The sequence below is a fragment of the Papaver somniferum genome, unplaced genomic scaffold (assembly GCF_003573695.1).
Source record: "Papaver somniferum cultivar HN1 unplaced genomic scaffold, ASM357369v1 unplaced-scaffold_137, whole genome shotgun sequence".
Classification (NCBI taxonomy): Eukaryota; Viridiplantae; Streptophyta; class Magnoliopsida; order Ranunculales; family Papaveraceae; genus Papaver; species Papaver somniferum.
In genome coordinates this window covers 12,968,784-13,040,872 of record NW_020622934.1, presented here as the reverse complement: position 1 = coordinate 13,040,872, position 72,089 = coordinate 12,968,784, and the positions used below count along the sequence as shown (strand labels likewise).

Genomic DNA, 72,089 nt, shown 5'->3' with positions numbered 1-72,089 from the left:
TATAAAGTCTTGTGCCACTAATGAACACATTCCCTGTGTTTATAAGAATAAGTCTGGTGAATCTAAGTCTTGGAAATGGTTCTCTCTGTACCCTGATCCTCTTGAACCAATCTCAAGAGGTCCTAGATTTTGTCCTCGGAGAAATCCTTCTGACGGAGATGTTAAACAGGTTGGTTCCTACTCATCTGGGATGAAAGTCAACCGAAGAAGAGCAAAAAACAAAAAGGTCAAACTTTCAGATGATGTATACAACTCCTTCCTCAATGATTGTAGTGGGATTACTTCTCACTCTACCACCTGATTCCAGGTATACTTATCCTTGTTTCTAACTTGAGAGGTGCAAGGATGATGATTAAGAAAGACCCAAGTGTTGTATAATACTTTTTGTTGGTTGTGTTCTATTTGCTGCCAGTCCATAAATGGCTGATGGGTGTCTAAAACACCTAATTTACTATGTAGTAGTTATGCTTTCTCTGCTATGTTTTCTTGTAAATTATGTATTTTACGTGTGTTTTTGAGTTTTATAGCTACTCTGGAATCGCATGGAGGAAAAGAAAAAGAAATCACCTAATTTGAGCAAAAAGGGCAAAAATGTCATTTCAGGGGCGAACACTATCTGGAGTCCAGTCAATATTAAGGGGAAACTCTTTTGGAGGAGCATTATAGACAGGCCAACTGAGGCTAAGGGGGATGTTAGCTGGGTGGATGTTCTACAGTTGGGTGTCTAAATCCAGACCTAACTCTAATACCCTAACCCTAAGTCGAGAAGGCATTTCTTTTCCCAAATCATTAGTATCTGAAATTGAGAAAGAAAAGCAGTTGTGTTGCTGTTGTCCGAGAAATTGGAGGTGAAATCAAAGAATAGAGAGCTGAGAGTTTCGGTGGAACGAAACAAGGAGAAATTAAAGATTGAGAAGGAACTGCGGCTGCTGCTACCTGAAGCTGCTGTTATCCGAAAGTGAAATCGAGAGATTCAGGGATTCAGAAGGAGATTTATGGAAGATCGAGACGGTAAAGAAGAAGAATTTGCTCGATCTGTGAAGGATGATAACGTACTGAAGACTGGGTCATAAAGGAAATGGAAGATGGATCTGTTAATGAAACTGATTAGGGTTTGTGGTTGCTGATATTGAAGATTATGATGGGTTTGTGATGATTTAGGGTTCAATTGTTACAGATCGAGAAGAGATGGTGGATTGAAGTCTGTAGATGGGGTTTTGAATTGGATCTGTAAAATCGAGAAGGGTTGGTGGTGGATTGACATGATAAGAAAATGATGGAAGGATGATGATGATTTTAGGGTCATGGTTCGATTAGAAAGAAGATGAATCTGGTGCTGCTAAACAGGGAGAGGAAAGGAATTGAGCTACATCAGTTTATGAAGAAATGTATGATATGAATCCAAGAACAAGAACTCGAACAAAGCTGGAACTGGTGTTGCGGCTGAGTTAAGAATTCAGGGGATGATAGAAGATGGGTTTGATCTGTGTTGAGTAAATCCGAGAATTGCTAAGATGGGATTTTTTGCCTCTGTCAAGAACAGCGAGAAATTGAGTTGTTGCTGCTAAGAAGAAAATGGGTTTGATACTGAGATTGGTGTTGATCTGATGAGTGAAGCTCTAATGCAGGACTGAAGACTATAATTGTTAGATGTATGCCTAAGTTCTTAACATGTATGAAGGAGATAAAGAGGCCTGAAAAATGGCCGGACACCTGAAATACAAACATAACTCTGCCCAAATTTCTCCTCCAGCGAGTCGATCCAGACGAGTCCGATGACCGATCCAGCTTGTGGCTCAGTTGAGTCAGTATCCAGTAAGACCGAGTAAGATGCTGACTCGGTGTCTGACTTCCTCTTCCTTGACCCGGTTGACTAACAGAGACTGTTAGTTCGACAGTTATATGTAACGGTGCTCTGACGGAATATTCCGTCACCGAAACAAAATCTCAGGAGACCGGCAAGGAGTTTTGTGGCCGGATTCCGGTGGTACAAGTGCATTTCCGATAATCCAATTTATGAAGAATATTCTTGACTCATGGGTGTGAATACTTGGAATTGGATGAAGAATTTGGCTTGAATTTGGAAAGAGGAGATGGAAGATTTGAGAAAGACTTGGACTTGGAAGTTGATCTATAAAGGGAAAGGGATTCTATTCCTTGGAATATTTGGAGAGCATTGAAGCCTATAAATAGAGAAGTTCTCTACTTTTTTATATACAACTTCTACACCTCTACACACACAACACTTGTGTTTTTGCTTGCTTTTCAAAATTCTTCTTTTAATTATTTGTGTGAACTTTAAAAATTCTCCCTTTAATTATTTGTGTGAATTTCAAAAACATGAGTAGCTAATTTTCTTATGGATTGATGATGAATTCCTAGTTCTTAACATGTTTTGAGTTTTGTTTTTCAATCTACTTTGAAGTTTTTCACATGATTATCGTTTGTATTTACTAATAGGAATGTTTATGCATTCATGGTTGATTGATAGATTGTTTAGGTGGCCAACTAAATTGATTTTTTAATTGATCTAAAGCTAGTGAAAGTTAGGGGATAAGTAACTGTTTCTTGACTCTTTATACAAGTAGCAAACACGAGACCTTGCGGAGGGATTCCGTGGAGCAATTGTGTGTGAAAACAACGTTAGCAAGTAGACCTTGATCTAAGAGTCTAACTACCAATATCAACCTAATAAATTCATAAATCTTAATGCGTTTAACTAAATTACATCTTGAGTGAGATACTACTAGGTGGTTTGGTGAATAGAATTCGGTAGTCGAGAACTTCCGTATTCGGTGATACTAGGGATTTAGGGGGTTAGCACTGAGCTAGCTGCTTTACCTACGGTTGGTGGTAATCTGTGACCAATAAAAAGTGGAAAAGAACATAACTTGATTTATTGTTTTGCAACGAAGAAGGATTCCTTGATCTAATCTCTCTTATTGGTTTCAACATTCACTTTTAATTGCTTTGTTTATTTTCTTTTGCTTTTCAAAACCAAACCCCCCCCCCCCCTTTTTGTGACAACTAAACAACTAAAACCTCTTGCTCCTCGTGGGAACGAACTTGACTACACTATATTACTTGTTAATTAGGTGAAAAAATATTAATTAATTTGTTGTGGTTACGACACCCATCAAATTTTGGCGCCGCTGCCGGGGAGCAGCGGATGATTTTAGTTGTTTTATTTTTCTTTTTGATTTATTCTTGCCTTGTTATATTCTATATTGTATCTAACTTAGTTTTCATGAATCTTGTTTCAGGTACTATATCTTTGGTGAATGCTTAAAGAGGGCAGACCGAGTCCAATTGGTATCTGTCTTCGATCCGGCACTCAACTAAAGGACCTCTTTCGAGCGGTTAAAACTCCGCTTCCTCCTTCTTCATCTAGTGAGTTCGCAGATTCCGATATAGACGAAGAAGAAATGGCTGACACTCAAGGATATAGCTTTTCACAAGCTCGATACACAACAATGGTGTATCCAAACTAACACAACCTTCGAGATCAAGTCGGGGTTGATTAGAGAGTTACCAAAGTTTCATGGCATGGTGAATGAAGACCCAAATAAGCATCTGATGAGCACGAAAGTGCGAAGAATTTTCACCCATAAATACATTAGCTGGGACTCATTTTATCACTAATAAACTTGTTTGTAGGTGTTTTTATGAAATAAGCTCTTATGGAGAAAGTTGCTCGAAAAGTGGTTTTTGTACCCCAGAGGACACATGTTGTTCGGACTCTCAGTTTTGGATAAGGGGTACCCAATTACTAAGGGGCATCCTAATTTCTATTCGCACTCCCGTATTGGATAAGGGGGGAGCGGTGATTGCCTTTGATTTTTAAAAGGAAGGATATATTCTCGGTTTGAAGAAAATAGAGGTGAAGATATTGTTTGTGTTATTACATGCTGATTTGGAGAAGATTTGTCGTGGGGGTATATTCTGCATTGATTGGAGGAGTTATATGGAAGGAAATGGAAAGAAGATATTCTGTTTTGATTTGTTATTATCCTGAAGATAGTTCAACAGCTCATATACACGTAACAGAAAAGGGAAGGAGAATAAAATCTCCATGATTTGGCAGAGAAGTCAAAAGAAGATATTTTCGGGTTTAAGTGATTTGATTCTCTGAGTTATAGTAGGAAATTACGTAGGATATTCTTTTAATATTTGCGGATGTCTAATGGGGGGTTTTGGGATGAATCAAACAACTTAGAATCGTGTGATAATAATGGAAAATATTCCCGTGGAGAATAATGGAGTAAAGAGAGAATATTTGCGCATTGAACAAGAGATATTGGGTGCTGCTGAGACTATATAATGAGTTTATTGGAGTCATAGATGGGTATCGAGAGTTGGTAGAGTTTGTAACGCCTGTTTAGCGGTTTATGTTATTTTTCTCCTTTTCTTCATTGTAAACACCATTTGAGCTATATAAAAAATATTTTGAGAGTGTCTACATCATGAGTAGCTAAACCCCAACACTGGGACGACGGAGGAAGCCGAATTTCATACATGGGTAAAATTATTTTATTCTCTATATGACTTTTGCACTAATTAAAATAGAATTGTGATTTTGATTAATTAGTTGTCATTTCATTTGATGGGTCATGCTTTCTTAGATGTTTTGATGTCCCATACTTAGGATTTACAACTAATATTTTGAGAATCTATCTTGGCAAAAATAAGAGTCCATGTTTTTTATTTATTGAGCTAGAATTGTGAAGAATAAATAATTGAACTTGATGATATGAATTCGGTGAAATCCTAGTCCCAGTAACTCTCGCGTTTATTTATCATTTTCATTAAATCCTTAACTTTAATCTTCACAAGTCTTAGAGTTCGAATCTTTATTACTACAACAACAATCAAAAATCATATCATTTTGGCGCCGCCGACGCGGATTTGTTTTTAGATTAATTTTTAGGTTTATTTTTATTTATTTTGTAAAGTATTTTTATTTCATTTTAGATTTTTTTTTTCTTTTTTATGCGTTTCTTCGTGTATTTTTTTCAGGGACTTTTTGAGGATGATGACTTCTTCTGAGGAGACGTCACCTAAGATGACGCTGGCGGAATATAAGCGTAGAAAGTCAAATTATCAGGAAACCTCATCTGATATGACGCTTGCTGAATATAAGCGTAGGCAACAGTATGGAGTTTCTACTCCACATGTGGTAAGTGAAGAATCACCTTTAACAATATATGAGAAGTACTACAAACACACACCGCCTAGTTTGGAACAAAGATTGAGAGTTCTTGAATGTCAAAGATTATATGTTGATGATGATGAATCCTGCAGTGACTCTCTGTTCCAAACAGAACATATAGATGACCCTGTGGACGATTGTGTGGATGATTTGCCTAATTTCATAGATGAATCCATCCCACAAGATAATTCACCCAACTTAGAGGTTGTTTCTAGACCCCTAGACTTCCAAAAGTTTCCTAATTTAGGGTTAGAATTGTGTGCTTCGAAAGTGTTGTTGGATTACTTTGCATCTAAGTACCTAGAGGACTTGCCTATTCCTGATATCGTACATGAGCCAATTGAGAATTTTCCAATCCCAATAATATCCCCATATTATGTTCTTTACACACTTCTTTGTGTTGTAAAAACTTGGTTTGGAGGTAAGTCTCTGTTTTTGATAGTTTCAGTGTCTCCGCATCGTGATAACATAAGTGTGAAGCTGTCATTTGTAAATGTTGTATTTTGGGTTGATCCCCAAATTTTCAGGTTGTTAGTTTACGGGGATCCTTTTTGTATATTCCAGTAGGTGTATTTTTTTAATATATTTTCGTTTACTTTTTGCATTTCCCATCTTAATATTTGCGTTGGATGACTCGATTATATTGAGGAAAATGTAATGTTTAAGTGTGGGGGAGAGGTTAACTTTTTACTTTATTTTTTCAGGAAATTCCTTGCACATCATGACCAGCTGTGTAGCGGGTCTGCTCCTTTTTCTTGCATGTTATGACCAGCTGTGTAGCGGGTCTTTTATTTTTTCTTGCATTATATGACCAGTTGTGTAGCGGGTCTAAAAATATATATATAAAAAAAATGACCAGCTGTGCAGCGGGTCTCTTTCTCTTTATCTTATTATATGACCAGCTGTGTAGCGGGTTTAAAAAAAAGACCAGTTGTGTAGCGGGTCTCTCTTTCTCTCTTATTATAAGACCAGATATGTAGCGGGTCTCTCTTTCTCTCTTATTATATGACCAGCTGTGTAGCGGGTCAGTTTTCTGTTTTGCTCGAGGACTAGCGAAATGTAAGTGTGGGGGAATTTGATGAGCACGAAAGTGTGAAGCATTTTCACCCATAAATACATTAGTTGGGACTCATTTTATCACTAATAAACTTGTTTGTATGTGTTTTTATGAAATAAGCTCTTATGGAGAAAGTTGCTCGAAAAGTGGTTTTTGTACCCCGGAGGACACATGTTATTCGGACTCTCAGTTTTGGATAAGGGGTACACAATTACTAAGGGGCATCCTAATTGCTATTCGCACTCCCGTATTGGATAAGGGGGGGAGCGGTGATTGCCTTTGATTTTTAAAAGGAAGGATATATTCTCGGTTTGAAGAAAATAGAGGTGAAGATATTGTTTGTGTTATTACATGCTGATTTGGAGAAGATTTGTCGTGGGGGTATATTCTGCATTGATTGGAGGAGTTATATGGAAGGAAATGGAAAGAAGATATTCTGTTTTGATTTGTTATTATCCTGAAGATAGTTCAACAGCTCATATACACGTAACAGAAAAGGGAAGGAGAATAAAATCTCCATGATTTGGCAGAGAAGTCAAAAGAAGATATTTTCGGGTTTAAGTGATTTGATTCTCTGAGTTATATTAGGAAATTACGTAGGATATTCTTTTAATATTTGCGGATGTCTAATGGGGGGTTTTGGGATGAATCAAACAACTTAGAATCGTGTGATAATAATGGAAAATATTCCCGTGGAGAATAATGGAGTAAAGAGAGAATATTTGCGCATTGAACAAGAGATATTGAGTGCTGCTGAGACTATATAATGAGTTTATTGGAGTCATAGATGGGTATCGAGAGTTGGGAGAGTTTGTAACGCCTGTTTAGCGGTTTATGTTATTTTTCTCCTTTTCTTCATTGTAAACACCATTTGAGATATATAAAAAATATTTTGAGAGTGTCTACATCATGAGTAGCTAAACCCCAACACTGGGACGACGGAGGAAGCCGAATTTCATACATGGGTAAAATTATTTTATTCTCTATATGACTTTTGCACTAATTATAATATAATTATAATTTTGATTAATTAGTTGTCATTTCATTTGATGGGTCATGCTTTCTTAGATGTTTTGATGTCCCATACTTAGGATTTACAATTAATATTTTGAGAATCTATCTTGGCAAAAATAAAAATCCATGTTTTTTATTTATTGATCTAGAATTGTTGAAGAATAAATAATTAAACTTGATGATATGAATTCGGTGAAATCCTAGTCCCAGTAAATCTCACTTTTATTTATCATTTTCATTAAATCTTTAAATTTAATCTTCACAAGTCTTAGAGTTCGAATCTTTATTACTACAACAACAATCAAAAATCATATCAGCATCTTATGGACTTCCAAACCATAGTCATGGCTATGCTTCCACCGGAAAATAATGCGGATGGATAAATGTTGAAAGCTTTCCCGTTCTCTTTGGCGGGCAATGCTAAGGAGTGGTTGTATTATTTGCCTTCCGGAAGTATCACCACATAGAATGGGATGAAGAAACTTTTCCTCGAGAGATATTTTCCTGCATCAAAAGCTACTCAAATTCGCAAGGTGATTTGTGGAATGAAGCAAAATGTGGGAGAGTCATTGTATGAATGTCGGGAGCGATACAAGATATTGGTGGCAAGCTGTGCACACCATCAATTCAGTGACGTCATGCTACTCCATTAATTCTACGAAGATCTCCACCCAAGTGATAGATCTCTTCTTGACGCCGCAGATGGTGGTGCACTAATGAACAAGACGTTGACCCAAGCTAGAGAGTTGATTGAAAGTATGGTTGCAAAATCGCAACAATTCTACACAAGAGAAGAACCAATGTTTAGGCGAGTGCATGAAGTTAGTGATTCATCATAAGACCTTGATCAAAGGATGAGTAACATGGAGATAACGATGCAAAGGATGGCTGCAGTTATCATACCTGCATATGATGAGACCGAACAAGTAAATGCTTTATATCCAAATCAAAGGCCAAGGTATGATCCATACTCCAATACTTACAATCCCGGTTGGAAGGATCACCCTAACTTTAGTTATGCCAACAAGCAAGCGGAGGCTTCTAATCCATATGTGCAACAAGGTGGTTTCCAACAATCACTCTTCCAACCTCAACAACAATTCCAACCACAACAAGTCAAGGAGCGTGATTCTTCGAGTGATGACAAGCTCAATGCGTTAATGCAAGGCATGCAAGGTCTTACTTCTATGTTACAACAAAGCTAACAAAGCCAACAAAAGAATGAATCAGCCATTAAGGCTTTGGAAACCCAAATGGGACAATTGGCAACCGATGTGCATCTATTGAAATCTCAAGCATCCACAAAGCTTCCTTCGCAACCATTTGTGAATCCAAGAGAGAATGTTAATGCGGTTACTTTAAGAAGTGGAAGACAAGTGGAGAGTCCAAGTCACCATGAAGAAGCTAGTGAAGAGGTAGTCAAATACAAGGAGGAAGCCGAACCAAAGGAGAGTTCAACACCAACTGACCAATCCAAGGAAACGGTTCCTACTTTCACTAATCCACCTCCTTCTCCTAGTCGTTTTTCTAAATCTAATAAAGAAGCTCAAGACAAGGCACTCATGGATATCTTCAAGAAGATCAAAATCAACATCCCATTCATTGAGGCCATCAAGACAATGCCAAGGTATGCTAAGTTCATGAAGGAATTATGCACAAAGAAGGATAGGTTGCTTGATAATGAAATTACTAAAGTTGGCGAGAGTGTGTCGGCTATGCTACTGAAGAAGATGCTTACAAAGTGCACGGATCCCGGTGGTTTCACGGTGCCAATTACTATTGGTACAAAAAGGTTTGAACATGCTTTACTTGACTTGGTAGCTTCCATAAGTGTAATGTCGTCCGATATATATGACTCCTTGAATCTTGGACCTTTAAAAGAGAAAAGAGTTATTATCCAATTAGCAAACAAGTCTAACATATATCCTAAGGGACTTGTAGAAGACGTGCTAGTGCAAGTGAATGAGCTAATTTTTCCGGTTTATTTCTTCATGGTGGATATGGACAACAATGAGAATCGGTCATCTACTTCTTTACTTCTTGGGAGGCCATTTATGAAGACCACAAAGACGAAGATTGACGTTGATAAGGGTACGCTTACTATGGAATTCGATAAGGAGATAATACACTTCAACATATTTGAAGCCATGCGCTACCCAAGTGATGTGCATTCCGCTTACTCCATTGATGTGGTTAGTTCGTTAGCGCGACAAATGGTGGAATTGAGTCAAAAGGACGAACTTGAGGTGGTGTTGCAAAAAAGCATTGAATTGGACGTCCACGGCTTGTCTAATTTAGATGTCGAAATCTCCAAGGAATTGGTGGAGATGTGTGGTGCCTTGACGGCATTGAAAGAAGCTAAAAAGGGTGATGTTTCATATATTTCTTTACCCGTGGATGATGAATTACTTGTACCATCTATTGTGAAGGCGCCTAAGCTAGAATTGAAGCCACTTCCGGACCATTTGAAGTATGCTTTCTTGGGAGATGCAGATGAGATTCTGGTGATTATTGCAAAAAACCTCACACCGGTACAAGAAGACCGTTTGCTTAGATTTTTGAAAGAGCACAAAACGTCTATTGGGTGGACAATTGCGGACATCAAAGGCATTAGTCCATCCGTGTGCATGCATAGAATTCTAATGGAAGAGAACGTGAAGCCGGTACGTGATGCTCAACGTAGGCTTAATCCTCCCATGATGGAGGTTGTGAAGAAAGAGATACTCAAATTGCTAAGTGTGGGGGTGATCTACCCAATATCCGATAGCAAATGGGTTAGTCCGGTACAAGTGGTACCAAAGAAGTCCGGTGTTACGGTTGTTAGAAATCAAGACGATGAACTTGTTCCTACAAGAGTTCAAACCGGTTGGAGAGTGTGCATTGATTATAGAAAGCTTAATTCCGCAACTCGAAAGGATCACTTTCCTTTACCTTTCATTGATCAAATGTTGGATCGGTTAGCGGGGCATTCTCATTATTGTTTCTTGGACGGTTATTCGGGATACAACCAAATTGTTATTGCACCGTAGGACCAAGAGAAGACCACTTTCACTTGTCCGTTTGGAACGTTTGCATATAGACGGATGCCGTTTGGTCTTTGCAATGCACCGGCTACTTTCCAAAGATGCATGGTAAGTATATTCTCGGATTATGTGGAGCGCATCATCGAGGTATTTATGGATGATTTCAGAGTTTATGGCAATTCTTTTGATAGTTGTTTATACAACCTTGAACTAGTTCTTAAACGATGCACAGACACAAACCTCGTCCTTAATTGGGAGAAATGTTACTTTATGGTAAACCATGGCATAGTACTTGGTCACATCGTGTCCTCTCGAGGGCTCGAAGTGGATAAGTCAAAGATATATTTCATAAGGAACTTAGAATATCCCACTTCGGTGAGGGAAATCCGTTCATTTCTTGGCCATGCAGGTTTCTATAGGCGGTTTATCAAGGATTTCTCCAAAATCTCCATGCCGATGTGCAAGTTATTACAAAAGGAGGTACCTTTTGATTTCAACAAGGAATGCAAGGATGCCTTTGACAAATTGAAGGCAATGTTGACAAGTGCGCCAATTATCAAATCACCGGATTGGAATCTTCCACTTGAATTAATGTGTGATGCTAGTGATTATGCGGTTGGAGCCGTTTTGGGTCAAAGAGTGGACAAATTGTCCCATGTTATCTATTATGCATCGAGGACCCTTAATGATGCACAAATCAACTATTATACCACGGAGAAGGAGTTATTGGCTATAGTTTTTGCACTGGAAAAGTTTCGATCATACTTGGTGGGCACAAAGGTTATTGTATATTCCGATCATGCCGCACTTAAATACTTCATAAAGAAGAAAGAAGCTAAGCCAAGGCTAATCCGATGGATCCTATTGCTACAAGAGTTCGACATAGAAATTCGAGACAAGAAAGGTGTGGAGAATACCGTTGCGGATCACCTTAGTAGACTTGTTAGGTCTCAAGAAGAACTTCCATTACAAGACCGTTTTCCGGACGAACAACTTTTCTCCTTGGAAAATTCTACACCTTGGTACGCGGATATAATGAATTACTTGGTGACAAGGAAGGTACCTAATATAATGTCTAACTTCCAAAAGATGAAACTTAAGAAGATGGCCAAGAAATATGTGTGGGATGAACCATACTTATGGAAATATGGCGTGGATAAAATGATACGAAGGTGCGTGCCTAATTCCGAATTACAATCAATTCTCTCTTTTTGTCGCACTCTTGCTTGTGGTGGCCATTTTGGTTCTAAACGTACCGCTCTCAAAGTTCTCGAGAGTGGCTTTTATTGGCCCACCTTGTTTGAAGATGCACATGTTTTTTGTAAATCGTGTGATAGATGTCAAAGAACGGGCAATCTAGGTGCTCGAAATCAAATGCCACTCATACCAATTCTTGCCGTTGAGATTTTTGATGTGCGGGGTATTGATTTTATGGGCCTTTTATCAATTCGTTGTTTGTGATTTTGTAAGAGAAAACATATTCACTAGGCATGGTATACCAAGAGTGGTGATAAGAGATGGCGGTTCACATTTCAATAAGTCTTTCCACGCTCTCCTCAAGAAGTACAACATTACACATAATATTGGTACGCCTTATCATCCACAAACTAGTGGACAAGCGGAAATTTCAAACTGGGAAATCAAGTCCATTCTTGAGAAAACGGTGAATACTACAAGGAAAGATTGGAGCTTTAAGCTTAATCATGCACTTTGGGCGTATAAAACGGCGTACAAGACACCAATTGGAATGTCTCCATATCGGTTGGTTTATGGTAAAGCTTGTCATCTTCCGGTTGAACTTGAACATAAGGCTTATTGGGCGATAAAGAAGTGCAACATGGAGTATGACGAAGCGGGGAAGCAAAGGAAGCTACAACTAAATGAGCTAGAGGAGATACGTAATGATGCATACGAGAGTGCCCGTATTTACAAGGAAAAGACCAAGCTTTTTCACGATAAGATGACTTCTCGTAAAAGCTTCAAAGTAGGACAAAAAGTCTTTTTATATCATTCTCGCCTTAAACTATAACTATTTCCTGGAAGTTAAGGTCCCGTTGGATTGGACCATATGTTATTACTAATGTTTTTCCTTATGGTGCAGTTGAAATTACTAGTCTTAAAGACAACTCGGTTTCCAAGGTCAACGGCCATAGATTGAAGCCACACTACGAGAACATCGCATATGTGAATGTGGATGAACTTTCATTGGAAGATTCACTCCCTCTGGAGGAGTAATGTGAAGCTAGAGCTAAGTCGGGTCGTCGACTTTAAAACAAACGCTTAATGGGAGGCAACCCATAGGTTTTGTATTTCTTATCCTTTTACTTTTTATTTTCTTTTTCTTTTGTTTATTTATATTTTCTTGTTCCATATCATACTAGGATTTCCCACCTTGACTTTACTTGGACGATTCAATTACATTGAGGACAATGTAAGGTTTAAGTGTGGGGGAGTGGTTAAGCATATTACAACAAAAAAAAATGCATAAAACCTCCAACTTTTAGAGATTTTAGAGTCACTAGCATACTTCTAGGTATGTTTACATAGAGAATTCTGACCGACATAACTGAACTTGGAAGTGTTAGGGAACTACGTTCGGATTTCTTGCTTGTTAGAGTGTTAAATAATGGATTTAATCATGCCGGTGATGCAGATTAGGAGCAGGGAGATATGCATTATTAGAGTTGGTGATCAATCATTAGTGGAGACTACCCTATTTATATCATGCGAGGAACCGAACAGATTTCTTTATAAATAACTAAAGAGCTTTCTTTTGAGTGTGTGTCACCGTACGTTAATTCCGGGTAGAATGGTGAGCTACCCAACCTCCCACCAATAGAAGCACTACTCTTTGATCTCTTGAGTGCTAATTTTGTCAATCATGAGGGTGACGTCTATAGATGAAAGCCTCCTTCTTGTAGTTCGATTTGCAGTTAGCACTATTCTCTCTCTCGACAACAACGGATCCATAGAAACATCATCATCATCAACAAGGGACCGACATCAAAATCCACAAGGAAAGTTGAAAACGTTCAAGGTTTACAAGCAATGGAACAAGAAAAGAGTAAATTTCATATCCAAGTAAAGCAACATATAATGAGCGGATTTTTATATATACATGTTGAAGACTTACATATGAGGAGCATAATTTTATATCCAAGTTGAAGACTTACTTACAAGAGCAAAGAAAAGCAAAAGGTGAGAATTATTGAAGTTTATGATTTCGAGACGATACAAGTTATGAAGAATCAAGCGGTAAAGTATTTTTTCCACGGCTATGGTTTGTTTTTATTTTCACTTTGTTTTGTATTTTATTTCTCTTGTCTCTAAAAAAAAGTAAAATAGAAAAAATAATAAAAAATTGGAAAATTAAAAAAAAAAAATTATGGCAAGAGAAATTTTTGTTTTTATCTTTTATTTAATAAGCCGTGGGGAAGAAAAATCTATAAAGAAGTTTCAAGCGACAAGGATTTAAGGTAAAGAGTTACAAATTGTCAAGGAATTACGAAGTTCGAGAGTTTATCATCAATAGTTGAAGCCGAAGAGAAGACCAAGAAGATAAAAAAGAGGAGCGGAAGACGTTTCTATTGGATGTTGTGAGAGTTGTGTTATCATCATTGCAATCGGACGTGAAGGTAAGTAAGTAATCTCATCCTCGATAATAGTGGTTGATTTCCTTTCTTAGAAATCGTCAGAAAAATGGTTTTTCCAAAATGTTAAAAGATGTGGGTTTTTAAAATATTTCGGAAGTTGTCCTTCCCACCATTCAACGTGTTGCAGGAATTCTCTCTTCATTCCTACCTGCACACATGTGAGAACCATAAAAGTACGTCCTTTGAGTGCAATTTCATAAAACCCTTTTTGGTGAGGCAGAAGTCGAGGCGAAATGCTTATTGATCGCTTCTCAAACACGCGTTCTCTCATTGTGGTGTGGTTATTTCTCACTCAACATTTAAGATTGAGGATATGTTCTTTGGTATTTCTAACTTCTTATTACTAGCATGCAGAAACTCTGTGTCTTCATATCTCTTTGGATGCTTGCCACGCTGGAAAGCTTTGAAATTGGAGTGGATTTTATTTGATTTGTTCGAGGACTAGAAAAGTCTAAGTGTGGGGGAATTTGATAGGTGTCTAAAACACCTAATTTACTACGGAGTAGTTATGCTTTCTCTGCTATGTTTTCTTGTAAATTATGTATTTTACGCGTGTTTTTGAGTTTTATAACTACTCTGGAGTCGCATGGAGGAAAAGAAGAAGAAATCACCCAATTTGGGCAAAAGGAAAAAAATGTCATTTCAGGGGCGAACACTATATGGAGTCCAGTCAATATTAAGGGGCAACTCTTTTGGAGGAGCACTATAGACAGGCCAGCTGAGGTCAGGGGGATGTTAGCTGGGTGGATGTTCTACAGTTGGGTGTCTAAATCCAGACCCAACTCTAATACCCTAACCCTAAGTCGAGAAGGCATTTCTTTTCCCAAATCATTAGTATCTGAAATTGAGAAAGAAAAGCAGTTGTGCTGCTGTTGTCCGTTGGAAGGGAAATCAAAGAACAGGGAGCTGAGAGTTTTGGTGGAACGAAACAGGGAGAAATTAGAGATTGAGAAGGAACTGCGGCCGCTGCTACCTGAAGCTGCTGTTATCCGAAAGTGAAATCGAGAGATTCAGGGATCCAGAAGGAGATTTATGGAAGATTGAGATGGGAAAGAAGAAGAATTTGCTCGATCTGTGAAGGATGATAACGTACTGAAGACTGGGTCATAAAGGAATTGGAAGATGGATCTGTTAATGAAACTGATTAGGGTTTGTGGTTGCTGATATTGAAGATTATGATGGGTTTGTGATGATTTAGGGTTCAACCTTGTTACAGATCGAGAAGAGATGGTGGATTGAAGTCTGTAGATGGGGTTTTGAATTGGATCTGTAAAATCGAGAAGGGTTGGTGGTGGATTGACATGATAAGAAAATGATGGAAGGATGATGATGATTTTAGGGTCATGGTTCGATTAGAAAGAAGATGAATCTGGTGCTGCTAAACAGGGAGAGGAAAGGAATTGAGCTACAGCCGTTTATGAAGGAAGGTATGATAAAAATGGACAGACACCTGAAATACAAACAGAACTCCGCCCAAATTTCTCCTCCAGCGAGTCGATCCAGACGAGTCCGATGACCAATCCAGCTTGTGGATCAGTTGAGTCAGTATCCAGTAAGACCGAGTAAGATGCTGACTCGGTGTCTGACTTCCTCTTCCTTGACCCGGTTGACTAACAAAGACTATTAGTTTGACAGTTATATGTAACGGTGTGCTCTGACGGAATATTCCGTCACCGAAACAGAATCTCAGGAGACCAGCAGGGAGTTTTATGGCCGGATTCCGGTGGTACCAGTGCATTCCCGGCGATCCAATTTATGAAGAATATTTTAGACTCATGGGTGTGAAGACTTGGAATTATGAAGACTTGAAATTGGATGAAGAATTTGGCTTGAATTTGGAAAGAGGAGACGGAAGATTTGAGAAAGACTTGGACTTGGAAGTTGAGCTATAAAGGGAAAGGGATTCTATTTCTTGGAAGATTTGGAGAACACTGAAGCCTATAAATTGAGAAGTTCTCTACTTTTTTATATACAACTTCTACACCTCTATACACACAACACTTGTGTTTTTGCTTGCTTTTCAAAATTCTTCTTTTAATTATTTGTGTGAACTTTAAAAATTCTCCCTTTAATTATTTGTGTGAATTTCAAAAACATGAGTAGCTAATTTTCTTATTGATTGAGGATGAATTCCTAGTTCTTAACATGTTTTGAGTTTTGTTTTTCAATATACTTTGAAGTTTTTCACATGATTATCGTTTGTTTTTACTAATAGGAATGTTTATACATTCATGGTTGATTGATAGATTGTTTAGGTGACCAACGAAATTGATTTGTTAATTGATCTAAAGCTAGTGAAAGTTAGGGGATAAGTAATCGTTTCTTGACTCTTTACACAAGTATCAAACACGAGACATTGTGGAGGGATTCCGTGGAGCAATTGTGCGTGAAAACAACGTTAGCAAGTAGACCTTGAGCTAAGAGTCTAACGACTAATAAATTCATAAATCTTAATGTGTTTAACTAAATTACATCTCGAGTGAGCTACTACTAGGTGGTTTGGTGAATAGAATCCGGTAGTCGAGAACTTTCGTACCCGGTGCTATTAGGGATTTAGGGGTTTAGCACTGAGCTAGCTGCTTTACCTACGGTTGGTGATAATATGTGACTAATAAAAAGTGGAAAATAACATAACTTGATTTATTGTTTTGCAGCGAAGAAGGATTCCTTGATCTAATCTCTCTTATTGGTTTCAACATTCACTTTTAATTGCTTTGTTTATTTTCTTTTGCTTTTCAAAACCAACCCCCCCTTTTGTGACAACTAAACAACTAAAACCTCTTGCTCCTCGTGGGAACGAACTTGACTACACTATATTACTTGTTAATTAGGTGAAAAAAATATTAATTAATTTGGTGTGGTTACGACACCGATAAACGTCGTGTCCTCCTCTTGTGAGTTCATAGGGTTTCCTTAACAAGAGTTCTTTCTCCTGTTGATAATCACACGCACACACACACACAGATATATATATATTGTGTTATTCCTTCCCTAACAAAAAATTCATATGGAGAACTCTGCAAAATCTCAAGAGATTGTGCATCTTGATATGGAGGAAGACACTCAAAGACGTGAATCGATTCAAGAGATGGTTATAAAGAAGATGCTTGAAAGAAAGGATCATAATTATTGGATTGATGATTATGTCAAGGATTTAATTTGTTTTCAGAACGATTCAAAGGTCAAGTTTTCAAATCTTCAACTGCAAATAAACCAACTCTTAGATGGTCAGTCCAGAATGCTTGTAATCAGAATATTCTGATACGTAATCAAAAGAAGCTCATCATGGATTATGTCAAGGCTAGACATCTTGCTCGGGTTGTTGGTCGTAAAGTCAGTGTTCTAACTCACGAACATGGAGTGTCTAAGGTCACGAGAGTAAAGGAAATCAGTGATACCTTCTTTCATGGATTCATTGAAAGGTATGAGGTTCTCAATGAACTTTGATTTTATTTTGTCTAGTAAATCTTCTTATGAGAATTTTATTTCTTGTGTTTTAGGAAGAATAACTGGTTTTTGGAATAGCCATTATTGTGATTACACATAGCTATGTCCAACGTTTTCGTCTTCGTTGTTTTAGGTTTATTTGTTTAAATTCTAAAATTGTTTGGAAGATGATTTTTGCAGTATTAATCTTTATGGTTTTATATATTGCAATATGTTTTGGGATATGTGTGTTTGTGTCCGTGAACTATGATTGTCCCATACTTTGTCAAAAGTTAAGTCTTTCGTATGTCGATATGCATGTATTCATAAAAGAATGAATGAACTTTTGACATTACAAAAATTAAAAGCTTTTTATGTCATATTTTGATGGAAGAAAGGATAAAACTTTTGTTTACGAGGACTTTGTCTATTGTATGTCATTGTACAGATAGTGATGAGAATTGGACGAATTCAATAGCAGGAACATAACATGAAGCACAATAGAAAGACGGAAAAATGCTTATGAGTTCCTGAGAATAAGAGAGCTACTAAAAAAATAAATCAAGACGTAAGAGCAAGTTGTAGTACCACAATAATTCCCCACTGAAGCCCCAGAACTACATAATTTTATTTATGTACAGCTTAAAAAAAAAAGTCTGGCTAATTTGGGGCCTACGCCTACAAGACAAAAATATATATTTAGAAGTAAAATGGATAACCCCCTTATCCAACTATTTTACTAAATGGCTAAATTACTCCTTATTAATTAGTGTTAATTTGGGTGATTAATTAATATTTAATCATGTTAACCTAGAAATCAACTAATCTTGATTCATCATCAAAACATGATTTTTTTTAAATTTTTTTTGTTGAAAAAACACAACCCATAATCGGTTTACAAGTGCATGAACTAAAATGATTGTAAAATTCAAGAGTTTTTTTGTGATTTTTTTTCCGCTACAATCGGTTTACATAAATGCCCACGTAAACCGATTGCAAATTTGGGCATTTAATTTCTTCGACCGTTTTGCTCATAACTTCTTCGTCCGATGTCGGAATGACCTCATTCTTTTTGCGTTTAATTCGCAATTTCATGTTCTATAATATAAAGATAAAAATTTCAAGATTTGTGCAAAAATTCAAACATGGTTAATGAATCAGTTGATGTGTGCATTAGCATAAACCGACTGTGGTTGATGGTCATCACATCAACCCAAAATCGGTTTATGTACGTAGATGTACCATATCTATCGATTCCGGGGAACATCATCAACAATCGGTTTATGTTAATGCTTATATCAACCAATTCTACTTTGGTTTCAAAAAAAATTTAATGAAAATTTTTAGAGATTCATAGTTAAATCGTTGATGAAACCCTCTTAAAAGGAACGAATAAAAAGGATATAACTCAAGCACTCGAATTTGTTTATCCCCAAAATATTTTTCAAAAACCAAAAAATAGAGTATTGAATTGTTGTTTGTGATTAGGTTTTAGTTTTTGATTTTGATGAATTGGATTTTAGTTTTTTGATTGAATATTTTTAGTAGAAATGATTTATTTTTAATAGAAATGATTGAGTGTTTGTTTTAGATAGTTGGAATTATTAAGAATGTATAAGCGTAATTTAATATTTTAATACACTTCAAACATCCTTTATCCTTCTTTATTTGGTGGATGAAGAAATCTATAGTAATGAAATAAATAGCCTAGGTCCCAAACTAGCCACCAAAAAAAATAACCAATATGTTCACTGGTAATGAAATGAGACGTCATTCGACTCATTCATTCACATTGCGTCGTGCGTCTTTGCTAGTAATGATAATGATGATGATGACAAGGGCTTTGTGTCCGTTGATTATGTTGGGCTTTGTGTTTGAGGTCTCGAACCCAGGGCCCGTTTTCGGAAGCAATATAGATTTTATCTGTAGACAAATTTTCGGGAATTATTCTTTCTAGACCGTCGCTCTAGTAGATTTTTAAGTTTTAAGAAGAGGAAGCAAGTGCAAAAGTGAAAACCCCGATTCGCACTGCTTACTACTTCTGCTACTACTATCAACATCAACAGAAGTCAGCATGAGCGGAGGAGGAAGTATTGGCGGCGGTGGAGACAAGTTTTCAGGTGGGGGATCAAGCTCCACAAAAACACCATCTGATTTTCTCAAATCTATTCGAGGTCGTCCTGTTGTCGTTAAGCTCAACTCTGGTGTCGATTACAGAGGTGCGTATATCTTCACTGTTTTATTCCTGATATCCAGCTAGTACTCCTTTGGGCGATCCTTAGATTTTTATTTATTTATTTATTGATATTATTTTTCAAATTAGGGTTTAATGTTTTGCTTGTACTGTTCTAAAAAAACATCACGGTTGATTACGAAATACAGTGAATACTAGTGTTTTTAGGTTTTTGGGAGAAAAGTTAGGCAAGGTTACTGAAGAACAAGAACAAATTTTAATCATCTAAGACTTATCTTGACCTACCTAGCATATGTATAGCGTTACACGATACATACATTGGTGTTGTGTGCAATTAATACATACACCTACAGTATCATGACCTTTGCTGCTCATCACGGCAACACAAACTATATCTAGTATAAAAGCTAGAGGTCTTATGGTGCAGAAGGTAGAAGTTTGTGTAAGCTAAAGGGAACCTTATTGTAAGACACTGAGTTTTTCAGTCTTTTTATTTTTGGGAATTTGGAGTTGCCCAGGCTAGGCAGGGTAAGGAGCAGAACAGCGTAAGGTAGGTAGAAAAATAGTGCATTATCTCACGAATTTTAGGTGTTCTAGGTCTTGTTAAAATATATTCATTGCCTAATTTTGTGTTTGAAATGGCTTCCACACATTGCTTGGGAAGTGAGTACATTCTTAAAGTTGGAAATATGTGTGTCTTCATGTAGTTCTGCCACTGAGTGTTTTTTTGTCTTAACTTGTTGCAGTGGAATCAGTATGGCTATTTCCTATTTTATATAACTAGGATAGTTGTCTCGTATCTCCTTTAGCCTTCATACGACTTTTTCGCAGTTTGACATTCATACGTTCCATATCTTAATGGGTCCTCATTGGTCAAACCTTCAGTCTTAATATGCAAACACACATACGAGTTCCTTTCACAAGAAAATCCTTCCTCTCTTCAACTTTATGCCTTCTTTCGGTGATATGCTATTTCGAAACATTTTAAGATTGATGCATTCTACTGGCATTTCCATAAGGTGCGTTATATATCTAAAATTCCCACGTGTCTTAAAGTCAGTGGCTCTTTTCTTGATTTTTGCAGGCATTCTTGCTTGTTTAGATGGGTATATGAATATAGCAATGGAGCAAACAGAGGAATATGTCAATGGTCAGTTGAAAAACAAATATGGCGATGCTTTTATTCGAGGAAACAATGGTAAGATACCTTTTTTTTTTCTTTTTCTGTAACACTTGAGATTTGTATGCACTGAGATGATATGCTACTAATACCTTGACTTTCTTTCTTTGTTCTTTCCCCTTTCAGTTCTATACATCAGTACCTCAAAGAGAACTCTAGGAGATGGAGCATAATCTTTAGGAGGAAATGCTTGTATTCAGCAAGTTGCTGATGGGATCTTCAGTCATGGTGCCTTTGTTTGCAAACAGAATTGATGCTGACTCCTTAAAAAAATTAGTTGCTTTGTTTATTGAAGGAGGTTATGTTTGAATTTTATGTACCAAGAAATACTAAAACAGGATGTAGCAGAACATGTATTTATTTTTGAACCAAACTTTGAATCAAAGTAATGATTTGTCCTTGAAGATCACATTCTACTTGCATGATCTAAGAAGGCCATATATTTTCTTCGTATTATGTTTTCTTTATATATTTTTGAAGTGACTGCTTTATTTTTATTATTTTTTATAAAGCCCAAAAGCCAGAAATAAGGAGCTGTGAACTTAAGGCTCCAAGTCTGCTGCAGGCTTGCAGCAGGTTGAAGTATGGTGTGAAGTGAAGCTTCACATGTTCTCTCATTCAGTAAATCATATATAAGTAATGTTTTTGTTCTTTAGGTTCTTAGATTCAGTAAATCATATATAAGTAATGTTTTTGTTCTTTTGGTTCTTAGACCTGACTTCTATGGGATGAGCTTTTCCTTGTTCAGACATCTGATTCCATGCGTATATGTCACACACTACATCGTGACTTTATGTATTATAGACCTGACACCACTTCAATAAAGCCAGAACAGCTGACAGAAGAGGTCTGGGCTGGAGTTGTATTTCTTTTGATGATCATTCGTCATTGTAGAGGTTTGAGAGATGCTAGCAGAAATTTGTGGGTCTTTTATCTTTTCATCTGAGGGGAATAATCGCCTTGAAACATTTTGTTGGTGTTATGTTTCATTATTTATCAAGGTTGCGGACGAGAAATGCCAGGCTGCTAACGGGGTGCCAGATTTTGTGGGGGTGTACCAAGCCAAGGCAAAACTTGTTTTATCTTATATGAATACTAGCCCTTAACCCGTGTCGTAATGGTACGGACCTCGATATTAGTTCATTTTTAATATCGTATAAATTTCGTCCCTAAGACTTATCAACTCCTTCTAGTCTGATGTATATTAAATATGGTTTTATCATAGAAATCCTAGGGATTTCCCTTATGTTGTTTTCCCTTGTTTTTTAATATTTAAACGCCGGATGCTCAAACTGAAGAAATACAATCTTTGTGATAAACCAAATCTTAACTCCATAACACTGTTTAATTTAGGTTCACTGATTATAATGAGCTAATGCTTTATCTGCGCTTCCATGATGTGGTATAGCTTTGTGTTTCAGGTGAAACCTCAATTCTTCTACCACCTTAAATATACATTTGGGCATTAATGGTTTATAATGGAAAGCATTCAAGTTATCGTCCATCTTTATATTTCAGTTTCAAAATTCGAATAGTCATTTCATAATCTTCAATTATAACAATAGAGGTGGGAGTTGCATAAACTAGGTGGAGTTAGGCAATCAGAAGAGATAGCGTTATTAAATGTCTACACCTAAAATCCAAAAAGGAAAATGAAAACAGATGGCAAATAGTAGAAACCCTTACACTGAAAATATTTTTCTTCCCCACATCCACCATTGCAATTCATTTTCTACAATGATACTCAATGCCCACCAGTTCAATAATCCCTCACTGATATTCTTATTCAAAGAATAAGTGGGGAACGTAACACATTGGTGGCGGTAAAACTTCAAGTGGTAATACTTATATCCTAGGTTCAATATTCCCAGCGCATGATTCATAATTTGTTTTGAGAGGAAACACTGAACAACAAAATTTCGACGGAAATAGTGATCCAGTTCCATTTTTCGGTTTTTTAGGTTCATATTTAGTTCTTCTTCGACCACCAATGTGACAACCACCAATTTAGATGTATTTCTCATCATTGGATATATTGTATAATTGGTAAGGACCACTAAAATTCCCCGTGTGAGTTTTTTTGGTCACAGCCTCATATTAGCTTGTTATTGCTTTGTTGAGTCTGAAAACGTACAAAGTGTTGCCAATCACCAGGATTTCATCATAGATTGCCTCTGCTTTATCATTGCTAGGTGAGGTAAGTAAGGTCATAAGCTAAGCCAATCTTCAAGGCATCAGGATGGTGAAGTGCAAGGCAGAAGCATTTCTCCTCCAATGTCCAGTAAAAATTTATATAGTTTGTTAACTCTGATTCAATTGGGATCTCTCACCGTATATCCTGAATTTATTTGAGTAATGTTATCATAATGCACCTTTTCCTCGCGAGTTCTTAGTAATATCATCATTGTAATTTACTTAAACAGAGCTTGTAAGTAACTTAATCGAGTAGCTTCTTGTTAAGAAAACATGGAAGGTATGCAAGTAAGACACTTCCTTCCATAGGGCATTGAGCCAATAGCTACAGGAGCATATATAGTTACTGCAATTCTTCGAAACACAAGAAATGATTTCTTTTTAGCCATCAGGAACACAGACATTTCTTTAAATTGGATTCACCATTTCCGTTGGAATATGTACCCAGTGTGCTCTCCAAACTGTACGTATCCATTTTTTTTCTTTAAACTCACGTCATACTGTCACCCATTTTGAAACTTTTTGGCATATTTTCAAAATCTCAAACTAAAACCCAACCCAAGTGGGGAAACAGTCATTAACATTTAACCTCGGATACTACATCTTGATAATGTAAAAACGCTCGGTGATCAACATACGATCCCTAAAAACACGAACTGTTAAGAAAAGTCTAAATAACGTAATAATAAAAGCAACAGAATCCCACTGTAAATTTAGATGGGCATCAAACTTCAGTAAAATTACCCTAAATTTCAGAATATTGCGATCCCTCATATGCCCCCTTATTAATCCAGCTCCACCATAGTTTCCGTGCCTCGTTAAAATAGTGGTCCTTTCAGTTATAGCTGTTCCAGATAGTATCCTACCATTGCAATTTCCTTCTCGGTTTCAGCTTCCTTTATATGTTCCTTTACATTCTCAGTCATAGTGTCATGAGCATCTAGTAAGAGCTCTTCGTATTGTTCCCAAACTTGCAGATGGTTCTGGTTTTCCTGCTCTTCATCATCATCCGAGTCTATCTGAAGGCTTTGTTTATGTGTTCCAGATTTCAAGATGCAAGTAACCAACAAATTACGTTATCATAGAAAAAAAATCGATGCTTCAAAATAAATAAAAGGTTACATTCAACCCTCGATTTGCCGTAAAAAATGAGTTTCAAGGTTCACTCTGGACGACAAATCGAGCTTGATGTCACATTGTTACACACTTGCTCACACTTACACTTTTTATAGACCACATTTGATATCTATACCTCCAAGCAATGCCTAGAATCCACTGATTTTGCTGGCAAATGAAAAGATCAGTATTTCTCAGTAACGGTAAAGGAACAAAAAGAACATTTTTATTCATACTCAGTATTTTCAGTATCTTCAAAGTAAGACAAATGGATTTCTGAAGAAGAAATTTTGCTAAAGTATTGATCTTTAGATTCCTTATTTATTCTCACTTCTAATTGCTGAGAAAGTACTTATTCTCCTACTCAACTGCCCCTCTTGAGGAGCCAAAAAATAGCTTGTTGCTCAGCAACACAACCCTACTAAATTTGAGTTGTATCCAAAGATACATACTTAGCTGGGTCGTAAATATAGAAAGAAATACAACAGAAGCAGCAACCTATAAGATTTACATTCACTTCCTTTGGACAGCTGAAACTTATATTCAATCCCATTAGACCGGACAGATTAAATTTATATTCACTCACTCAGCAGGTTATTGCAACATCAAATACAGGACCCCACCTTTTTTGAGTATCAATTTCCATCTTTGCGCAGAAAGGGCCATAGAGTTCATTAGCTTCAAGTGGCTCTCGAATATTTGTGCAAGTGGACTTTTAAGGACAGTTTATCTTTCAAAAGAGTAGTGTTTTTACTTGCTTTTCAATGTTGACCTTTGATATCAAAATGTGTGTGAGTAAATCAAGAGAGAAGCGACATACCAAGCTATCCTTAAATCAGTATATGTATATTTTCCTTGTCAACTTTTCTGATAGCCTTGAGTATGTAATGAGATCATATAAAAAACCTTTTACACTCATCTTTCTCATCAACTTCGCAGCTTACTCAACATTCTTGCACAATTGAGACAGCCAAGAACTATATCGCATATAACATCGGGTTTGATTAAGCAAGTAACAAAAAAAAAAGTAAATTCATACCCAAATATGGAATAAAAAGATCAGTGCATTCACTATATTAGGCATCCTGGTTTTTAATGGATCCATAATTTGAAACGCAAAAGGAAAATATTTTATGACTGGCATGAAACAAAGTCACATGTCATGTCATTGATGGGGATTTCACAGTCAAATCTATCATACGTCTAACACATATTAGTTTTAGACACTTTTTTCTACTTTAAACGACTAAAATTATAAATTTATCATTCAGGACTGCTTCACCTAAATCAACACTGATTGGATCAGTTCGAAGCTGAATTTCATCAGAATTATTAAAACCATGTACTGTAAAAATAATATACAGAGGGAACCCTAAAAGATAACAGAGGTTATGTGGTAAATTACCTTCTATGCAACATAAATTGTTTTTTTTTTCCAATGGCTAGCCTATTCGTGAGGAACAGTTAAGAAGGTAGACTGGCGACGGAAAGGAGAAACCAAGGATGAATGTCAAAGTAATTACCACACACGTAGTCACATTTATCTCTCTCCTCTCTATTTCAGCAATTTATAGCCTCACGATTTCTCTCAATATTGTATATGAGCAACCCTTTTATGGAAGATTAAGAACATCATCTTCCAAATCAACAAAAGTGAATGTTAATTAGGTTAACAAACCATTATGAAACCCACACACGTAAAAGCTGGTGCAAAGAAGTAGGGAGGCATATCCAGACATCCTAGTATCGTAACAGTCCATCAAACCATTACAAAAACCACAATAAATAAACCCCAAGAAAAATCTAAAGTTGTTCTTAAAATTATGTCAAAGTAATTCCATAAAACAATTACCTCCAGATTTTAATATACTATCTTTTCCTCCTGGATGTTCTTCCAAGAAATTGGTCTTCCAAGAAACTAGTATTCCAAGAAATTGGTCACATCATAAACATAGCTTAATTAGTAAAAAGTATTGCCATAAATACCAAGGTTTGAGATTCTAATCGAAAAATTATAAGAGCAATTGCTGATAGATAGACTTACTTTGGCATGGATGGTTAGGCAACACTCGGATTTGGAATGAAAAGCGATTTCTGTTAAAGAAAAAGCTTTGAGTTCTTCCGTTATTGCTAAGAGAATTAGCTACGTAAGAAAAGGTAAAGAATCAGATACCACATTCTTTTGTTTGTGTTGGCTAATGGCTTAATGCTATGAGAAACTTTGAGTCTCCAACAACAACCAAGAGTTTCATCGGAAAAGAATTATTCACTTCAAAATCCAAGAAGATAAATTCAACACATACAAAAATCAACAGATTAATCATAAATTTTGTAATGGCATCAACTAAAAAAATTGCATGTTACTAAATTTAAGAATAGATATACCTTAAATTTGAGAAGAAAACAACTTCCAATAAAGAACCCCAATCTTCATTCCGCACTTTCATACAAATAGTCAGTCAAAATATAAACATCAATTAATAATCTCAAACTTGTATTTGAAGGGAAGAAGAACATGGCCTAAAATAAGAGATGTAAAGAAATCCAAACAGATCTGGTTCCTCCTCCAGTGGGATTTCCCATCTTTCAATAAAATCAAATGAATATAGAATAATAATGTCTCATGAACAAAAGCCGATTGAGACAATACCTAGGTTTTTGGTAAGCTGAAGATCAGAGAATACTAAGGGGAAAATGAATGGGAATTGAGATCACAGAACGCTTTTAAGCGAAGAGGGTATTTGGGCAAAACTGATAAGCATTAATTCGGACGAAGGGAGTGGGGATGTGAACTAGCGTGATCAACCACAGCCGTAGATTTGTCTCTTGCAAGAACAAATCTGGACCGCCACACGTGCGAGTTGGAAGGGGTGGTCTGCAGAACCACAACCCTTGATTTATCCTTGTCTGGACAAATCCTGACCACCACTAACATAGGCAAACTTAGCCTAACTTTGTTTTGTATTATAGATAGGGCTTAACCCGTGCCGGTATTTCAAATATATCCATCGTTTTATACATATCATAACTGTTTGCTAAAAATCGATCTAGTTGATCCAAGTATAAATATTTTTGAGGTGTTGGTTAGTCATATAATCTTTTAGGACAAATACAGTTAAATGTTAACCAATTCTTCAAAATCTTATGGGTCTATGCGTAATAGAACACCATTTCATTAACTTCTTCAAAACAAAGTAGTGTCCCTTATTCGAAAAGAAATAAATCATCAAAGGTCGTTCACCAAATTTATAACAAATCTGAAACACAAAATTACTTCAAAATCAATCAGATTAATCTTGCAAAATCTGTTAGCTTCAAGGATTATGTTTCTCCCTTTGGTGATATAAATTATTCTAAATTTACATAGATTTGTGTTTTCCTAAAGTTTAATAATCTGTAATTCTTGATCCATTTCGTTTTTTATCTATTTATCTTCTCTTTTTACCTATTGTCGTGAACTATTTCTCAAGCATGCATAATCATATGAAGTCGAGGAGAAATGGAAAAAACATAGATTATGACAAAAAATGAGATCAGAGATAGATATGATAAACTAATAAATCAATTAGAATTGATTGGCATGTAGCCTTGTAAACTTTTTTTATAGGTTTCATCTTTTTACCTGCCCGACCCGACAAATCTAAAAACCATAACTATTGATTTATTTTCTCTCTAGAAAAATCTGGCCTTTAATATAAAAGAAGCAAATTTAAAAACTAATAAGAGCTCCGGCGCAGCTTGTTGCTCGCTTGCCTGATGTGTAACTATTTTTTATTAAATTGAAAAGATACTCTCGTAATGGATTTTTCCTGAAAAACTAATATCAAATAATTTTTTTTAATAAAGGCAACTAAATAACTTTAGGACACCTTTTTTATTCCACTACCACCACCATTATTAACGTCGTCACTCCACCATTCTTACCAACACCCACCATCATTATCCCCGGCGACGATCCACCAGCCTTGCCCACCATCACAACTACCATTAACGCCTACTGATTTAATATAAAATAAATTTATTATGTATTGTATTAATGGAAATACATTTATTTGATTAGTTAAAAAAATATTTATTACGAAATATCAATAGAACATTTATTATTGAAAGTTAATTAAATTGATCATTTTACAACCGTAGATTTAGCTTTTCCAAGAATGAATCCATAATCGCATGGATGTTATATAAATTACGTATAATCATGTCAGATTATTTACTGAAAATAGCTTCTAGTCAAATTATTCTGGACTTTGAAACAGAAGCCCCGAAAACAGGGGCTTTTTTATACATGTAAGATCATTTTGCAGATACCAATTTATTGTCAAAATATAACGTGTAATCTGAATAATCTTATAAGTTTATGTGTAAGTTTATCTATCAAGATGAAATCAAAATTCTATTTCCACTAATATCTAAACAAATAGAAACGAAAAGTTGGTTCTTGAAAAAAATCACCTTTCTAAACCAAAAAGTTGTGAATATATTGAAATCCCGACGACCTGTGATAGCCAAATTTTAGTCACAAAATACATGCACCCCTAAATTTAACCATGGGGTTATTGTAATCAATAAGGATATATTTGAAAATGTATACTTCAGCTAAATATACAACAAATGATATTCAAGAAAATGATAGAAACCCCAAACATTCATACATGAAACAATGTAAAAAAGAAAATATTTTCTCAAATGTTGCTAGTTCAGAGTAGTTTGACTGGTCACAGATGTACGTTTTGTTTGACGAATATTGAGAGAAAATTGAAAGACGATTGGGCGGAACTATATTCTTGGATTTTTTCCTTTCGGCAATCTATCTCCTTCCCAACTTCATTTCTGATTTTCGTTTGCTCCAAAGTAAGGAATTAGAGTTTTCAAACCCACTCATCATACCAAATGTGAGAGAGAGAATCAATTGTTCAGTTTTATGGGAAGGTGGGTTTGTAATTTTCAGTTGATCAAAATTTTCCATTTTGATTTAGACTTTGAGATAGGAATAAGCGAATATGTAATGAATTTTTCTCAATTAAAGTGTGTATTCATGGGATCGAACGAAACCATGAATTTACCAATTGGGAGGAAAAATCAGAACCGGTCTTTATCTTTCCTCACTTGGCAAAGCTTTATTTTATAATACAGTACAAAGAAATAGGCAGAAAAGTATACATAGCTAGGGTACAACCCTTACTGTAACTACACATCTCGATAATAAGTAAATTGTTTTGTATTGATTTTGACTTGTGCCCGTTTGTTTGTAGTAATTATATAACGTGACATTTTGTGGTTTTTTTTTTTTGTTTTTCTTTGATCTTTCATTAACCGAGTTTATTTTATTTTATTAATAAGACGATCAACTAACTTTTAATTTATAATGTTACCTATTTTTTAGCGTTACAAAATTAACATAGCATATTGTTACTCACCAACCGTCGCCATCATTACAATACCATATATAATACCATTTATTTCTCCACCACAACCGCTGCATACCTCCCATTGGTCGTTTGTCGTACTTCTAATTATTAAATCACAAACATCATGAGTAAAATTATGGTTGAACAAACTTAGATCGTTAATTTATTCAATTAAGTTTTTTATTGTTATATACTCTGTTTTATTGCAATTAATTTTATTTTAACGGTTAAAACCATGATTTATACAACTGGGTGCTAAAGGTATCAAGGGTACCGTTTAGGTGATCCAGCGGTTATGATCATTTTTTTAAATGGTATGGTATCATCCTAAATATATGATATTTGTTTTTGTCAATCGTGATAACCAACTACATCTTTCACGATATAATGTTGCTTGTGTTGTAAATATACAAAACTAATATTGTCCACGACTATTCACCAACATCACCATCATAAAACCACCCATTGGCATTATTTTTTCCACCACCACTGATATTATCGCCTCCACCACCACCACTTCTACCAGCCACTACTTCTTCCACTACTAACCACTAATTTCTATTGATAAAGTAATTATTTTTTAAATTATTTGGTAATGTAAAAATACATATTTATTAGATTAACTAAGAAGATATTTAATGATGAAATTTAATAAATTATTCATTATGAGAGATTAATGAGACACTAATTAATAAAGCACTCATAATGATTAATTTTAATTAGAGCAAAGCACAACCATGGATTTAACTTTCCCCAAAATGCATCTTGGCTGCTCTTTATCTAGGCTAAGTTGTCCAAACTATGCTCTGTATTCTAGATTTTTTTTGTCTTATCTTGGTTTTGGTACATCCCCACTTAATCTGGTACCCCTATTAGCAATGTATGAGAAATGTTATGCTCATATCTTTACGGAGCCGAAAAATGAAGTACAATGGGGAAATATTGGCCGACTGAGTTCTACACCAAGAACTGAGACTATACAGCAGCCAGGGCTTGGAAGTTGGAGAAGAGAGACTTCTCAGCTACCTGCCGGAATGAGCAAGAGCGTTACATGCTTTCGTTGTTTGGATGACTAGCTGAGAGGCTTGGACATGATAGAGCACACTGCTTTGGCCTGCAAGGTGCTCAGCATGACCGCTTGTATTAGCAAGTAGGCGCCATCACGTAAGTTGACACCTCTGTAATTCAGGTTCCAAGGTTGAGAAGTAAAAGCATCAAGAGCTCTGTAGTCCCAAGAGAAGAACGTGTTTACTACTGGTGCGGAGGATAGAAAACAAAGCACATTTCCTTGTTAAAAAAAAAAAACAGCTGTAGAAGTTCAAAAGCATACGCATTAGGCCCGATAGAAATTTTATTAAGCAAACATAAAATGCAATATCTAAATATGATTGATGTTTTGGTGCCAAGTTATTCAGCAAATCCCCATGGTCCAACAAGGCAACAACAGCTCAAAACCACTTTAAAGCGTTGATAAACTCTCAGTTAAAGGGCAAATAGTTGCATAAACAAATTCAAAATAGTTGCACAAACAAACTCAAATATTTACAAACATTTGCTAATAAAGCAAGAGGTACCCACTTCTATTTCTTATTGTCATTGTCGTCATCATCTTTGTGTCTGGCATTACCATCTTCATCATTTAATATCCTCCCTGTATGAAGGCATTCAGGCGGTCCAGCTCCTCGCGGTGCTCGCTTACAACTGCTCGAACAACATCTCCGATAGATACCATCCCTATCATATCCTTGTCACTGATCACTGGAATGTGCCTGATGCGGTTTTCTGCCAACCCAATCACACACCATATCCAAAAGGGTTAATAATGATTTTTCTCTCAGTACTTATTAGCTTACAAATGGTACAGACTGGAAGAACACAAATGTGTAGAATGAATACCTGTCATTAGTTGCATAGCTCGCAGCACTTTCGTTTCAGGGGTCACAGTTATAAGCTTGTTCTGCAGCCACCAAAATGAATTAGTGTTTGAATCCACATAGATGAGACATTACAGAAAAGCAGACAAAGAAACCATGAGTTGCACATGTCAGGGATGGGGGAAAAATGAGAGTACTTCATCCTGGTATGATCCAGTCAAGTCCTAAAACCTAGCGGATTGCTCAACATGACTAATTCACAAGTCATTTTGAATCAGGTGAGTCCCTAAAAACTGGCGTTTACTAGGGTCAAACAGAGTTGTATTTAGACTTGTATTTAGACCACAGGGGATGTATAGTACATACCTCCTCAGTCATAATGTCTCCGACCTTTGTAGACTTGGATGATCTTCCCTGAACAATTATCTTCCTAAGATAATCTGGAAACCAAACAAAGATCTGAAAAAGGTTAATATGCAAGGACCTTGAAAATCCTGGTATCTATCACCAGCAATCCATTACAACTCGTTCATACTTAACAGTGATACCTAGGCATCCAAAAAACACATCAATTATGTAGTATTCAGATACTATCAGGATTCCCCACATAATCAATGGAGACAGATACACGACAGTAAACAAAAACAAAAATTGGTGGTCAACAGAAGTAACAATTATAGTAACATTATGGATTACCTCTCTCGGTAATAATTCCAGCAAGGGACTTCTGTTCTCCTGGTTTAACGACCACCAAGGCTCCAACATTGTGTTGTGTCATCTAGATGAATGCACCGTATTTGGTCAAAAAACATATATGTTTTCCTAAAAGGATCAGAACATTCTACTTTGTTCTCTCCAGTACATAACAGAATACACTGCAATGCTGACAATCATGGAAAACAAAAACCAACAAGAATGCATTACCGATTTGACAGCATCATAAACGGAGTCATCTATGGTGCACCAAAGCCACGAACCATCAGCACTTTTACCCTTGGCTTTAAGAACATCGAAAATTGTGGTGCTTTCAAAACCATGCTCTTCCAAACGAGGAGCTGTTGACTGGAAGCGCGTCGAGAAAGCAGGTCTTAGAGCAGGATCCACTATACGGATGTGTTGCAAAATCGCAGACTTGAATACGCTGCCGTGGGATCGGATTGCTTGCATTGCTCCTTGCATTTTCAATTACCTACATGAACATCAGCCAAACAAAATGAATTCCCATAATAAACAACTGAATGCTAGTACCGTGGTTTCCGTAAGATTGCGATCCAGTAGATAACAACATATACAGTAAAGACTTACTGAAACTTTGTTGAACTAAAATGAATAATTAACGTAATGAAACTTTGTGATTAGCTCATTCGAATCGTTTTCTTTACGGAATCTTAGAAAATCAATAAATTCATAAGCCAAGTAGCTATGTAGCAAACAGAAAAAAAAAATAATATAGGCTAACAATATGTATACATGATTCAGATCTGCTAATTAATGTTAGTTTCAGATAACAAAATCAAATCAAAGCTTGATGAATCTATAGACAATGCTAATCAATTATTCAGCTAATCAAACCCTATGAATGTTAGCTAGCAGATCGATCTGATCCAAAAACATACAGAAAACAGATACATGGAAGTAACTTTAGTTTCTTGATCATCTCAGCAAAAGTGTGGTTTAGTGAAATAATACTATACTAGCCATTAACCAAAAATTATCACAGACTGAAAAAATAATAGTTAGCAGGATATATAGTAAGCACTAGCAGCAGTAGTTGAATCTATACATATATACCTTAATTAGTTATCGCTTTTGAAATTTCCTGTTTCTGTATTATCTCTTCTTTCTTTTCTATCTCTGAGTGGAACTGGAGTAGAAATAGTAGTAGTAGTACAAGAAGAAGAGAAAGAAAAGTGAAAATGATGCTGTACTATTTTGGATGAATTTCCAAATCTCTATGTTTTCTGAATGATGATCTGATCAGATGGTGGTTTTAGTCGACCCACTGAAACACAAAAGGAAAAAGGACGACCACCTCGTGATTTTAGACAGAGATAGGACACGCGCCCATCATCCAAAGGGCTGCTGACGCCTCCACAACAGACAAATGTTATTTATTCACTTATTTATCTTTCTTATCTCATTACCATAACTAGGAATTACCGATAGGTACCATTATAGTGTTCTTAGTTAATGACAGGTCCACTCATTAAAGCTCACTAATCAGAGGTCCATAATTAAAAGAAAACATGAAAATGGACCAAATTTTTTAAGCCCAGGTCATGTACACGTGCGGGACCAAAGATGTGTATTTCAAAAATTCCTAAAATAACCTTCACCTAACAAATAACATTTTAAGTTTTCTATATTCTCGATCAAAAAAATTCAGATCGGTTTTCTTCTCTCCTTTCTCTTTCTTCTGCTGTTGTTGGTGCTGGTGAATTTAGACGTAGGGTTTCTGAAGGTCGCCCTCTTTTTGCAGGTATGTTATCTAATCTTTTCTATAATGTTTGTTTTTGTTTTCTGTTATGCTTTCAACTAAATCATAAAGATTAGATCGATTTCATGATTTTCTTAACTCGATTATAGTGATGTTCTTTATGTTAGTGATTTCTGTGATTTACATTGTTTATATTTCTATTTGTGAATTGCTTTTTTTGTTTTTGTTTTTATAAATCTTCTTTGTGATTGTTCGATTCTGTTGTTTCTCATAGATTCTTAAAAAAGTGAGAGATCTATGCTTCCGATTTCATTATCTTTCTGTTTTCGCTTCAAAATCAGGCTTGTTTATACTTTCAGATCGTATTATCCAGCAGTACATATACGGAATACTCATAGAGCTCGGTCGTTTTTGTTCTTTTTTTATGAATCTTGTTCATATTTATTCTGTTATTTGGTTAGATTATCATGTTTTTAATGATTTTAGCTATCGATTTTATTATTTTTCTGTTTTCGATTTGTTTGTACTTTCAGATCGTATTATCCATCAGTACATATATGGAATACTCATAGAAACTGCTCTTAGATTCTGGTTCTTTCATAGTTCTCTCATTTTTTTAGTTTGATCCATCAGTACGTATGTGAAATACCGTATTATGTGCTTCGATTCTGTTGTTTCTCATAGATTCTTAATTATTCTTGTCATGAAGTTGATTTGTAGTTCATGAAACTGCAGTACATATATGACATACTCATAGAAACTTCTCTTAGATTTTGTTTCTTTCATAGATCTCTCACTTTTTTAGTTTGATCCATCAGTACATATGTGAAATACCGCATTATGTGCTTCGATTTTGTTGTTTCTCATAGATCCTTAATTATTCTTTTTTTTATCAACTCTATATACAACTAAATGGTTAATCATTTCTTTATTTTTCCTTTGCAGGAAGAGTCGACCAAAGATGAGAAAAATGTTATTGAAAAATCGCCACAATAATAGGGATTTTCCGGTGTAGAATGATTGCTCTCACAGGTTTGGTTCAGTTAATATGTTAACTTAACTTTCTTATTTATCATCTGGACAGTTGTTAATGCTGACTAAGTTGAACACATCAGATGAAACAATGGTTTTGATAAAACTTAGGAAATGAGCATAAATTGGAGACATGGCGTAAAACTCAGGAATTGATTTAGATGTCTTTGAAAAGAATTCTTCTTTAGTGGAACATTAATTGATTTTTTCCATGACCATTGTCTTCTATATTGATATTAGCTGATTCAGGAGTTTGGGTTTTGCTATTTTATTATCCTATCGAGTATATATTTCCATGACAATAATAGAGCCTTGCAAGCAGATTAAATTTATTAATATGTGCGCATATCTGAGTTGCATAACAAATGTGACATAGAGAACTTCGTTGTTGGAACAGATGTGTACTTTTCTCAGTAACACTCAAGGTTGGGGTTCCTTCATTGATCCACCGAATTGCAATCCCTGTGCTTGCTTAGAACCATTTTTATTTTAGATGTTAAATTAATGTCTCATGCGTTTCAGATTCTCTCTTCTTAGATTTGATTAAGCTACTGTTGATAAAAAATTTCTCATTATGTGGTAACAATCGATAGGTAAAATCATTGATAACCTCCCATGGTAATTTGAATTTAATTACACCCCTTTTAAATTCTTTATGGCTATGATTGAGGAAAACTACTAATGTTAGCTTCGGGGTAAAGCGCAGCTTATGCTGTAAATGTCTTCTCATTGTTGATACTAATGTTTTTTTTTCTTTTTCTTAATGTATTAACTGTTTGTGTATTAGATGCTTTGGATTAATGGCAGGGGCATCAAGAATGCCAATTATGTGCTTCCAGTTTAGTTTTTTGGTTGTCGATTAACTGTAAGAAACTAGCAAAAACAAAAAACATAGTTGCACGACTTATTTCAGCAGAAGTAATATAGTTTTTCAGTTATATTATGATTGGATTTCTATGAGATTGCTGCTTTTGTTGACCAGACTTCGATGTATTTCTGCAGGATTTATTGGTGGAGACCGCGAAAGAGCAGGATGGCTCAGTCAGTAATATCACCGTGCAGCCCACAGTTTTCAGGTTCATTAAATTCTGGATTTATTGGTGGAGACCATTTGTCGTGCATTATGAGTTTTATTTGCATTGGTTTGTATGGTTCCTCAAATTAGACTCTGTGTGTTTGGGCATAAGTTATGGCCCCTATGATGAACGTTTTAATTTTTGTGTGTCTGCAGGCATTGACACTAGCAGTACGTAAAGCGAGTCAATCTATATGCAGTTAAGAAGAAAACGATAATAGAAGATCCTTGCTTTGCCCCCAGAAGCATGGCAATACAGTCGAAGAAAAATTATAATCATCACAATGTATGTGATGTAACACGTTTTCTAATTTATTTATCATTGATTCTTACAGATTTGTACTCTACCTGGAAGCAGTGCAGCAAATATGTACTCGAATTTGTAAGCATTTAGATATATAATCGGATTTGTAAGCAGTACGACAGATATGTACTCAGATTTCTAAGCAGTGCGACAGATATGTACCCAAATTTGTAAGCAGTGTAGCAAATATGTACTCGAATTTTTAAGCAGTGTACCAGATATGTACTCAAATTTGTAAGCAGTGTAGACACACACGTTTGGTAGTAATGGGCATTATGAACATTTCCATGTTTTAATTAATTTTGGACCTCCGAATAAAAAAAGATCCGGTTGGACCCTAGTATAAATAACTATATGGGCCTAGGACCAAACAAGAAATTTTCCTTACGCTAAAGAGGTTTCATTAATTAATTACTTTTAAGTTTATAAATATCTTCTTCGGAATATAATTACGCGTGGCATCTTATCCGTTTTGATTGGTCCTGGTAGGACCAAACCCCACCTATTCCTCCTCGGAATACGAGGTTATTGCACGTGCCTTCACATTCTTTGTCACCTGCATATCAAGTACATCAACGTAGTCCCTCCTCCCTCCCATTATGAGGAGGGAATTCAAAATGATTTTTTTCCAGCACTTCACTGAGCTTTGTAGTCCATTCGAAAATCATAAGACGTTATCACAAAGTCATCCAAAAGGGAATCCATTGGTCCAGGGTTGTAGGAGTGGTACAAGATTGTTTGTGTTCTACACACAAACCTGCTATCACAATCTTTGGAAGCCGTTTGTCTCAATTACCAATTTAAAGTTTGGCAGCCAGAAGCCCAAGTGTTCTTATTTTTCCAGAAACAAAATCAGTTTTCAGAAATAAGAATAAAACAGTTTTTTTTCCTTCACAAACAAAATAATTTATTATTTCTAAAAGTCATTCACAGATTCGCTTATGACTCTTAGATTTTAATTAACTAGGAAAGCTACTACCGAAACACCCTCCAAAACTACACAAAATACAAACAGGCAGCTGCATATTGTTCATACTGATTTCCATGTATGAATGTTTCTTTCTTTTATGAGAGAGATATTAACTGAAAAGAGCTTACATTTTGGAGAGAAGAAACAATGATGAAATGGATGAGATCACTATACAATGTACCATATACAGAAAATGGTGCTAGTTGGATGTTACATTTACCTAAGAATACTAACAACCTCTAACAATTAAACAAACCAGGAGGAGAAAACAAATTAATTCTAACAGGCAATCCCTATGTATCTAATCCTAAAAATCAATAATAATCTCCTCGTGAACATACATTCTCACCCAGTAGAAACTTTGTACGATGTTGGAAGAAACCCCTCCTTCCTGCTTATTTGTCAATCCTCAGGTTATGGCAAAGATGGCCAAGTTCAGGCCTCGCCTCCATCCATCTCTGAAACCCAACCACCTCTTCTGTAGATGTGGAGTATAGGTATGACCGAAATGTGATGAGAAAGAAGTACCGCCTGCAGTCAAAATGTCCACCCTTTAATTACAAACTAGACATACATGTTATATTAATGGTTACGCTCAGGCAATCAACTGGTTAACCACTTCGCCAAACGGCCTTAAGTTGAGAGCTGAACTAGCCAGCAATTTCACACAAGGGAAAGTTGGTTGACTAGTCATATTGATATGAACAAAAAGCCGTATCGTGAAATTTGGGGACTTTCACATCACTAGTTAAAAAAACAACTAGTGTTGTATATATAAGTCGGTTTGGAAAGCAAAACTAACCTCAACGCTTTAATACCCATATCCATGAGGTATGACCTATTCTCATCATCACAATTGGTGCACTTTTCGAGTCGCTTTTTATAGTACTGAATATCATCTCTCAAATGTCCAGCACCCGAACACCTATCGATGGAAGGAACATAAAAATCATACCAGCCATACTAAAATACAAATTATATCAGCCATGTTAAAAATAGTAAGTGCTGAAACTTGTTTCTACAAGAGTCGAGATATACACACCTTTCAATAACCATATCAACCTCTGATTTGCTCTTGGGACCATTTATGAGAACTCTAGTAAGGCTTAGTATGTCTCGATAATCATCCAGTTTGCGAACTCCATCAAGTAATGCCTGAGACAAGGGTGGCAAGCTGTCTTTGGGTGTTGGATAAAAACAGGGTGGACCCACCAATGATTCCGACCTGCCCGCGCTAAGCTTAAGACATGTAATGGCCATGGCATAAGCAACACCTCCAAATCCCGTATGTGACACAAAAAGATAGCTACCTGCAGATCTGTAGAAAGAAAGTGATGAGTTATGTATTATTACTTTGTAATAAATGAAAAGAATGAAGTCTGAACCATAATGATCTAAATTCACATGGTAATCCACCAAAATTCTAAAGAAGGATGGAAGCTAGCTACAACAAGGAAGAACATTATCTGCCACGTACTCATCTTTACAGTACTGAACAGCATCAATATCAGAAGCTAAAGGTTCTCTTTCTCTGGTTAATGGTATTCTCCTGTACACAAGATTGTACCCCTCATCCTTCAGACCAGCATAGACTTCTGCAGGTGTCTTCACGTCATCTACTAATATATTCTCCCAGAACCCTATGACACTGGAATGGTTCAGTGCTGGATTATACTCTTCACGGTGCAAAAGCATTCGACCACCAGAAATGGTGATCTCTGCTAAAATATCTTCTTTCAGCCGTGCCTCCATATGCTCCACCTACATAAACATAAGAAGACACGAAATGACATATAGTTGCACATGTTGATACTTTTTACACAGACAACTAACTATATGTGCACAATGCCTCACCACTTGGCCGGTAATTCCAACATGTTTCAGTGTATCAACAGGTTGATTAATTGCCCTGAGGACAAATGGAGTGCCATTGATGTAAACAACTGCTTCTTCTCTTACATCAGTTAACACTACTTTTTGATGGTTATTTTCCGCAGCAGTAGCAGTCTTACCATCTAAATATGATAACATTTCTTTAGCACCAGCAATTGTTGGTGTCGCCATGCTATAGACAGAATAGCCGTCCACCTAAAAAGAAGAGTGGTTTTATATACATACAAAAAGCATCAGATTTATAAATCATTATGTCTCAAAAAATTACTGTTACCCAAATACCCAATAGGTGATGAGTATAAATTAATACATTTATTGTGTGGTTTAGGCAACTAATTGCCACAAACATTGGAATCCAAGTAAGCTATTAGTAGCTATGTGTATTATCCTACCCTAGATTTTCAACAATTCCATTTTTGTTTGTGCTCTCTAGTTACTATGTGAGTGAATATTTTGATTTTATGATGACATGCATACCTTGTGAACATGTGGTGCACCATGGATTTGTATCTGGCTGGAAGTTCTTTGACCAGGAAAAAAGTACATCTTAAGTATGGTACCTTTCCCTAAAACAGAACCATTACGAGCCTGGACGATGGCTTCCATCACTGCGTCGCCACCCTGAGACTCATGTGGTGCTCTTAACTCCTCCTGAACAACAAAATCAAATCATCAGACAATCTTAAATAAAAACCAATGTCAAAGTACATAAATAGTCAGGCCATTCTAACACCACAACCCAAGCAAGGAAAACACAGTTATTAGCAACGGGCTCGGATTAAATTACAGCTTGGGGTTGCCTGGAGGATCAAGTGCACATTTCAGGGTGTAGCTTAGTGGGAGGACTAAGTACATGTGTGGGGAGCTAATGAAAGATTCCACAGGTACGAAATAAATTGAAATGATAGAAGAGTCGGAAAGAGAAGGAGTTACAGGAACGGTGAAAAATCTCCCTGGCCGCAACCTTATGCTCCATTTCATAGCTTGAACCTCTGGTCTTTGATGCAACCACGTCTTAAATGTCATCATAGTCTCTCCTTGTCCACAGTAACCATCAAAAGCCTCACTTCCAAGGTACGCAGAAAATGCAATTAGTCGGAAGTAGCGTTCCAAGTATTCAGCACCACGATTCAGTGCAACCCTCCTAACCCTTGGTTCTACATGCTGTTGATTGAAGACCTTCTTATATTGTAAAACAGCTCGACGTATGTTCTGTAGAGCTGAGCATCTGTCAATCACAGCATCCAAAGCTTCACGGCACTCCAATCCATTATCGAATAGTGTTGTTATCTTCCTTAGCAGCAAGATATCATTTATGCCAAAAGCAGATTTCGGACTTTTCGGCTCTTTTACAGTTCCCACTGGTTTCTTTGTTCTAGATGTAGATACAGAACCGTTATTGCTTCCAGACTCTTCCCCACTCGAGGAACCACTGTCCACTTCTTCATAGGTCGTTTCTTCAAGTTGTTGCACTCTAATAGGTCTTCCATGATCTATTCGAAGCTTAAGAAGACAAGCAATCACAGTACCCGTGGTTGTCCTTCCTCTACCCATCTGTGAACAAATATAACAACTACACTTTTTACATGGTGGTTTCGTTGTAAAGTTCTCTAGTTATGCCTAATTAATTACAACAATATATTCATAGTGAGTGCGACCGAATCAATATCAATGCAGTGCATACAGCATAAAAAATAATTTAAATACCTGGCAATTGAAAACAAAAGCAGTATCCTTCGAGGCAGAGGCAATATTTGTCACCAATGTGTCAAAATCTGAGCTTTTAGGAGCTTTACCATCAGTGATTGGCACACGTGCATACCTAATTGGGAGACCCTCACTCTCCAAGCATTTGTAAACTTCAAGAGGGGTCTGAATTGCTTCGATATTAACGTGTTCCCAAGCATCAAATATTTGGCCATCATCCGTTTCATGAATGACCATTATAGCACCTCCATAGCGTTCTGCCTCCCGCAGAATGTCCTCTTTCAATCGAGCTTCCATCCTCTCCACTCTTTCACGATCTATTCCCTGAGATACCATTATATTTATATATACTTTCTATATTCAACAGCACTTGAAAGAACATAATCAGTTATATTTTTAAAACACCATTGGAAGTTAGAACTCGATAATAGATGTCCCCACCGAAAGAGGATGTATATAGTGGCATAGACCTTTTCTTACCAAACATAATGAAAAAGGGTAGCGCATAAGCAAAGAAGCTAAGAAACAAAGCAATATATTTTTAACTAACTGCAAAAGTAGTACTCGGTTTTCTCCTAAATTTTATGTATTCACTAACAAATTTATACCATGGACTGAAAAGAAAAAATCTGGACAGTTTTGTGACATACTTTCCTCGTGTTGTTTTTGGATTCGTTAAGCAGTGATATCACATTATACTAGAGGATGGCATGTCAAAAAATTATTGTGAACCAGAGAGGCTTTCGGAAGAAATTCTATCTTTGTAGTTAACCTAGAGGTAAGAGGATGGGAGGGGATCCTAATCCATGTTTTGAGGAATCTGGTCTAGTTACAAACTACGTATCGTATACTCAATTACCGGGAAAGGCAGTTATGTTCTGGAATACTTAGAAATCAGAAAGTTAGAGACATGTACAGATGTATACCGTGTATTCAAGCATATTCTTATAGGGTCTTTCCACCTCACGAAGAACAAACGGCTTCCCATTGATATAGATAACAGGCTCTTCTCTCATATTATGCCAAAAGACTGGGCGGCCATCTTTTGAACTACCAATTCTCTGCACAACAGCTCGAATACCATCAACAGTTGGGTTCGCAACACCATAAACAGGAAATCCCGGAACTTCCCTAAAATTAGGTGCACCCTCCACTCTCTCTGGTAAACTTGTATTGTGACAACCAGGACAGTGATCACTTTTCAGAACCGTTTGGCTTCCAAGAACTTCACCACTCCTCCTTGCAGCAACTATACCCATTTCATGAGGGCGGCCATCTGCAGATTCAGCGATTTTCATCATAGAAGGTTTCATGCTTGCATAACCAAGTGCACCCATTGGGTCTCTCCTCAGCAATCTGTAACCACATCAGCAAAGATCTTAGTTATCATATAGATATTTAATTGTAATGCTTTCCAGCAGTGAACATACATAAGGCATTTGGAAGAGAAAAAGTAATAAAATGTTGATAACAGATATCTGCGTATTTACCTGCGAAGTATGCTATAAAGTTCTGGCCTAGCTCTCATCCAGTCAGAGAAACTACTTTGACCAGCTGAACTAGGATGAAGGGCTGCTCTCTCTGTATGAATATATACAGCAAAACAGATGAGGAAGTAATAACGCTCCAAGTACTCCATAAAGAAAGAAAGTGATGCCTCCCTCTTCATTTCATCGGGTTGTCGTATAATACTATTGCGGTAAGTTGCAATTGCTTCTCTTAAGTTCTGTTGCATAATTGACGCCATTCACGATTTAAGAAAATATTTTAATTTCAAAAAAAAAAAAAAATCGTTGCTTAAGCAAACAAAAAGGTGAAAATTACAGTAAGAGATATACCTGCATGGAGGCACACTTGTCAATGACTTTATCCACTTGCCTTTTACCTTCCACTCCACCCTGCAAGCATTTAATTGGTAAATTATAAAACTGAACATCGGGCAAACAAAAATCGATGTAGAAAAATGGTAATAAAGGCAGGATTTGGTTACCTCTAAAACTCGAATCAGGCTTCTTATGACAGCATATTCACCTCTACGAATCGCATCCTCGGAATTTGGCAAGTTATCGGCGACGTCAGACCCAATGTCGAAAACTCTCCCTATTGAGTTTGTTCTTGGAATACCTACATGGTCACGGCCATTTATAAGACATAAAAACGCAGAAGCAAACAACTCAGTAGTCATTGTCTACGAGGTGCCATTCAAGAAACAAAACAGGCTGAGTATTGTAGATAACTCTTTGGAATTGGTTTTTAAAATTACTAACAAAAAGGTGGCACATATAGGTTAGGACAATGGTGTGAAGTACAGACTCAGATTGTTTAAAATTCTAGTGAGATAACATAAGCCATGCATGAGAATATAAGATAACAAGATATAACACTGTGTATAACAAAACATGAGAAAACAATGAATTACCAGAGGATCCAATCCGGTTAAGGTAAACCAAAGTAGCAATTACCATCCCGGTTGTAGTTCGCCCCCGCCCCATTTGGCAGTTGAAAACTAATTCAGTCTTTAAATCTGCTTGTGATATTCGATGTACCTAAAAAATTGGGCCAACGGATATGTTCCATCAACTCTATATGTCCGTATAAGTCTAAGGCAGAGTTACAAACACTTCCAAATGATGTGAAGACTAACCAAAATGTCAAAATCCTGCTCCTTTGGTGACTTTTCATCTGTAATTGGAACTCGTTCGTAATCAACCAAGTACCCTTCTGCTTGAAGTTCTTCATAGACCTAAAGTATCACACAAGAAACATAATTCAAGAGGCTAACACTTAATCATGGATCTACAAGGATCTTCAAGTAATAGTATATATATATACCTCGAGAGGCGTCTTCACAGAATCATGTATAACTGGTTCCCATTGGTCCACCATCTGACCATCTGGCAGTTCATCAGTTACAAGGATCTTATTTCCATATCTGCTTAATCAAAATGAAGAGATGCTATATTAAAGGGCAAGATTAAAACCAGTGACAGAAATCGGATCCAGATAACAAAAATTAGTAAAACACAACTAAATGAAGTACCGTGCAGCTTCTTGCAGGATGTCGTCTTTCAAGCGAGCTTCCATTTGTTCAACCCTATCCCTATTAATTCCCTAATTGACATAATAGTCATTTTCAAGTTAACCACAACAATCCAAAGATAAAGGGGGGATAAATGACGCTGAAAGAAATAGCTAAGTGTATTCTAGTGATAGATTTGATAATAAAAGTACAGGATTAGCTCTTGAAAGGAAGAATAACAAACTAACCACCATAGCATAAACAAAATGATCACAGGAAATAACTGAAGTGACTATTATTGAACAACACCATTCAAACCTCGTAGTATATACAGATATTAAGCTAATAATTTTCTGCTTCCAAGACCTAATCTAACACAAGGCTACAGGGGACAATGGAGATCTCTAAAAGAGCAGATATGCTTGCCAGTTGAAATATGTAAAGAATCTTCATTTAAGTCAGTATTACAAACATACCGTATACTCAAGATTGGAGAAGGGTTTTTCAGCATCACGTAAAACAAATGGACGGCCATTGATGTAAACTACGGGCTCCTCGCGAAGGTTATGCCAGAGCACTTGTGTTTGCTTCCCTTTCTTTTGTGCTCCAATATGGTCAAGTACATGTCTGATACCGTCGACAGTTGGTATTGCGACACCATGGACACGTAATGCTTCTGCCTAATAAAAGACAGAAAAGAAGACATGCACAGATGGAAGAATTTAGTAAAACAGAGGCTTGTCAAACACGTGGAGAAGATCTAGAGAAGTAAAAAAAAATTGAATAAGAGAAATTCCATCATCGATACATTCACAGGTATAATCAAAAAATAAAGTGACAGATATACAGAGATGGTGTCTACCGCAGTAGCTTGAACGCACGTTCCATTGAAACTTAGTATATTTGACAGTTATACCTATTAACAGATATCAGTATCAGGTCATCGTAAAAGAAACGCTAACTTGTGCAGATAATGATACATCTTTACTAACACACTCCTGTAAATTCTAAGTCAATCACAATAGTTGTTTATAGATTCATGCAACATTTAGCAAAATCTTGGAACAAATTATTAACCCGTTCATGGTGGTGACAATAAATTGGATCTATCAAATTCTTTGGTACAGGAATGTCAGATTTAGCAAAAAACAAGTGGAAATAGATTAGACATGAAATCATCAAAAACAAAAGTAACATTTTTGGACAGTGGGCGAACCACCAATCAAAAAAGTTCAAAATTAAACGAAGCGAGGTGAGCTTGACGCCAGTTGTCAAACATGGTTCCAGAGGTTTCCTTATCAGAAAAGGAGACACGCAAATCTGTTCTGTGTGACGTAATTCTGCAGAGAGTTTGGATTGGCCAAATTTAGCCAGCTTTCTCCACTAAACCGTCAATCATTATGCATCGTCGTACAGGAAACCTTGTTTTTCCCCTTTTTCCTATCATTAAAAAGTTTCACAATTGTCTTGATTTGGAATGAGTTAATGATTTCTATATAATAACGAATGCTTAAGCTCGTAGGTGAATGCCAATATCGAATAACTAGTGCATGTCTCAACAAAAGACTTATAGGTCAACATGAAGTTTGAGATTACATCACCACTTATATTGATTACAGACTAGTGAATATAACACATTATGGATAAAACAACAGAGATGCAGATGACATCTTCCAAGCAATCTATCAGTTGCATTTGAATTGTCGGCTCACCACATGCAAAAGAACAGACACATAAACATCATAGTCAGTCACAATATCCCCTCATCTCCAAGCACACCACTCTTAAAGTGTTCTCCTCCATCTGAATTCGAACAGGATATCAAATTGTCCAAAAGAACCAAACAGCACGTTGTAACAAGAGTATACCCAGTTCTCAAAAAGCAGTTAGCAATCCTTTAGTAGTATTCAGCAATTAAACAATTTTTCAGTAATTAGGCAAAATGTATATAAATAATTGCAATTCAACAGCAGGACACTAACACAATACAGCGAACAAAAATAATTGGGCAATAATAATAATACCTGGCGGTAATTGGGAGCACCATCGACGTGAGGAGATAATCGTTTGTTTTGACATCCAGGGAAATGGTCACTCTTGAGTATGGAATTGGTACCTAATACAGATCCTCCTCTTTGTTTCATGACTTGTTCCATCTCCTTTGGCATCGACATCTCTTCTCCTTATTCTTCTTCACTTGTGCACACTACTGTCACTGTTCCTCACTCGTCCGATTCAAAAAAGAATACCGAAATTCAGAAACCGAGCTGGTTCCTGTTGTTATTACGTATATCCGCTTCTCCTTTGGAGTTGGGGGAGAAACAAAAGAAGAAAAAAAAGATGAATTCGATAAATAAGGAATGGAAGGATGAGATCAGAAGAAGAAGAAGATGAACCCTGAATTTCTAATCCACAGAGAGATGAGAAAGAAGAAGATGTTGGCGAAACAGAAAGTATTTCTGTTGAAGACAAGGAAACGAAATAATGGAATGAATGGGATTAGACTTTTATAGAGACGGGCAGAGAGAGACGGGAGAGAAAAAAGAGAAGATAAATGGGAAACGAAATGTGAAAGAAACAGGGAGGGACGGAGAGGTTGTTGATTTCTACAAGAGAAGTCTAATCTAATCTATTGGCTTTGCCTTTGTGTTTGATGGCATGACGATACGATGTGGGCTTTTTACTATAAAAATAACTTGTGTGTTTGGTGGGGTCTTCTTCCACCTCACATATATTCTTTACTTTAGAAACAAATAAAAAAAAGAATTCAAGTGTACAACGTGATAAGCGTTTGACCGGATAATGTTCATAGAGGGATTACTTATTGTACTACGAAAAAAATTGTGACAGTAATTAGCATTTTGTGTGTCTTATCTCTAATCTAATCTGATCGGATCGGATATTGTGCAGATGAAGAGGAGGCAGGTTAAGCTGCATTTTTGACAGATGAAGAGCCAACGAATGTCGGGCATCCCATTGGGAGCCAAGGAGAAGGACAAACAGAATTATGATGAATCGTGACAAAAATAATTACTGCTGCTACGAGAGAGGAGTCGTGGGGAAAGTGAGGAGTCAAGCAATAGGAGCCAATCACAGGGACACATTCGTATAGCCAACATCTCCCAGGTTCACTCTGATTGGGAACCCAGCATATTCTCTTTGGATAATCTTTCTCCTCCCTCCCCGCCCTGTTTGAGTTGTTTTTTCTATATTTATTTATTTTTGATATTTTTCCAAAATAACATCCAATTATCCAAAATAACACCCGAAAGTGTACCGCAATCTCTCCAAGACCTATGTCATGTTCTTCGTGCTTGTTCACGTGGAGAGTGCAACACAAAGAGTAAATAAACACTTCCGATAAAAAAACAAAAAAATAATTAAATCTCCTTTGAATAAAAGAAAAAAAAAGAAGAGGAAAAAGGTCATATTAGGTCATGTTCCTATAGGCATGCCAAAGCCGTGAGTTTGCCACTTTTGCACTCATTATGGGAATGGTGAAGTGGCAAACATGCCTCGCAAAGTGGCTTTGTCAGGCAAGGTCGAGTCTCGTCTGCTCGGTGTAATATGGATCGGACGGTCAAGATTATACCACTAGCGGTGTAAACTCGACCTCTCACTGCATCTCATCCAACGGTCATCAATTGATCGCCCTATAAATACAATATCAAATTTTATTTCAACTCACTTCTACAATCTTCATTCTTTCACTCTACGAATCTAATATGGCTGTTCGAGATCGCAAATTTAGCTTAGATGAATGCATTTCCCGGAATTATGTTCATGTTACAAAATAAATGGCCAATGGTGCACACCACCAACAAAATGCAAATACTTTGTGGCAAAACATATTTCAGAGATTTCAAGTAGAAACACTGAACCTCAATAAGCGAGATGCAAATACTTAGTGTCATTGCTTCGGAGTAGTCAGCAAGGATGTGATCTTGTTTGTTGTTGCGCTTATTGAAGGCAATCGAAACCGAGTAATGGTCAAAACGAATTTAATATGGAGCAAATGTGTCGGGTTGAATGGCGCAACATAATGGGAAAAGATTTTCAATTTGATAGTTGTTACCTTATCTTGAGGGTGTTGCCCAAATATGATGCATTTAGATTTTCAATTAGATTAGCATTTGTATGATGCATTTAAATATAATCAAGATTTAATGTTATTATATCAAAGTTTAACTTTAAGATATTAATATAAATTAGTGCATCTTTCATTAATCTAAATAATTTACATTAGTGTCTTTTTCATTAATCTAGATAATTTACATGAGTGCCTCTTTCATTAATCTAGATAATAAGATATAAACTAGACATAACTTACAATAAAGACTTCAAAAAAATAAAAATTTGGGACAATGTTCTTCATCTTGTTTATCTTCTTCATCTCACCAAACTTCCAATCAATGCGCTCATGAACGGAGTTTCCTTTATTTATCTTCTTCTTTGCCTTCAAACTTTCCTTGCCTTGAACTTTTCTTTGTCTTTTCTTAGTTGGAGGTTTGATTTGGTTAATATCCAAAACTTGTAGACTTCTTTGGTTTTTACCTATTTCTTTATAACCATCACATATCTTACTAACGGCGGCTTCAAACACCACTCCGTAAAAATCAATAAGTTGGGTAACCTAGTCAAGTTGGGGTTCAAACTTTGTCATTTTTTAAGAAAATATAGAATTTTTTTATGTAAAAAATTTGTTGTAATTTGTGTGTTTGAACGTCACATTTTTATGGCGGTGGAGAAAGATCCGTTGGAGGTATAAAATCTAAAGAGCGATAGAGACTTGGCCGCTTATCTCTTTTCCCATAATAGCGCGACCAGTTTGTCAGGCCAGTTGGCATGTCAAATGGGTGGGTTAGCCACCCCCCACAGGAACCAGACTAATAAAGAATTATGTTAAAAGATAGATTATCTATCTCAGCTGAGTCGGTCGAGATTTCTGAAATGGTTGAAACGAACTTTTTAGTCTCGGTGAGAAGAGACATATTGATAAGACTCGCCAAGATATTGCCGAGATGGACAATACCTTGTCGGTATGTACGAGTGGGTGAGTCGAGAGTAGGTTCGAACTAGTTTAAAATCCATAATACATACCTCAATTACGTAATCCAAATAACTTCTCACTAAGGATCCAAAATTTCGTTGAAAATCTCACTAAGATAAAATTGTCCCGTTTACGATCGAGATGATATCGAAATTCGAACCTCAAACTCAAAAGATAACAAATTTCTAATATCTATTGAAAAATGACATTAATATACGAGCTTTGTAATATCAATATTTTCAGGTTGGTAATTATTCCTCTCCTTTCATAACTCTCGTACACATGATATAAGCAGTCAAAGGGCTACAGAACTCTGCATTTTCTCAGAAAAGTCATTAGTTCTCCAGAAAGCAAAATGTTGCATAACGTCATTATAATTGTTCTAAAAAATTCAAAAGCTAGCTTTTCAAATATATAACATTAGTGCAGCAAATTACAAATGGACACAAGAGTTTTTACATATTCGTCGCACGATCTATTAATTATATTAGCGACATGAACCCCTCTATGAACTAACGTATCAGAGTAAATAAGGACCTCTGGAAAAAAAAATTAACTATAAAATGACATTTTATGAGGAATCTTATGTAGACAAATAATCTTCTCAACCTCATAATCTTCTGCAGAATCCTGGAATAACGATTCATTAATGAAAAATGAGAACATTTTAATAAGCCTTCTTCATTTGGTTGCAAAATGACCATTCTATTATAAAAAATTTAGCTCCAGATAGTCGATGTGTGCATTTGCATTTAAAATCCTATTAAAATTAACCTTTCATCTATTGCCAGCAGCAAAATCAGACATACATCGGCTCTTATCCATACTCAGTTTATATATGTTAGGGTGTTTCCATTTTAATCATCATTTGTTGGCCTAACAGTCATGCTAGAATCTAAATTACTTTCGTTCTTTATTTTAAAATTTCCATATTACTTTCAGTTATTATAATGTAAATTAGGAGTAGAAGTGGTTATGTCTAGAATGATATGTTTGTCTCTACAAGCCTTCTTTCTCTTTGGAATGTCAGAAATCTAGTTAGTACTACTTGTGACCATTGTTATACTTTTAACCCGAAGACCGCCATATTTTTCAGGTTTACGTAGTTTGCTCACTATGAGATTTAACACATCTTCAAATTTTTATTTTAGTTCCGTATTAGTTGAGAAACTGTTAATGGATGTTACCTTTTTAGTTTTAGATAAGTAGTTATATTATAAGTATTTTATTTTTATAAGTAGATACTTTTTTTTTTCGCTCAGATACCACAGATCAATTTTCAGACCCTAATATGATAGATAGAAAATAACTATGAGAGTAGAAAGACAAATTAAAAGATTACAATAGAAACGTTAGTTTTATTGCTTTAGATAATGAGTTTTACAATGTATTCCTTCAAGGTATTTTTCTACCCTAAGAATTATATATTTATGATATTATCCTCTCTTTTTTTCATTGTATTTCTCCCTGGGATAGAGGTCCATAAGCAATGTTTCTAGTGATGTATGGAGGGATTCGACCCAAGGGAAACGAGATATTACCATTAAATCCTGATATTGACAAAATAAAGAGAGTTTCAGTTTCATAGTCTTCGAATCCACAAGGAAAAACTATGGACAAAATGGAAATGAAAGTCATGAAGAGTGATCTGGCAGATATGTAAAAAAGAAGCATGATCTGGCTTCTCAGTAACTGATGCCGACGATGCCTCCGAGAAAGCTATGTACACCGAGATAAAAACCAACCTTTCATAGCAAAGCAACCAAGACTGAAGAAGGAGAGGTTCGGAAGGATGTCCGAAGAGAGGGGAGTAAGAATCATGTTGTTAAAGCACTTCTCAGTCGAACTAGCAAGTCTCAATCTTGTTTGTCAAGTTTAGTGGTGAAAACTATAAGTCTTGATTTCTAGTCTACTTACAGCTATGTCTCGGATTAGGATAAAATTTATAGTTGAGCTTTAGACTTCACGACGTTCATCGATTGAAGACGAAGATCTACTAAGGGGAGCCTAGAGGAACTTCATAAACAAAAGGTATGTGGAGACTTGAACTCATCTATCACTCAGAAGTCTATTCTATTCTATCTCTTATTGAGACTAAGTCGTATAGCTATATAAACTTTATATTATATACATTTGATATTTCGAGATGAGTTTAACTCTCTTATATCTTTCTCGAAATATGTGTTGGAAAGATTTTTGTTTTAACTACGTTCATCATTATTCTTGATGAAAATCAAAAGATGATCATGTGAAAATCGCCTTGTAACATCTTACATGATTTGTGTGAGACATTCATTTAATATAGACTCTGAATGTTTCGTATTGATCATTCGATCACTTGAAAATTGCTTATAAGCTAATAGTTTGTGTGAGACAGCTATTGTCGTCTTCTAAGAACGTTTCAATGATTGAAATTGGATTTTAGAAAAATTAGTCATTTTCTGGATAGAGCACAGTATGATACCCGTATGCAAACTGTTGTAAGAATGATTCAGGTCCGGGAACCAAGTATGCGTACCCGTATACGAGCAGTTTTAACTGTGAAAGTCCGGGAACTAAGTCTGCATACCCGTTTGTAAACTGTTTCACATGAATTCGATCTGGAATGACAGTATGCATACCCGTCTGCGAACTGTCGGAAAAGATCAAGTCCAGAACGACAATATGCGTATCCGTTTGCGAACTATCGGAAAGGATCAAGTCCGAAACTTAAGTTTGCGTACCCGTTTGCAAACTTATATGGTTAAGTTCTAAAATCGGTTAAGTATGATTACATACTCATGAACAAATACATTTATATATTAAGGAATACAATCCTTGCAAACCGTGGTTAAAGTGTTCATGAACTGATTCTTTTGAATCAATCCAATGTTGCTTCAATTGTGTCTTGTATACTTTTATGAGAATACGAACAATTAAACAACTCTATGAGTAATACAATTAGATTCATTTGATTATCATTTGATCTAGAAGTTTTAAGATGAACATGGTTAATAAAAAAGTGTTCATATGGCTAACTTCGGTTAACTGTTATTGAGCCAACTCAATATACACGTTTAGGTACGGTTACCTATATCTAAATAAATGTATATTTCATTTTTGTGTAACAAGCTAAGATCATCCAACAGTAGAAAGATATTAGCTTGAATCTTAAATCAGGATTTCATCTAACGGTGAATATTTAATGCTTTGTTCCAAAGTTATCAAACCCTGATTTGAAGTCTATATAAGGGAGAACTCTAGTAACTGGGAAACCTAATCCCCACACCTCTTGTATGATACTAGTTGAGACTAGAGTCGATTCTCCTTTAACCTAGATTTTTCCTAAAACCATTATAGGTTAACGACTTAAAGACTTCATTGGGATTCTAAAGCCAGACCCAACTATTTTATCTGTATTTGCATGTTCTGATCTTACTTGTTCTATCGTATTGAGTACTATCTTCTCTAATATTTGCTCGAGATTTATCTCCGATAGGTAAGATATAAAAAGTAATCACAAAGCTCTTCGTCTCAATCTTTGTGATTCCACAATAACTTGTTCTACTACCATATAGTTAAGTTATTGTGAGGTGATTGATATTTCTAGGCTGTTCTTCGGAAATATAAGACAAGACTATCAATTGGTTCCTGTGAACCTTTATTTATCAAAAGACAAAACAAACTTCTTAGGTATTTGTGTTGGTGACAGATTTATCTATCAGAATAGACTTTTCTGTGGGAGACAACTTTGTTTATCAAGTCTTCGACTTTGGTTGTAGCAACTCTTAGTTTTGGGTGAGATCAGCTAAGGGAATAAAGTGCATAGAGTCCTGATGGGATTCAGAGGTGTAAAGAACGAGACTGTACCTTAGTCAGTGTGATATTGGTTAGAGCTCAACTACATTTCAGTCCGAAGTTAACTTGTAGTAGGCTAGAGTCTGTAGCGGCTTAATACAGTGTGGTGTTCAAATATGGATTAGGTCCCAGGGGTTTTCTGTATTTGCGGTTTCCTTGTGAAAAAAACTTATGGTGTCTGTGTTATTTCTTTTTCGCATTATATTTTCTATATAATTGAAATATCATAGGTTGTGCGTAATTGGATTGAAATTGATTGACACTTGAACATTGGTCTTTGGTACCGTTCAAGTTGTTTCTCATAATAATCAGGCTCGCGGATTTCTATCTGTTTGACTTGTTGATTACATTGAGAAACTAAAATATAACTCTAGGATATATTTCCTTGATTGAGTATGACTGTCTAGTTGATATGTTGGAGTTAGTCTATACAGATTTTCAATTGGTATCAGAGCAGGAAAACGCGATAAACGAATAAGTTTGTGTTTGTTTGATCCTATAGACTGTCCCTATGGGAAATCACTTTGAGAAACTTGTTTAGTGCATCTGTAACGCATACCAGAAATCGTCAAAGATTGTTCAGAGATTATTCTCCTCAATACCTCTGGTCTCTCAAGATAATCTCATATCATCTAACATATTAGTAATCTTTGATGATGGAAAACAATCTAAAGGAAAAATTAAAGATTCCTTTAAAAAGGTTCGTTGCAGGAAACGTGTGAATAAAAGCTCAAGGATATGAAACCTCTCTAGAATGCTTATCAATATTTTTGAGGAATACTATCGTGATGGATCAACTGACAAATTTATGGATTTTGAAAACAATTTTCAAATCTCTGGAACGACTAATTTGATCGAGTAAAAGATTTGTACTGAATAAATTATGATTCTGTCATTCACGACGTACATTCTGGTTTTGGCAACGACTCAGTCAAAATCGATAAAAAGATTTTTACTGATGGTATTGCAAGTTCCAGTTGTTGGGAAAATCCTTTTTTTAATTAATCATGAGAAAAATGAGTCAAAATTTTCAAATAACGTTGAGTATCATCATTACTTTGATTATGCTTCTGGTACATTTCACAAATATCAACTGGAGAAGGTGCGTGAGGATTCCTCTGCCCACCTAGCCTCTTGGTAACAAGACTGACTTCACCCATTTGTATATAACTTCAAATGGGGAAAGTAACGGTTTGATTTATTTTGTGTCTTTGTATTATTGGTTAGTCTAGACTCTGAAATTTATTTTTTCTTAAAGAAAAACTTGTTTGACATAATTTTTCTGTCCACTTGAGCATAAATTATGCTTTGTAGTTTTGTATTACAATTTTTTTATAACACTATTTAACCCTTGTCAGTGTGCGAACCTCTTGGTTCTAGATTTAGAAATGGAATCTCCACGGTCAAAAGAATCAAGGATATCAGTGATACCTTTTATGATGGAGTCTTTCAAAGGTATGAAGTTATCAAAGAAAATTGATTTTTATTATGTCTAGGAAACTTCTTATGAGAATTTATTCTTGTGTTTTAAGAAGGATAATTAGGGTTTGGAATATCAAATATTGTGATTACACATAGTTATTGCCAACGATTTTCATCTTGCAATGTTTTAGATTTATTTATTTAAATTCTAAGTTATTTGGAAGATGATTTTGCAATATTGATCTTTATTGGTTTTATATATTGCAAAAAAAAATGTTATGGTATATGTGTGTTTACGTCCATGAACTATGATTGTCCGATATATGTCAAAAGTTAAGTCTATTATGTCATTATGCAAATATTGATAAAAGATCGATAGATGAACTTTTGTATATTCCGCAGTATTGACCTTTCACGGATCCACTTCTATGTGAAAGTACTGTATGGCTCCATAAGTTTTCTTATGTTGAGCATTTCCGATTAAATTAATCATTGAGGTTCCTTTGTGGTTAATTTAATTGAGTTTTCTAGATACAAATTCATGTTTCATGTGATTTGTTAATGTCCAAAGAAATCCTTCTTTTCTTGTAAAAGTAAGGTCGGTCTTGTTGTTTTTTCGGGAATGATATTTTATGGGGGACAGTTCTTAATTGAACTTGTGCTTTATTGCCAAATCTTTGTGGGGAGTCGGGGCTGTGGAATATTGTAGGAGTTATCTTGTATCTTTATAAACTCCTTGATGAATACACTAAGTTTCGACTATTGATGTATTTTCAAAAGTTGTTGTAGATTATGGTAAAAGGGGTTCTTTTCGAACTTGTGAAGGTAACTCTTTTTTTTTTAGATTTAATAAAAATAAAGCAAATTAATTTTCAAAGAGTGATGTCAAGATTTAAAATGGACTAAGGCTCCGGATTCACTATTACTTCAAGTTGATTGGTTACAAAAATATTTCATAATTATTATCTAGCTCTTTTTCCATTAAATCACTTATTAATCTATAAGGTGTCCAAATATTAAATTGTAATCCTTAAGCATGATTTATCAAAGAATTAATTCTAAGCATAAAACATCAAACTGATTCACAACTAATTAAGAAAACCATTTTAATCTCTTTTTTTTATTGATCCAAGTGAATTATATAAAATAAATAATTAAGAAATTATAAAAAGAATTTACCAATCAAACATGAGTGAATAGCTCCTCCGTCGCCTCAGTCACCAGGTATTTTAGCCGCTCATCATGTTGGAAAACCTCTCAAAATATTTCATTGATGCTCAAAAGTGTTTTACAATGAAGAGAAAGACAAGAAAATGATATAAAACAGGATTCTGCGACCCACAGAAGGCGTCCAGAATCAACGACAAAGCTGAAGTGCTGTTGTCGTTGGGAAACTACGACCCACAGCTGACAGTCGATGTCAATTTTGATAAACGACTGTCCCTGAGGGTATTATGTTCTTCGTGTTCTTCCTTGCACCAGCAACAAGCTTCTCTTCTCTGCGTGATTTTCTTTTGATTCTCTCGACTCCTAAACTTTCCCCAAGACTCTCCAAACTTCGCTAGCTTCAATTTTACGTGTATTTATAGTGAATTGAGGCCAAAAATCCGACCATCGATTGTGTATATACTCTCTTTAATTCGAATATTCCTTGCTGCCCATAATAACGATAATTTCCATTTTTAAGCCCATGCACGCGTTAGATTTGATCCTGCACGCTCTAGTTAGCCTTGTCCACGTCTCAACACTCTTCCAACGCTAGTAGAACTCCTCCATGCACACAAGAACTTCAATTTTGCTCGTGTTACAGTACACGTGCTCTGTTTTGGGTGTGTGAATCATCACGCGTTTTCCAGCCAATTCCGATCGAACCCACTGCCCAAAATGTGTTCCTTAACCTATATCACATCTCTCTATCAAATTTCAGTCATTGAATCGACCCGTAACCCCTTCATTTTTGTGATCAAACTTCTGCCAGTTGAGAATTTCATTTCCCGCCAAAACAGTTTTCAAACGAAGAAGAAAGGGTGTCCCCCCATCCTGAACTGGGGTGCGAATAGCAGCTGCCTTGAGGGTGACCTGGGGTGCCCCTTAGTAATTAGGTTACCCCTTATCCAAAAGCGAGAGTCCGAATAACACTTGTCCTCCGGGTGCCAAAATCAACTTTTCGAGCCGAATTTTCCAAAAATGTTTATTTCCTAAAAATACATAAAAACACAATATTAGTACAAAAATAGAGTTCCAACAATACGGACATTGAGGAAAAATTAGACACAAAAATGTGTCTATCAACTATATGAAATCATCGAAACAAAGTTGATATGTTCTCTTTTAGTTATGAATAATCTCTTTGAGAATTTCATTATGATCCCGCTAGTTTTCGTACTTTTGCAAATTTATATTGACAAAAAGGGGGAGAATTATTTTGTAGTTCACACTACATACATATGGTTTACGGATCATTATGTAAGGGAGAGTGGTTTCCATTGTGAGATGAAGTATTGACTAAGGGGGAGTGATACATATCACCATGGTATTATTTTCAAAGTTGTGATACAATTGAATTTTGATGCTGTGTAATAATACTATGACACTGTATAACAATAATTGAGAACATCTGTTATATTATTGTTAATGGCAATGGATATTCAACAACTATGATGCTGAGTTGAACACGTTCAGAATCACTGAAGTACTTGGAGTAACAAAGAATTCAAGGAATGTTCAAGATCCAAGGAAATCAAGCATTTGGAATGAGAAGCTAAAAAATTTATTTACTTTGTATCCATATGTATTGATAGTTTTGTCACTAAAATTGACAAAGGGGGAGACTGTTAGAGCACTGCTCGGTCGAACTCGCAATCATTGTTATCTCAAGCTTGTTTGTCAAGTTTAGTTGTCAAAACTATAAGTCTTGATTTCTAGTCTACTTATAGCTATGTCTCGGATTAGGATAGAATGTGTAGTTGAACTTTAAACTTCACGACGTTGACCGATTGAAGCTATTAACGGGAGCTTGGAGGAACTTCATCAACAAAAAGTATGTGGAGACTTGAACTCATCTATCACCCAGAAGTCTATTCTATTCTATCTCCTATTGAGACTAAGTCGTATATCTATATAGACTTTACATTATACACATTTGATATTTCTAGATGAGTTTAACTCGCTTATATATTTCTCGAAATATGTGTTGGAAAGATTTTTTCTTTAACTACGTTCATCATTATTCTTGACGAAAGTCAAAAGATGATCATGTGAAAATTGACTTGTAACATCTTACATGATTTCTGTGACATAATTATTTGATGTAGAATCGGATTGTTTCGTATTGATCATTCGATCACTTGAAAATTTCTTATAAGATAATAGTTTGTGTGAGACAGCTAATGTCGTCTTATAATAATATTTCAATGATTGGAATGGGAGTTTAGAACAATTAATCATTGTCTGGATATAGCACAGTATGCATACTCGTATGCAAACTGTTGTAAGAATGATTCAGGTCCGGGAACAAAGTATGCATACCCGCATGTGAACGGTTTTAATTGTGAAAGTCCAGGAACTAAGTTTGCGTACCCGTTTGAAAATTGTTTCACCTGAATTCGATCTGGAATGACAGTATGCGTAACCATTTGCGAACTGTCAGAAAAGATCAAGTCCGGAACGACAGTATGCGTACCCATTTGCGAACTGTAAGAAAGGATCAAGTTCGGAACTTAAGTATGCGTGCCCGTTTGCAAACTTAGGTGGTTAAGTTCTAAAATTGGTTAAGTATGATTACATACTTATGAACAAATACATTTATATATTAAGGAATGCAATCCTTGCAAATCGTGGCTAAAGTGTTCATGAACTGATTCTTTTGAATCAATCCGATTTTTCTTTAATTATATACTTCTATGAGAATATAAGCAATTGAACAACTCTATAAGTAACACAATTAGATTCATTTGATTAACATTTGATCTAGAAGTGTTAAGATGAACATGGTTAGTAAAAAACTGTTCATATGGCTAACTTCGGTTAGCTGTTATTGAGCCAACTCAATATACACGTTTAGGTACGGTTACCCATATATAAATGAAGGTATATTTCATTTGCGTGTAACCATCTAACGGTGGAAAGATATTAGCTTGAATCTTAAATCAGGATTTCATCTAACGGTGAATATTGATTGCTTTGTTCCAAAGTTATCAAACCCTAATTTGAAGACTATATAAGGGAGAACTCTAGCAACTGGGAAACCTAACCCCCACACCTCCTGTGTGATACTAGTTGAGACTAGAGTCTATTCTTCTTTTAACCTAGGTTTTTCTTAACCATTATAGGTTAACGACTTAAAGACTTCATTGGGATTCTGAAGCCATATCCAACTATTTTTTTCTGTACTTGAGTATTCTGATCTCACTTGTTCTGTCGTATTGAGTATTATCTTCTCTAAGATTTGCTCGAGATTTATCTCCGATAGGTAAGATATAAAAAGTAATCACAAAGATCTTCGTCTCATTCTTTGTGATTCTACAATAACTTGTTCTACTACCATATAGTTAAGTTATTGTGAGGTGATTGATATTTCTAGGTTGTTCTTCGGGAATATAAGACCGGATTATCAATTGGTTCATGTTCACCTTGATTTACCAAAAGACAGAACAAACAAAATAGGTATTTCTGTGGGAGACAGATTGATCTATCAGAATAGACTTTTCTGTGGGAGACAGATTTGTTTATAAAGTCTTCGAATTTGGGTCGTATCAACTTTTAGTTGTGGGTGAGATCATCTAAGGGAATCAAGTGCGCAGAGTCTTGCTGGGATTCAGAGTTATAAGGAACGTGACTGTACCTTAATCAATGTGAAATTGGTTAAGGCTCAACTACATTCCAGTCTGAAGTTAACTTGTAGTAGGCTAGAGTCTGTAGCGGCTTAATACAGTGTGGTGTTCAAATATGGACTAGGTCCCGGGGGTTTTCTGCATTTGCAGTTTCCTCGTTAACAAAACTCCTGGTGTCTGTGTTATTTATTTTCCGCATTATATTTTCCATATAATTTAAATATCACAGGTTGTGCGTAGTTCAGTCATCTGGTAAATCCAACCTTTTGTTGTTGATTAAAATTGATTGACACTTGAACATTGGTTTTTGGTGTCGTTCAAGTTGTTTCTCATAATAATCAGGATCACAGACTCTATCTGTTTGATTTGCTGATTACATTGAAAAACAGAGATATAACTCTTGGATATATTTTCTTAGTTGAGTCTGACTGTCTAGTTGATTCTAACGGAATTATATTGGAGTTAGTCCATATAGATTGGCTAAAGAAATATTGGGTGTGGTTATAAGACCCCCGCTTTTTCACATATAGTGGAAAGCAAAAATAACACTTATTGTGAGAAATATAAGACTGATAGACACTCTAAGGATAATGCTGGAAATTGTATCCGGAGTTAAAACCAGCATGGTGGAAAGATCGCAAATATGCTACCACAACCATCTGCATCGAAGAAAAAGATGAGGTAATCGACAGATAGTCAGAACATAATGGCGAAGCTGCAATGATGACAAGTAAAGGATTAGTAGTTGCGATACAATAAAAAACAATCAGTCCAACTACGACGATACCAGATTCTACTAAGGAAGTTTTTTTTTTTTGGGGGGGGGGGTATACGCCGAAATTGAAAAGACATCAATACTCAATCTCATTGATACAATGAAACTTGATATGGGAACAACTCGTGAAGAAGTTAAGGTTGAAGACCAAACCACACCCTAAACCATACCCGTAAAGGCGGTTAAAGAAAGATATAGAGTAGCGAGTCAATACTGAGTGCAACTTTGAATTCTCTATTGGCGGAAAATTCATAAACCATGTAACATGTGATGTTGTTTCATTAGATGCTTGGCATGTTATATTTGGTAGTGCTTACCTATACAACATGGATGCAATGTTCTTCCGACGATAAAATATCTGGAGGCTGGTTAATGATGGAAAATGGTTCCGCATTCTAGCTTCTAAAGTGAAGAAGAAACTCCAACTCTTAAATACTCAGCAAACCAAACATTTGGTAATTTTGTCAGAAGTCTGCATTACTTGTGGTTCGACAAGTTGAAGACAAACAAGATGAACATAAGAAAGCATACAATTATGAGTGCACTAAAACATTAAAAAAATATTTACAATATTTGTTGAAAGGTTTTGAAGACATAATGCAAGATCCTAAGAAATTACCACCAAAACGCCAAGTGGAACATGAGTCCAGTTGCAACCATATGCTCATGTACCGAATGTTGGACTTTATAGACACTCTATTATGGAGTCGGTTGAAGTTAAAAGACAGGTACAAGAGCTCTTAGATAAAGGATTTATTAGGCCAAGTTCATGACCAGATGGGTCCCTAATTATTGTGGTGCCAAAGAAAGATGGATATTGGCGCATGTATATTGACTATCGAGCACTCAATATAATCAATATTAAGAGTAGATACCCCCTGCCACGTATCGATGACTTGTACGATCAAATAAATTATGTTAAATATTATAAAAATATGGATTGATATCTGAATATCATCAAGTTAGCATGAGAGAGGAAGATGTTTGGAAGACTGTGTTTAAAACTAAACAAGAAATTTTTGAGTGGTTACTTATGCCTTTTGGGTTAACAAACGCTTCGACTACTTTCATGCAACTAATCAATGAAGTGCTAAGACCGGTATTAGATAAGTTTGCAATGGTATTCCTAGAAAACATATTGGTATACAGTCCAACATAGAAAGAACACTTGTTACACCTGAACATACCGTCTTACAACTGCTCCAATCTGCATAGTTTAAGTTGAATATAAAGAAGTGTGAATATTTCAAGAAGTCGGTGCATTATTTAGGGCGTAAATATAATTGGCCACGGAGGATTCAAGTAAGGAGCATGTGGTATGGGATTGGTTACCACCAACAACGCAAACGTAGTTGCGTAGTTTCATTAGAGCAACACAATACTTGAGAAAATTCATCAAAAACTACTCAGGTATAGTCACACCGTTATTACTAATTTTGTCAAATGATCGGGCTATTATATGGGGATTTCCAGAGAAAGAAGTGCTCAAGGAGTTGAAAGAGAAGGTATGTCAAGCACTATTCCTCACACTCCCAGACATACGCATGCCATTTTAGGTGGAAATTGATGCATCAACATATGTTATGGGAGTTATTATACTACAAGGAGGTAAGCCAATATGTTATCATTCTAAATTATTCTCCGGTGCGGTTCTAAATTATCTGACCTATGACAAAGAGTTGTACGAAATAGTTCAATCTATCAAAAAGTAGCGACTCTATTTGCGGGAAAAAAACAGTTATTCATACGGACCATGAATCTTTGAAGCATCTTCATACACAACTCAAGCTACAACAAACAAGGCACTTCAAGTGGATGGGTTATCTACAACTATATATGTTGTTGATTAAGTATAAGAAGGGATTGACAAACATACCAGCTGACTTCCTCTATAGACTCATGTCCAATATAGTTGTTGTTATGATGCAAATGCAACCATCCGGGATAGAGTCATACAAAGAAAACTACATGAAAGAGGCTGAGTTCCAGGAATTCCTAATGACTAAAGGTGGAAGTTAAATTGAAAATCATGGCTACCATGTGGAGGATGGGCAGTTGTACAAAAAAAACAAGCTGTGTATCCCAAAAGATCATCGACTCTCATTAATCCGAGAAGCACACACCTCACTGGTAGCATAACATTTGGCGTCAAATGGCACTTGAAAATCTTAGACGCCATGTCAATATGGACAAGTATGACTGCTGATACAAAAATATTTTTCAAAGGATACAAAATATACTGCACAAGCAAGCCCAGTAACTTGAAACTCGTACTTTACACCTATTTTCTAGTTCCAACCAGACTGTAGGAAAGCATTTCAATGGATTTCATTGGTGTCTTAACAACTATGAAAAAGGCTAATGATCATATTTTTGTCATAGTGGATCGTCTCAGCAAAATGACAGTTATGATTCCTCTGATGGTCTCTATATACATTTGGTAAATAGAATTTATTTATAAGATCTTAGGTGTGAATCTATAAATATCCCTAGAAAAAGAATATCCACGTATATGGAGACCAAGAAACAAGAACCAAATCTCTTTTTCCAGTAACAAGTACCGGGTAGAGCAGAGATAAACCGCGTAACGATCTTATCTCCAAAAGTGCGACAAAAGTTTTTACACCGGCCGTCATCCTGCCTAGACGCAACTTACCTGGAGGCAAGAGTAATCCTTAACACATTCTGTGTCATGTTATGATGAACAGGGAGTTAGCACGCCGCTCTAGTTGGGTTTACATATTCACGACCGTTAGAGTAGCATATTCACTTTATCCCTGCCCAGAAGACAGAGCAAGTCTGCCAACTGGTGGTATAACAAGTTCGCATGCTGAGGGTATAACCATCGAAAGAGTTGACCCTGGCGAATGGCCCGTACACATGAACAAGAGTCCATGGATACGGCTTACCACCCAAAAGGGAATATCGCCAGATACTACTAACAACGGTGTTAACGCTCAACATTGTTGGGTAATCGAGTCTGGTTGTTGGATTACCTTTGAAGACCATCGATACTTATTGTTGATAAAATACATTATGGTAAGTTAGGAAAACACATCTAGTCGGTAATCTATTGCATAGATCGGACACTACAACCAGTTCATAAAGAATCAACAAAGATATTTAAAACTCATCTGATCTTTGAAGGACATACCAAAGATTTATCGGGAATTGACCCAGATATTTAACGTAAAGAATAAGAATCAAACTCATTCATGTCCGTCAAGAACCAAACAAGATATTGAATTATAATAAAATGTACCCGATTATTGGTTATCTTCTAAGCTCATCCAAGAGAGACATGCACATATGTGAAGGATTTTCCAAAATTTGCTTAGTATGTGGAGTAGTTTTTCTTTCGTAGTGGGTTTTCTTTCCATAACATATGAATAATTATTGACTATTAGTCGCAGAGTTTAAAATTTATCGTATGGGTATCACATTGGGCATGGATATCTTGATCTTCACATACTTTTACTATGGCATAATAGAAATGAAAAATTATAGAATTGTTTATACTATATATATATATATATATAAAACTGATTTCGTGAATATACATTTTTGAATTTTAATACAATTTTAATTTCTACATCAATGATGTTTGTCTTCTATGCTAGCTAATAATTAGAGACATCGCTCACCGCAAGACGCATCTTATTTTACTGCTAGCACCTTTAGAAAATTCGCTTTCAAAATCCCTTTAAACAATATGGACAAAACTTTGACTTTTCTTTATTTAAGCAATCCACTTTCGTTAGTAAGCAGCGTCAAGCTCCACCAACTATAAACCACAATCCGTGATGTCCTGTGAGAATAAAAGGGTTGCATATGAGGTGAATTTAAAAGTTAGATTATTACAACTTCTAATACCAAGAGTACTAAAACAACAACATTTTTAATAAGGGGTACCAATTTACTTGGGAGTGTACCAAATTCCGTATAAGACAAAACATCATTTACATTTGGATTGATATATCCCCAAGCAAATTGGTTCCCCTCATTAGCATCCATGCATGCTGTGATAAAAAACCAAAACATGATTATTGAAATAAAACCAAACCTAAAGTCTTTTGAAACAATTGTTCAAAATGTGGAACACATGATACAACAATGGAAAAGTAAAATTTTGTCTTGGGCTAATTAATAAGCTAGTTCTTAACATATCCATCTTTTGAAGTCTCCCAATTTTACAATCGGGGTGTTTGGTTCTTCCAAAAAAGGATTACACATTAAAATAAAAATAAATTATTTGTCTCGCTTGAACTTCTTTGAATGCACAAATAGATTTTTGGTGAAAATGCAAGGGGTTTGAATCGAAAATTCTGGATTTTTAGTCTAGAATTTATGAAGGTTAATAAGATATTCTTAGAGATTATTATACCAACCGAATATGCTTTCTGAAAATTAGGAAGGAACAAAAATGCTTGGTTTGATGATACAACAATTAAGATGAATTATTGGTTGCATTCTTGGCAAGGGAAGATGATCAATCAAGCTGGTAGGAGCACACAATTTAGGATGTTGTTGGTACTATGTATAATTTTTAGATGGGATGTTTAAAGATGCCAAGTAAATCGATTCGGAAGTTGGAATCTTTGCAAAAAAATTATTAGTGGAACAAATCTAATTCTCAAGGTTGTAGAATTATTGGTTGGACAAAATTGTGTAAGCCGCAGAGATTGGGAGGATTAGGGTTTAAAAATCTGAAGTACTTCAATGAAGCTCTTTTAAAAAAGCTTGCTTGGAGGATGATCCATCAAAAAGATGCAAAATGGGTTCAATTGTTAGAAGCCAAGTATTTTTGTAATATATATCCTTTGTATGGGAGGATAAGAAAGAAAAGAACTTGGATATGGCAAGGCATTCAATTAGGTCTTTTTTGGGTTAAAAAGTTTCATATTTGGGAAGTTGGTGATGGGTCAAAAATTGAAATGAGTAATGGTCATTGGTTTGGGACTGGTCATCATCAACCTACTACTTCTCAGGAATCATCTCTGCAACCATCTAATTTTAAAGTTGTTGATCTTATAGATCATCAAAGTAGGTCTTGGAAGCAAGATGTGTTACAGCTGAATTTTAGTAATGACCAGATTTCTCAAATTATGGATATTAGCATCCCTCCTCAGCCGACAGTTGATATTTTAAGATGATTGATGGGCACCTAATATTGCATACATTCTTATCATTTTTTAGGTGTTTAGGGTATTTTGTTGCACTAATTGCTTGTAATTTTGCCAAACTATATACTATGTACTTCTTATTCGTTGCGAGTAAAATGTGTGGCAATTGACCTGATTTTTGTTAAAACCTACAATATTATTAGACCGCAAGTGCACAATATCAACAATGTAAACAGGACAAATACGGGTCGAACCCACATAGACTAGAGAAGTGCGAAATTGAATCTAAAGCCTAACTAATACTAATTTAAATAAGAAATCACAACAGGGGTTTGTGTGTCGGAAAGACAAGATGTTGGCAAGGATCAAAGTAGAAAAGTGAAATGGAAATATGGATGCAAGGAGAGTTGAAAACAGTCAACTAAGAGGCACTAGGGCAGTTGAGTCCACCACTTAACTTCTACTTAGAGATTCAGCAACATAAATTGTTCTTTTCCCTTATAACGGATCAGCGGTGAAGATACGAGTCTTTTGCCTTTCCAAAGGGGTTTCACAGATGGATAGTTTAATGTCAACAAAAGCATTAATCCCTAGTATTAGATGTCTTCTTACAACACAACTAATCAAAGATTAAAGATATCCATTAAACATAAGTTGATGTGACAATATACAGGTGTTCTAACAACCTAGGATACATGATATACTAGGTGAAAGTAGTACATTGCAGCTAAAAAGTTAAACATCTCTTAACTCAGTAAAGCACAACAAGAACAATAACGAAAACAAGAATCATCTAGTAGTAAGTTAAGGGCTTCATCTATGCCCTAGCTAAGAATTTAGAACATATTGAGAACAAGAGACAAATAGAATTCAAAAATAGATAATCTCATTGATGAAATTGAACTCTATTCTCTTTCATACTGATTTTTCAAGAACACTCAGCACCAAAGAAATTACTTAAGAGTATTTTAAACCACTCTCACTTCCTACCCAAATACATCATAACAGCCCCTATTTATACAAAGATTTCTCCCCCAATTTTTAATCCCTATTCTGATCAACAGAAACAATATTAAATTTTGGGGAGTTTGTTCTCGAAACTCACCACTTTGTAAGACTCATCATTCATGCACCGCCACTGCACTTATCTTCCTCCTTTTGACTGATGTTGTCGCTCTTTAAAATCAGACCTAACTGCCATTTGCTTAATCATCACTGCTATCCTATTTCCGTCGACTGCGTGTTGTTGTTGCTGATGTTTGCAGAGAGTAACAAAATCAAATCCCTAGCTTGTCCTATCTGTATGAGTCAAATCCTAGGGTTATGACTTAAAAGATAATAGAAAAGATAAGAAACTAGTCTTGACAGGGTAAAAGTGGTGATAGAGGTATGGGTTTGATAGATTTGACATGAAGCTTGTTATCGATGAGATTGGCAGAGTTAGGGTTGATGATTGAAGGGGGAGGGGGGGAGTGTGTTGTCGGGTGATTAGGAGAAAGTGAAATGGAAGATGGATTAAGGGCCTGTCTTTGGTATATGAGAATGGAACTTGGGCTAGGCTTCTTTTCTTTAACTCGCAAAATGGGTATAACTTGGATTATGGCCCGTTACTTCATTTCATGCTCAGATAATCCTTCTTCTTGAGCTTCTCATCCACTAGTAGATTTATTAGCTTCACAAGTCTGCTGGCACCCTGGCTGCCTTTTCCACTACATGCGTCTGCCTAACATCGACTTGGCATCTAGCTCGACAGGGCATTGTAGCTCCACTTCTTTCATAGCACATGCTTAGACCATTCTTTTCATTCCCCTAGTATTGCAAAACAAAAGTCAGGTCAATTGCCACACATTTTACTCGCAACGAATAAGAAGTACATAGTATATAGTTTGGCAAAATTACAAGCAATTAGTGCAACAAAATACCCTAAACACCTACAAAATGATAATAATGTATGCAATATTAGGTGCCCATCAAATACCCCCAAACCTGCCTTTTGCTCGTCCTCGAGTAAAACACAAAACCAAAAGAAAGGTCTACGACGCCAATGGCGCAGGCCAGAATATATCCTAAAAGTTCTTAGGACAAAATGTAAGCTCAGATTCCATGAAAGTGATACCTTCATTCAGCTTTAGCTCACAACAATTGGATATGTCAATCTAGCTTTCAAAGGTACACGTGAGACACACTGATTCCAGCACAAAAATCATTTTGAAATTCAAGAGTTCGACTAATTAACATGTGATCAAAGTGTAAGGTGTAATTCTATCGTGAACATGCATGGAAACTGATTTATCAACCTAAGTCATGACTGCCAATACTAAAAGATAGCTGAACCGATTCAAAGACAAGCTAGCTTTATGGGAGATGTGAATGTTCACCTAAAGTGTAGTTGATATTTCAGCTTACCCGTTTTGTACATCGATGGCATACACCCTACCTTGCTTATTACAAGATCATTTACAACATACAACAACACCGAACATTGACTACACATTTACATTGACTACTCTCTTAATTTGAGGCAAGAGAGGAACTTTAACTCTGAAACAGAACATAACAAACAATGGATACTTCATCTTTCTTTTTCTTTCTGATTTTTTTTTAGCTGAATTTTCAACTGACTTTGCAAAAATGGGAGATACAAACACATCATGACGCAACAACTTTACACGGAAAACAGAACAACACATTACATGACACTTTGTCAAGAGGTATCCCTTTTCGATGCACACAGTAACATTCAAAGGTCGCTTTTCATAACGTACACACCAACTACTATCCCAGCCGACCAAAGAACAAGCTAGTCAAGTCTCATCGGTATTCTAGATGAATGGAAGTCTACCGGATTACGCAAATCAGGCGCTATACATGCTTGACAGATAGTGCAAGTGCGTTTTCAGATCACATGTTCAAAAAGTTTCAAAAAAATGTAAATCGAACTCACATGTTGTAGTACTAGAATCAGAAAGATATCAAACTAGTACCTCATCATCTATATCAAGAACCCTAAGGTATCATACATGCAGGTATCACAATACAAGGTAAATGACCTCCATTTTTTATTTTTTTATTTTTTTCTAAGATGTTATCAATTCACAAGATTCAAACATACCAAATTTCTACAAAGATCATGTGATATCTACTTGTATACTGGACTTAGGGGCAAGTGTTTACCTACTCCCATATTCGGTGTATGTGCAGTTGGGTCTTGGAGAGTTAAAACCAACACTTATAACTCTGCAATTGGCGTACAAATCCGTCAATGTGCCACGTGGTGTGGTAGAAGATGCTCTAGTCAAGGTTGATAAGTTCTATTTTCTTGTGGACTTCATTGTATTAGATACTCAGCCTGTGCAGAACCCAGACTGTCACATTCCTGTCATTTTAGGACGTCCTTTCTTGGCGACGTCCAATGCAATCATTAACTGTCGTAATGGAGTGTTGAAATTGTCATTTGGTAACATGACTGTGGAGTTGAATGTTTTTAATACTAGCCAACAACATTTAGATCTTGACGATGATAATGATGTGCATGAAATCAACATGATTGAAAGTTTGATTCAGGGTTCGTCGTCTAGTAGCATGTCTGTTGACCCTTTGCATGCTTGTTTGAATAATTTTAACTTGGATTTGTTTGATGATGAATACATAAGTGAAGTGAATTCTTTGCTTGAATCTGCACCTCTCATGGACACCACCAAATGGAAAGCTAGAGTGGAGCCACTTCCATTCTCTGAATACAAGTCTGTCCCGTCTCTTGTTGAGCCACCAAAGCTCGAACTGAAAACATTGCCTGACACTCTTAAATATGCATTTTTGGGATCTTCTAATATTTTTCCTGTAATCATTTCATCTGCCTTAGATACATAACAGGAGAGTAAGATTTTAGAAGTACTTAAGGAGCATAAAGAAGCATTAGGATGGACCATCTCAGACCTTAAAGGCATAAGTCCCACTGTTTGCATGCATCATATAAATCTTGAAGAAAATGCTAAACCATCTAGGGAAATGCAGAGGAGACTCAATCCTAACATGAAAAAGGTTGTTAAGGGTGAGATTCTAAAACTTCTTGATGCGGGTATCATATACCCGATCTCAGATAGCAAATGGGTTAGTCCCATTCAGGTTGTGCCGAAAAAATCAGGTGTTACTGTAGTTCAAAATGATAAAGATGAGTTAGTTCCTACTCGAGTAACCAAAGGGTGGCGAGTTTGCATTGATTATAGGAAGTTGAACACAGTAACAAGGAAAGACCACTTCCCTATTCCATTCATAGACCAAATGCTAGAACGGTTGTCTAGGCACAGTTACTACTGTTTCTTAGATGGCTTTTCTGGTTACAACCAGATTCATATTGCACCTGAAGATCAGGAAAAGACTACATTTACATGTCCATTTGGAACATTTGCTTATCGTCGTATGCCTTTTGGGTTGTGTAATGCACCCGCCACATTTCAACGTTGTATGTTGAGCATTTTCTATGACATGATAGATAACTTCCTTGAGATCTTTATGGATGATTTCTCTGTGTTTGGATCTTCTTTTGATGAATGTTTGAACCATCTCACTCATGTGCTGATTAGATGTAAAGAGAAAAATTTGGTTTTGAATTGGGAAAAGTATCATTTTATGGTGAACTCAGGCATAGTTCTAGGACACATCATCTCTGGAAAAGGCATAGAAGTAGATAAACCTAAAGTTGACCTCATTCAATACTTGCCGCAACCTCGCTCTGTGAGGGAGGTTAGATCATTTTTAGGCCATGCTGGCTTCTACCGTAGATTTATTAAGGATTTCAGTAAGATCTCAAGGCCACTATGTAATTTATTTGGTAAAGATGTTGCATTTGTGTTTGATGATGCTTGTGTGCGTGCATGGGAAGAACTCAAAACTCTTTTAATTTCAGCCCCTACAGTCCGACCACCTGACTGGAAATTGCCATTTGAAATCATGTGTGACGCGTCTGATTTTTCTGTTGGTGCTGTTTTAGGACATCGCGTCGATAAACTTCCATATGTGATATACTATGCTAGCAAGACTCTTAATGATGCTCAACTTAATTATACAACTACTGAGAAAGAGTTTCTTGCTGTTGTTTTCGCATTGGAAAAGTTCAGGTCATACTTGATAGTGTCTAAGGTCATCATATACACTGATCATGCTGCTCTGGAATTCCTTCTTTCTAAGAAGGATGCTAAAGCTCGTCTCATCCTACGGATATTATTATTGCAGGAATTCGATCTCGAAATTTGATATAAGAAAGGTTCTGAGAATGTGGTTGTTGATCACTTGTCTAGATTAAATGTTGAGTCTTTTGATGAGTCCGTGCAGATTAGAGAGTTTTTTCCTGATGAAAAATTAATGCTTGTGTCTGAGTATCCTTGGTTTGCTGACATTGTGAACTATCTTGCCACGGGAAGAATGCCTTCGCATTGGTCTAGACAAGACCGTTCTAAGTTCTTGACTGAAGTTAAATACTTCTTTTGGGATGACCCGTACCTGTTTAAGTACTGCCCGGACCAAATCATTAGGAAATGTGTCCCCAACAGTGAACAAAAAGATGTGATATCTTTTTGTCAGGACCAAGCATGCGGTGGCCATTTCAGTGCCAAGAAAACTGCTGCAAAAGTCTTGCAGAGTGGGTTTTATTGGCCATCATTATTCAAAGACTTCCATGCTTATTGTATTGCTTGTGAACGTTGTCAGTAATTAGGAAGTATTTCCAAGAGAAACATGATTCCATTGCACCCTATTTTGATTGTTGAACTGTTTGATGTTTGGGGAATTGATTTCATGGGTCTGTTTCCCAATTATGAAGGTAAGCTATACATCCTTGTTGTTGTTGATTATGTTTCTAAGTGGGTAGAAGTAGTTGCGACCAAAGCAAATGACCATAGGGTGGTTCTGGCCTTCTTAAAAGAAAACATATTTTCACCTAGAGATATAATTAGTGATGGTGGTTCACACTTTTGCAATAGGTCTTTTGAGTCATTAGTTCGCAAGTATGGCATAACTCATAAATTCGCAACCCCATACCATCCACAGACAAGCGGCCAAGTAGAGGTTTCTAATAGGGAAATTAAGCATATTCTAGAAAAGACTGTTAACCCGTCTAGGAAAGATTGGTCATTACGATTGAATGATGCTTTATGGGCCTATAAAACAGCATATAAAACCCCTACTTGCATGTCTCCGTACAGACTTGTGTATGGCAAACATTGTCATTTACCTGTTGAACTAGAACATCGAGCATATTGGGCAGTTAAGAAACTCAACTTTTCTCTTGATAAGGAAGGTACCCAACGGAAACTCCAACTCAACGAGTTGGAAGAATTAAGGAGTGATGCTTATGACATTGAAAAGATGTACAAAGATAGAATGAAGGTGTTCCATGACAAGCATATTTTGCGCAAGTCATTCACACCTGGCCAGAAAGTTTTATTGTACAACTCACGTTTGCATCTTTTTCCAGGTAAATTACGTTCTACATGGACAGGCCCATTCATGGTGCAAACAATATTCCCTCATGGAGCTGTATAACTCGAAGATGTAGCAGCTAAGAACGTCTTCAAGGTCAATGGGCAGAGACTGAAGACGTTCCTTGAACCAATCCCACCTGAAATTGAGACAACTGATCTGGAGGACCCTGTCTATCTGGATTGAAGTGGTTCAATCTTGTACATACCAGGTTTAGAATTCCATTTTTTGTCTTTTGCTTTCTTTAGGTTTCAGTTTGATAGCCTAGTTTTTGTTGTATATAATCTCTGTTTTGTTTTTGTGATATCTACCTTGCTGCTCGACTACCTGATTTGGCAAACACTTTTTGGATCCGATACTCTCTAACCTTTCTTTATCTTCATGAACTTCATGGAATGTTATAACTTTGTGAATCCTTAGAAACCTTAAGGACAATGTTTAACATAGGTTTGGGGGTACAAGTAGATATCACATGATCTTTGTAGAAATTTGGTATGTTTGAATCTTGTGAATTGATAACATCTTAGAAAAAAATAAAAAAATGAAAAATGGAGGTCATTTACCTTGAATTGTGATACCTGCATGTATGATATCTTAGGTTTCTTGATCTAGATGATGAAGTACTAGTTTGATATCTTTCTGATTCTAGCACTACAACATGTGAGTTCGATTTACATTTTTTTTTGAAGCTTTTTGAACATGTGATCTGAAAACGCACTTGCACTATCTGTCAAGCATGTATAGCGCCTGATTTGCGTAATTCGGTAGACTTCCATTCATCTAGAA

General features: G+C 36.1%; 3 protein-coding genes and 1 long non-coding RNA gene across 8 annotated transcripts; 1 reads left to right on the top strand and 3 right to left on the bottom strand.

The window, feature by feature from the left end:
* The first annotated feature begins 19,336 nt into the window (after window positions 1-19,336).
* On the top strand, window positions 19,337-21,209 carry LOC113334907 (U6 snRNA-associated Sm-like protein LSm6). Its single transcript, XM_026581133.1, has 3 exons — window positions 19,337-19,601; window positions 20,661-20,774; window positions 20,883-21,209. Exons 1-3 carry the CDS (start codon window positions 19,457-19,459, stop codon window positions 20,927-20,929), a joined length of 306 nt encoding a protein of 101 aa, XP_026436918.1. The 5' UTR covers window positions 19,337-19,456; the 3' UTR covers window positions 20,930-21,209.
* A 2,281-nt stretch (window positions 21,210-23,490) lies between these two features.
* Window positions 23,491-26,809, bottom strand: LOC113334977. 4 transcript variants are annotated; one of them, XR_003353075.1, is made up of 5 exons: window positions 26,716-26,809; window positions 26,451-26,505; window positions 26,110-26,334; window positions 25,918-25,983; window positions 23,491-24,233 (listed from the first exon to the last, which is right to left on the bottom strand). It is a non-coding gene; the product is annotated as an uncharacterized LOC113334977 (long non-coding RNA). The 4 variants fall into 4 exon arrangements; XR_003353074.1 differs by having other exon boundaries at window positions 26,110-26,208; XR_003353073.1 differs by having other exon boundaries at window positions 26,451-26,803.
* A 4,000-nt stretch (window positions 26,810-30,809) lies between these two features.
* LOC113334917 (CBS domain-containing protein CBSX3, mitochondrial-like) lies at window positions 30,810-33,354 on the bottom strand. Its single transcript, XM_026581140.1, has 6 exons — window positions 33,142-33,354; window positions 32,275-32,539; window positions 32,047-32,128; window positions 31,717-31,790; window positions 31,373-31,433; window positions 30,810-31,258 (listed from the first exon to the last, which is right to left on the bottom strand). Exons 2-6 carry the CDS (start codon window positions 32,527-32,529, stop codon window positions 31,116-31,118), a joined length of 615 nt encoding a protein of 204 aa, XP_026436925.1. The 5' UTR covers window positions 32,530-32,539; window positions 33,142-33,354; the 3' UTR covers window positions 30,810-31,115.
* Window positions 33,355-37,213: 3,859 nt separating this feature from the next.
* Window positions 37,214-46,369, bottom strand: LOC113334341 (paladin-like). 2 transcript variants are annotated; one of them, XM_026580623.1, is made up of 19 exons: window positions 45,812-45,941; window positions 44,650-44,703; window positions 44,264-44,467; window positions 43,809-43,879; window positions 43,601-43,700; window positions 43,413-43,511; window positions 43,188-43,314; window positions 42,759-42,892; window positions 42,607-42,666; window positions 42,259-42,494; window positions 41,695-42,124; window positions 40,769-41,092; window positions 39,995-40,615; window positions 39,539-39,712; window positions 39,023-39,256; window positions 38,646-38,929; window positions 38,211-38,486; window positions 37,971-38,093; window positions 37,214-37,699 (listed from the first exon to the last, which is right to left on the bottom strand). In XM_026580623.1, the coding sequence occupies exons 4-19, from the start codon at window positions 43,850-43,852 to the stop codon at window positions 37,564-37,566; spliced, it is 3,402 nt and encodes a 1,133-aa protein (XP_026436408.1). In that variant the 5' UTR covers window positions 43,853-43,879; window positions 44,264-44,467; window positions 44,650-44,703; window positions 45,812-45,941; the 3' UTR covers window positions 37,214-37,563. The 2 variants fall into 2 exon arrangements, with proteins under 2 accessions (XP_026436408.1, XP_026436407.1); XM_026580622.1 differs by lacking the exon at window positions 44,650-44,703 and having other exon boundaries at window positions 45,812-46,369.
* Window positions 46,370-72,089: the final 25,720 nt, after the last annotated feature.

Coding starts and splice junctions, on each gene's coding strand:
- LOC113334917 (XM_026581140.1), bottom strand. CDS start 32,529: ATGCAAGGAGCAATGCAAGCAATCCGATCCCACGGCAGCGTATTCAAG. Junction 31,434..31,716: donor GAGACATTATGACTGAGGAG/GTATGTACTATA, acceptor TGGTGGCTGCAG/AACAAGCTTATAACTGTGAC. Junction 31,259..31,372: donor AGCTATGCAACTAATGACAG/GTATTCATTCTA, acceptor TTGGGTTGGCAG/AAAACCGCATCAGGCACATT.
- LOC113334341 (XM_026580622.1), bottom strand. CDS start 45,961: ATGTCGATGCCAAAGGAGATGGAACAAGTCATGAAACAAAGAGGAGGA. Junction 39,257..39,538: donor GTGCACCACATGTTCACAAG/GTATGCATGTCA, acceptor TCTTCTTTTTAG/GTGGACGGCTATTCTGTCTA. Junction 38,487..38,645: donor GTTCAGTACTGTAAAGATGA/GTACGTGGCAGA, acceptor TTCTTTCTACAG/ATCTGCAGGTAGCTATCTTT.
- LOC113334907 (XM_026581133.1), top strand. CDS start 19,457: ATGAGCGGAGGAGGAAGTATTGGCGGCGGTGGAGACAAGTTTTCAGGT. Junction 19,602..20,660: donor CTCTGGTGTCGATTACAGAG/GTGCGTATATCT, acceptor TGATTTTTGCAG/GCATTCTTGCTTGTTTAGAT. Junction 20,775..20,882: donor TTTTATTCGAGGAAACAATG/GTAAGATACCTT, acceptor TTCCCCTTTCAG/TTCTATACATCAGTACCTCA.